Below are 72,089 nucleotides of genomic sequence, written 5' to 3'. Positions count from 1 at the left end.
TGGCCAGGGTAGTTTTGAGACAGGCTGGGACATTGCGGGACAGGATGTCGCGAAAGTCCCGAATCTGTCCTGTCCAGTGGTTATAGGCCGGGACTCTAGACTGTTCTCTGGCTTGTGGGAGAGGGGAGTTCCTCTACAGCAGGGGGATGGAGACCTTTCTACTGTTGGGCTGGCAGACATTGAGACAGTGATGCTTCCTAAAGTGGAAAGGTCAAATGTAGGAGTGACCGGAGGAAGGGGTGCGTCTGCCCACTTGATGGACCTGATGTCTCGTGACATGACTGATGGTGAGCTGGTAGATAGGACGACTGGAGCAGACACACGATTAGAGGGTAACCGGAGGGTTCATTCGGCTGATGGAGGTGACTATGGCTCTAAGATAGAAAGGGAGCACAGAGTGGATGAGCTGGAGAAGGAAGTCTCTGAGCTCAGAGGTCACCTGTCAACATGGCAAAGTATGAGTAAGACCCTCAGAGAAGATGTGGAAGTGCTCAAAGAAGTAGTAAGAGGTCTGCTGTGGGAGAAGAAGTTGGTGGTTGAAGACTTAAAGCGGCCGAGCCCGAGTGATATCAAAACAGAACTGCCGGTGCCCATCTTGGCAAGGGGTCTCGAAGAGGTGAAATCTCATGAAGATTTGGAGCTAAAGCTGGACAAGAGAGTCTCCCTGGTCGGGACAACTGTATTTAGGGATGTGTCCATGGTAAACCCGGAGCCATCTGTCCAGGAAGAGAGCAAGCCCATGACCTTCAAGTGCATAATTGACGTACTCGAAGATGTGCAAGAACTCTGTACCGGTGAAGGGGTGCATGAGGCTTTTAAAAAGGAGGTCAAAGCGTGTAGGGTGCAATGGGCACCTGAGACTAGGCAATTGGTGGTGCTATCAACCAGGGAGGACACAGCAAAGTGGGTAGCTGTCCTGACAGATACAAATCTGCAATGTCTCCACGCTAAACCGATTGTTCAGGCGGAGTAATGTGAAAGCTGAGCGACGTCTATAGCTGGCAAGGGAAGCTAAGAATCAGCTGGGCTTGGAGCAAGATGTAATTCCGGTACCCAAATATCTGGTGGAAAGAAACGTTGGAAGGTTCTGTAAAGTGATGCAAAACCTTGTGGATATCTCCGGTGTGGTGGGGGTGAGGATCCCTCCTGATGATGAAATCCAGGTATCTGATGAAGAGGGCATGATTCCCATCATTGTGGCTGGCTCCATGGAAAACCTTAGGAACTTCCGGATGCTCCTGGAATACCGAGTAACGTACCTGCAGGAGATAGAGCAGTTGAGACTGGACCGACTGCAGATTAATAAAGAGATGCGGAACATCAGATGACGGCAGCCTTCAACCAAAGGTATAAGGACCCAAAGGGATCTTCCAAAAAGTGAAATAGCAGGTGGCCAAAGACTGTCAGGCAAACGTGAACATCAAAAATCTTCAAGTGGCAGTTCTTCTTACACTATGAGACTGAGAGACTTAGACAGTAGCTCCTGTGATGCACTACATGGGTCAGACCAGACAGGAGGTTCGACTCTAAGTAAGACTTATGACTGCACCAACCGACAGAGCCGGTCATGGGGAGAAAAGTCAGGGGACGGAGCAGACAGGGAAAGTGTGGAGACTAAAGAGGGTCTGGTCACGCAGATGGACTTTGACTGGAAGGCCAAATCCCAAGGCCTATATACTGACCGCTGGGGGTGGGGGAGGCCTAACGTAAATATGATACCATATGATGCCCAAAACAGACAGAGACGGTCCTCTTGACTTGTAGGGCAATGTGACATGGGTGCCTGGTCTTGAGACCCCTGGGTGATGTCAAGTGTTCAACCCCACAAGTTTGAACAGAGGGGGAGGTATGTGGTGCTGTGACAGCTAGGGGGTGCTGTATGGGTCATGCACATAGGCATATCCATTGTGGTAATGGGAATAGGATGGTAAATGAACGTTATGTATCCCAGGGTGGGTGGCCCTGGGATGGAAGCTTGAACATGTGTTGATCAGCAGAGGTACAGCTGAGGGTTTGCTGCAGTGTATCAGGGAGAGCTTCCAGGTGGCTGGTGAGATGGGTGGGACCAGGGGTGTGTGACTAAATGCCCATAGTAAGCATGTATATATGTGTGTATGGCTGGGTGTCTGAAATAGGATCTGCGATGAGGTCATAGCCATGTGATCTGGTGGGCGTGGCAGCAGACCATTTAACGTGACCAGGGTAGGTCACATGAGAGAGAGTGCCTGGATCTGATTGGTCCGTGTGGAAGGTCCCGGAAGGCCGACATGCTGGAAGAGGTGTTGCCTTCCTGAAGAGCATGTGTGGAGGCCGCTGACCCGGGGATGCCTCTGTATATTGGCCTGTGAGTATCGGACAGTCCCCAGGAGGAATGGACGTCGGAGTGAAAAGCAGCTAAGAGGTAACCCCGGAGAGGGGGAAATAACTGTGGATCTATAGAGCCTGATTGCTGGACATTGCACAACCTGTGTGACCACAGGTCTGAGAGAGCGGAGCTCTGTCATGAACTTTCTGTTGCTGGATATATGCCTGTTGCAGTATATGGTTTATGCTGATTAATAAACCGCATGGACTGTTTATGTTGAAAAACCCGTGCCGGACCTAGTTAATCGGCGGCCGAGTGAGTGTCCCCAACATGAATAACAAGCGTTACCTTACAATATATATATATATATATATATATATATATATATATATATATATATATATGTGCATTTTTTTTTACAATGCTATTTGAACATGAGCTTTTACTTAGAGAGAACTACTGTGTGTAAAAGCTTATGTTAAAATTGCATTGCATATGGATTGCATACGCATGTCATACAGATGTTCCGTGGAAAAATCGCATGGAGATCGCATTACACTCGTTTTTTCGGTCCAGAAATCGGACCTTTTTTTTCTCGCAAACAGATATGAGCCCTTAAGGGCATAAAAATTGAAAATTTTCAAAATTTTCACCAAATTTCCTTTTTTTCAAAATAAACACAAGTCATATCAAAGAAATTTTACCGTTATCATAAAATACAATATGTCATGAGAAAACAATGTCAGAATCACCGGCATCCATGGATGCATTCCAGAGTTATTACCTCATAAATTAACAGTGGTCAGAAATGTAAAAATTGGCTGGTCAGTAAGTTGAAAGCAGAGTTTTTATTTCAGTGAGCTTTCTGGACAACTTATCCAAAAATCACTGACAGGCAACATTTATTTATTGATGTATAGGAAGATCATAATGGATCATTAAAATTATAAGTGCTGTACATTTTACTATATACTGTATATATATATATATATATATATATACTGTATACACACAAATACAGTTTAGAGAGAATACTGATACCAACACTCAGTGTTAGGCCGGGATCACATATGCGAGAAACAAGGCCGAGTCTCGCATGTTAATACCCGCAGCTGTCGCCGCCACTCGGGAGCGGAGCGTGCGGCTGCATAGCAATACATGGAGCTGAACGCTCCGCTCTTGAGTGACGACGGCAGTGCCGGAAATTAACATGCGAGACTCGGCTGTGTTTCTCACATGTGTGATCTCGGGCTGCCCTTAGTTAAAGAATAATCTGTACAAGTGTAGGTAGGAGTGCCGACCGGGGATGGCCTCTTTCTTCGCCGCGAACAAACTGAGACAGAGACTGAAGTGTGTCCAACAGGTCCTCTTTATTGGCCATCCTCTCGACGACTGCAGCACCACACAGCTGCTGCACAACGAGCTCCGCACACAGGCCCGGGTACCTTTCCTTTTCTTCTGTCTTCCTGAATGACATCCCTTGCAGCTCTTTCACTGTGGCTGCCCTAGGCCTATCACCACAGCGCTTCACCCGTTCGAGTCCATCCGTCTCTGGTACCTCCCGAGCTCGCTCTGACCTGCGGCTCTCCTGTCAGGGCCACCCCCCCTGACCGTCTCTCTCACCAGTCCTTCCTGGAGCTTCTTCTTGTCCTGCCTTTCCCTCCAGTCTTCTTCACTCCTCTGGACTGACTTCTAGAACTCTCTACTCTTCCTTATATATCCCATCCCTGGGAATTCCCCCTAGAGCTCCTGTAACCCCGCCCCCCATGACTTTGCAGTTTCGTAGCCATAAGCTGATGTGAAGCCCTGCTCTCACTGCTCCCTGCTCCCATCTTGTGGCCAAACTGCAGTATTACACCTTCTTTCATTTCTGCTGTCCTTGGTCTCCCCCTAGTGGCAAAAACCCTGTACTTCAACATCCTTCTCCTCTGTCTAGCTGTCTCCCATCTTCATACACAGTAGTCCATATCCAGCATATTGCACATTAACCTTTCCTGCTGCAGACAGGTCCATACGTCAGTCCACTTCCCCTACACAAGCTTCTTCAGTTTAAAAAGTCACACACACACACAATAATTGTTTTTTTTTTACTGACACTGGAAAAGTCCCCAATTTTTTAAATACTGTCCACGAATTTCTGAATTTCATTCTTTACAGCTGTATTATGAAATGACCAAGCTCTAAATATTCCGTAGCTTTCTCTGTAATCCATGGCCAGCCATGGACAACTACCACACAACCTTTAAAATTTATATAATGCCTCACACACCTGCAGAAGATGAGGAAAACTTGAAGAAAGCGTAGCATAGTAATAATGTATGATTAAATTCCAATGGTATACCTGTTCATAATAATGTACATGTCAGCATGTGATGAAGAGCACAGAAAAGATGTAGCATTCACGAACAACGTTTTAGCCATACCATTCTGTTAGCACACTTGGCTGTACACAATATAAGGCCTGTAAAAACTCACATTTTTACTGAGCCATCTGGTGCTGCAGTTTAATCAAAACTCTGCATTTTAATGCCTATTTATACCATCAACAAGTCCTCTCAAACTGTACACACCATAGTAAATTCCAGTATTTTATTACTTCTCGTATTATTAAGTGCCGTCTCAGTCACTTCCAGTTCTCCTTTTATTACTTATTTATATGTATTCTATGTGTCCATTTTGCATGCTACATTAGGAATAATATTATTCTTCATACATTATGTATGGAAATGGCAAATAATAGCCTGTTATTGTTATACTGTTATGCTGAATGTGCTGTGGTTGATAATAGGATGGGCACCATGAGACTGGTAAATAGATAGATGCCAGTAGCTGGCAACGCTAACTAAACTGTGTATCTTACATCTTGCTACTCAGGTACAGCCATGTTCAATGAACTCGTAAATGAAATATTGGCTGGATAACTGGCTTCACATATCAAAATAACTCAAAGATTCATGCATAAATCAGAGTCTGCACATCCAGGGAGATACAACTCAAACGTTTAAAATGAAAAGTTCCCATTGCATATAATACCCCAAGGCCCAAGCTCAAAGTAAGAGCAAGACTAACTAGGAATGGAATAAGACCAATCTACAAGGATCTTCGTATATGTACTGTATATATCAGAGCTTATAAAATCATGAAAAGCTGTATTAATTTAATTAAACATAGTGACTAATAAACAAACAAATTAAAAACATGGATTAACTCACCCCAAATAGTTTAGGAAGCCAAAAAGTACATCAAATACCAAATTTAACAAATAAAAATACACATGCAGAGAAAATATCAATAATATGATATCAGAATCCAGTAGTAACCTTAAAGGTCCCAGAAAGCCAAGGTATGGAAAAGTTACCCTAGGTGTGTCGCCATCTTAGGCTGTGTGCACACGCTGCGGATTCCGCTGCATTTCCGCAGCGGTTTTGGCCGCTGCGGACACGCAGCAGTTTTAGCTGCGGTGTACAGTACCATTCATTTGAATGGGAAAAAAAAAATGCTGTGCCGACGCTGCGGAAAAAACCGCGCGGATTTGCTGCGGTTTTGAATCCGCAGAAAGAATTGCATGTCAATTCTTTCTGCGGAAACCGCTGCGGGTTCCTATCTCCACCATTGTGGAGATAGTGAATCCGCAGGACCAAACCGCAGGCAAAACCGCAGATAATCCGCAGGTCTTTGGACCTGCGGATTATCTGCGGTTTTTGCAAAATCCGTGCGGATTAATCCGCAGCAGATTCCGCAGCGTGTGCACGTACCCTAACTGTGTCTTCCTCAGACGGTATGCACCGACCCCGATTCATCAAGACCAGCAATTTTCTCTCCAGTCTTGAAGAGGTTGCCTGTTTGAGCCAGACGCTCCTGATTCATTAAGAGGCACATGCCTGTTAATGAATCAGGAGAGTCTGATGAGGTAGGAAACTGATAGGAGCTATGAAAAACTGACATGAAAATGCCAAAAGTAGTAACATTTCATCAGGTGATTGGCAGCCTGTCTACACTGCAAGATAATTGTGAAATGTAGTAGATATAGTATATCTTGACTTCAGCATAGCATTTGATAAAGTATCTCATACTATCCTTATTGAGAAAATGACCAAGTATGGGATTGGCTAGGCTAGAGTTAGGTGGATTAATAACTGGCTCAGTGATAGTACTCAGAGAGTGGTAATAAATGGTTGCACATCCAATTGGAAGAGTGTTTCAGGTAGGATACCATAAGGCTCTGTCCTGACCCCAGTGCTGTTAAACACTTTTATAAATGATCTAGATAAGGGAACTGACGTTATAAGAGTCAAATTTGCAGACGATGCAAAGCTAGGAGGGATAACTAACACTAGAAAAGACAGAAAAAGGATTCAGAAGGATCATGATAAGCTCGATAAATGGGTAGTAACTAATAGAATGACATTTAACATGGAGAAATGCAAGATTCTATATCTGGGCAAGAAAAATAAAAATTACATCTACAGAACAGAACTAAGCAACAGCACGTGTGAAAAAGATTGGGTATACTAATAGATCACAGACTTCACATGAGTAAACAGTGTGATGCAGCAGCAAAAAAAAGCAAATACAGTTCAAGGATATATTAAGAGAAGTGTTGTGAGTTCATTTTTCCCTTCACCATTGAGGTCTGATGAACTCCCTCCTCTAGTGAAGGAAGGTAGTGTGACTGATTACCAAACACCTGGGCAGCTAGCTGATGACTGGGTGGCTGGAATTGAGGACTGGATATTAGGCTGCCGACGCCCTTCTTCCTGGCTGGTGATTTTCCTGCTGGATTCTTGGAGACCAGTCTGATTCCTGCAACTCAAAGCTAAGTTTTTCTGCTCTGCTTTGTACTCTTCAGTTTTGTTTTTGTTTTGACTTGTTTTTTTGGGAGCTCTGCCATCCCCGGCCGGGGGTGAGCTGAATTCCATTTTTGTCTCTGATCTGTTGTTCTTTTGCTCTGTCTTCAGAATATACCTGAGTGCTGATATAGTCTTTTGAAGCCTAGCGACTTCAGGGCCTGTTTTTCCTATCAGTCGGTTGGCTCATTTTGATAGGGTTTTTGCGGATGGCAGACAGCAGCTTTCCTGTCCTGTCCTATGTAGTTAGCTTGGGCCCCATCATTTGCTCAACCTATCTTTCTATCTGTGTTAGTGTTTTCATCCTGCTTCACCGTCATTATATGTTGGGGGCTGCCTATTGCTTTGGGGTCTGCTCTGGGGCAGTTTAGTTTTTCCCCTTTCTGTCTTTAGGCTATGTAGTTCTCCGGCTGTGTTCGAGGGGTCTAGGGCACCGTAGGAACCCCCCACGGCTGCTGCTGGTTGTTGTGGATAGGTTCAGGGGTCTGCAATCCGATAGCTGCCAACCTCTCTGTTTTTTCTGGACTTAGCTGGTATTTTGTTTTTTCCTCCTTCGGTGACTCATCATAACAGAATCACCAGCCATACTGCAGATCCTAGGGTACTCAATAGCAGGAGAGAATTGTAAAAAAAAAAAAAGGAAAAAAAAAAAAGTGTCAGAATTTTTTTTTTCTTTCTGTGCATATTTTTTCCTCTATATCTCTGAGGCCGTAGGGGGAATTTTTCTCTCAATGGAGATGAAGCAATTGTCTGATCGTGAGGAGCAGCTCGCTGCTGAAGTGTGGGGAATTTCCGCCTATCTTGCTCATTCACATGCTGCTGAACCAAAGATTCCTACTCCTGATGTGTTTTTTGGGGATTCGTCTAAATTCTTGCATTTCAAGAATAATTGTAAATTATTTTTTGCCTTGAAGCCTAACTCGTCTGGGAACTCCGTGCAGCAGGTTAAAATTGTCATCTCTTTGCTGCGAGGCGATCCCCAGGATTGGGCGTTTTCTTTCAACCTGATGATCCTATTCTGAATAATGTGAACGCATTTTTTCAAGCCTTGGGGTTGTTGTATGATGAACCTAATGCTATTGATCAGGCTGAAAAGACCCTGTTGGCATTAAGCCAGGGTCGGGATTCGGCAGAGTTGTACTGTCAAAAATTCTGAAAGTGGGCGGTTCTTACTACCTGGAATGATGGTGCCTTGGCAGCCCTCTTTCGGAAGGGTTTGTCAGAAACTGTAAAAGATACTATGGTGGGATTTCCTGTTCCCTCTCGTCTTGACGATTCTATGTCATTAGCCATTCAGGTGGATCGGTGTTTATGTGAACGCAAAACTACACGAGAGATGTTGCCACCTGTTGAACAAATGTCTGAACCTATGCAATGTGATGGAGTTTTGTCTAGGGCGCAACGTCAGGAGTTCAGAAGGCTTAATAAGCTGTGTTTTTTTTGTGGAGATGCCTCGCATATTATTTCTGTCTGCCTTAAACGAGAGAAACGTTGTGCACACACGTTTTCTGTGGGTGGTGTTCAACCTAAGTTTCTTCTGGCAATTACTCTGATCTGCTCCCTGTCCATATTTTCCGACAAGGCTTTTGTGGATTCAGGAGCAGCTCTGAACCTGATGGACTTGGATTTTGCTAAACGTTGTGGATTTCCTATGACACTGTCATGTCGGACACTGTTCACACCAGGGTGTCCGGCAGACAGCGGTAATACCCTGTTGGGTATTCTGTTCCAGTCGGGATAGGGTTAACCAGGTTGTCATGCTGGCTGAGGGCTGGGCCCCGCCCTTGGTCTTTAAATAGTTCGTCCTGACTATGGGCGTCGCCGACTATAGCTTTAGCCTAGTGCTAGCAATACCGGTCAGCAGTGGTGGTGTTGGAGCGTCTGATATCTGGTGCAGTATATCCCTCAGTGGTTCTTTCTCCAATCTGTTATATATATATATTTGGTTGCCCTTGCACATTATTGTATTCCCTTGTGTATTAACTGTGTGGTGTTTCTTTTACCCCTGTCCATACGTATTTGTGGGGTCTGGTGTCTGGTCCCCTCACTGGGTGGAGGGAGGTGGGTTCAGCTTAGGGCTGGACAGGAGACAGGGACAGGGTGGAGGCTCAGGCAGGCACACCTTCAGTGTAAACCCTGGGTAGAGGGACAGACAGGGTCCCTCTAGTCTGAGGGACATCGCAGGGGTCCCGGGGTTTTTGCCTAAAGTAACCTAGGCATACCATGACATTATAGTCGGCCCAAATAATAAAGTGAGAAAAAAAAAAAAAAAAAAAAGGTATAGATAGGGAATATAGGGGTTACTTACTATGGATCCTATACTTTCCCTAACCAAGCAGCTGGAGGCTCTATCCATACAGGTCACTGAACTCCGGGGGGCGGTCCAGCAACAAGGCCTGTCAGCTCCTGCAGTACCTGCTGAGGCTGCAGCCAGGGCAGCTGAGCCCAAGTTTCCCCTTCCTGAACGATTTGCTGGTGATCGTGGTAAGTTCATGGTGTTTCGTGAATCATGCAAATTGTATTTCCATATGCGTCCACATTCCTCAGGTAATGAGGCTCAACGCGTGGGCTTGGTGATTTCTTTGCTGAGTGGTGACCCACAGGCCTGGGCCTTTTCACTCCCTTCAGACTCACCGGCATTTGAATCTGTAGATTTTTTTTTCTCTGCTCTGGGTTTGATCTATGACGATCCGGATAGATTAAACTTAGCAGAGTCTAAGATACGCTCACTGCTACAGGGTGATCGACCAGCTGAGGATTACTGCACGGAATTCCGGCGCTGGGCGGTGGACACGCAGTGGAATGACCCTGCGCTTAGAAGTCAATTTTTGCATGGGGTTTCTGGAAGGGTTAAAAAGACTCTCCTAATGTACGAGACTCCCGCCTCTCTGGAGGCTGCGATGGCACTTGTAGTACGCATAGACCGACGTCTCCGTCAGGGGGCGCTGGTTTCGTTGCCTCCGGGAGGTGGGGGAGTGGTCGGTGAGGTTGCCGCGGGTGAATCCGTGGAACCCATGCAGATCGCTGGTATAGCACAGTCACCGAGTAACAAGCCTAAACGTCCTTGGCACAGAAGGCAGGGGCTCTGTTTTTTTTGTGGCAAAGGAGGACATTTTATTAACGCTTGCCCCCTGGTACCTAAGAAGGGCCCACTGGCGGAAAACTGATAGGCTCAGAGGGTTTGGAGGAGTCTAGTCTGAGCCTTTGTGTATCCTCCGTCATGGTTTCCCAGTGTATGCTCCCTGCTAGGGTGGTACTTGGGGGGCAAATGCTCTCTATTACAGTATTTATTGATAGTGGCTCAGCTGCCAATCTCATTGATGAGAGGTTCGCGCATACAGCGGGATTTCCGGTGGAGAAATTGCCGAACCCCATCCGGGTGGTTACCATCAATGCTTCCCCGTTGTCTCAAGGGAAGATCACAGAGTGTGTGTTGGATATACAACTCCACATCGGAGTATTACACTCAGAGCGGGTAACTTGTAAGGTGCTTAGTAACTTACCGGCTCAGATGGTTCTGGGCTTTCCATGGTTGTCAATGCATAATCCTGTTATTGATTGGAAGACCCAGGACATAATTCAGTGGAGCAGGGAGTGTCAGGAGAGGTGCCTGGCTACATGTATTTCCGCTTTGACCCCCAGTATCCCGGAGCCGTTGCTGGATTATGCGGATGTATTTTCTGAGAAGGGTTGTTCGGAACTACCACCGCATCGCCCCTATGACTGTGCTATTAGGTTGAAACCAGGGGCCAAGTTACCTAAAGCTAGAATGTTTAATATCTCAGGTCCCGAGAGGCTAGCTCTCAAGGAATACATTGCGGATAGCCTGAGCAAGGGTCATATTAGACCTTCCTCTTCTCCTCTGGCTGCTGGCTTCTTCTTTGTTAAAAAGAAGGATGGCGGTTTACGCCCGTGTCTGGATTTCAGAGAACTCAACCAGATTACGGTCCGTGATCCTTACCCTATGCCACTTATACCCGATTTATTCAACCAAGTGGTTGGTGCCAGGTGGTTCTCCAAACTGGACCTCAGGGGGGCGTACAATCTTATAAGAGTCCGTCAGGGGGATGAGTGGAAGACAGCGTTCAATACCCCTGAGGGTCACTTTGAGAGTTTGGTAATGCCGTTTGGGTTGACTATGGCACCGGCGGTCTTTCAACACTTCATTAATGATGTCTTCTCTCAGTTGTTGGGGAGGTTTGTTATAATTTATCTTGACGACATCCTCATTTTCTCTCGCGACCATGATACACATATAGAGCATGTTAGACAGGTTCTGCAGTTGCTCAGAGAGAACAGGCTCTATGTCAAGCTTGAAAAATGTGTGTTTTTCGTACAGGAGCTACCGTTCTTGGGTTATATAATCTCCGCCTCAGGTTTTAAGATGGACACCGCAAAGGTGCAGGCGGTACTACATTGGGATCGGCCTGATAATCTTAAGGCGCTTCAGCGATTTCTTGGCTTCTCCAATTACTATAGGAAATTTATTAAGAACTTCTCTATGATTGCCAAACCACTGACTGACATGACTAAGAAGGGTACCGACTTTTCTGACTGGTCTGAGCCTGCGGTACAGGCGTTTGAATTCCTCAAGAATAGTTTTGCCTCAGCGCCCATTCTGGTGCAGCCCGATGTCTCCTTACCGTTTGTCGTGGAGGTGGATGCATCGGAGGTTGGAGTGGGGGCTGTACTGTCTCAGGGCTCTTCTTGGGCCAAGTTGCATCCGTGTGCCTTCTTCTCCAAGAAGCTGTCGCCTGCGGAGCGTAATTATGATATTGGCAACAGGGAACTATTGGCCATCAAATTGGCATTTGAGGAGTGGCGACACTTCTTGGAGGGGGCTGTTCATCAGATTACTGTGATAACCGACCATAAGAATTTGCTTTATTTAGAATCTGCTAAGCGCCTGTCCTCCAGACAGGCTCGCTGGGCATTATTCTTCACCCGGTTCAACTTCATTGTTACCTATCGACCTGGGTCGAAGAATGTTAAGGCAGACGCTTTATCCAGGTGTTTTCCTGGTGGAGAGTTATGTGAAGAGCCGGTGCCTATTCTCCAAAAGGGTGTGGTGGTATCTGCCATCACGACAGAGATTGAGGCAGAGATTGCGGAGGCTCAGGAGGTGGTACCGCCGGGGTTGCCTGCTAATAAATCTTTTGTGCCGCTACATCTACGCTCTAGAGTGTTGGGCGAACATCACGACACGGTACTGGCAGGTCATCCAGGGGTTAAGAGCACTCTGGAACTGGTATCGCGTCGTTTTTGGTGGCCTAAAATCCGGCAGGATGTGGCCTCATATGTGGCTGCCTGTACCACGTGCGCACGGGCCAAGACTCCTCGTTCCCGTCCCGCTGGTAGCTTGCAGCCTCTCGGGGTGCCCAGTAAGCCATGGACTGAGATTTCCATGGATTTTATTACTGACTTGCCTGCCTCGGCAGGGAACTCGGTCATTTTGGTAATTGTTGATAGGTTCTCCAAAATGTCACATTTCGTTGCTTTACCGTCTTTGCCCAATGCTAAGACTCTTGCTCAGATATTTATTCGCGAGGTGGTCAGACTTCATGGTGTCCCATCTGACATTGTGTCTGATCGAGGTACGCAGTTTGTGGCAAAGTTTTGGAGAGCTTTTTGTTCTCGCCTTGGAATCAAATTATCTCATTCATCGGCTTTCCACCCTCAGTCGAATGGACAGACTGAGCGGATGAACCAAAACCTGGAGCAATACTTGCGCTGCTTTATTTCCGACAATCAGGAAGAGTGGTCAGCGTTTCTTCCTCTGGCAGAATTCGCAATAAACAACCATTGCCAGGAATCGTCTGGGGAATCTCCTTTTTTTTGTGTGTATGGTCAACATCCTCAATTTTGCACCTTGCGTCAGGGGTGCTCAGTTGGCGTCCCTGAAGAGGACCAGTTGGGAGCTCAATTGTCGTCTGTTTGGAGGAGAGTCAAGCAGCGCTTGTTGAAGGTGGGTTCCAGGTACAAACGGGTGGCTGACTGCAGACGTGTGCCAGGTCCGGACCTGTGTGTGGGTGATTGGGTGTGGTTATCTACTAGGAACATTAAGCTCAAGATACCGTCACTTAAGTTGGGTCCCAGGTTCATTGGCCCATTTAGAATCTCCGCAGTGATCAACCCAGTGGCATTTCGTTTGGAGTTGCCGGCTGTGTATAAGATTCATAATGCATTTCACAAAGCATTGCTAAAGAAGGTCGTGGGTTTGGTGGATGGTTCCCCCGGGCCACCACCTCCCGTCTTGGTGGATGGCGTGTTGGAATTTGAGGTGTCCAAAGTGGTGGACTCTAGGGTTGTGCGTCGCACTCTACAGTACCTGGTCCACTGGCGTGGCTATGGTCCTGAGGAGAGGACATGGGTGCCGGCCTCTGACATTCATGCTGATCGACTGGTTACTATGTTCCATCGTCGCCATCCGGACAAGCCAGGTCCTCGACATGGTGAGGTTCCGGAGGTCCCTCGTAGAAGGCGGGGTACTGTCATGTCGGACACTGTTCACACCAGGGTGTCCGGCAGACAGCGGTAATACCCTGTTGGGTATTCTGTTCCAGTCGGGATAGGGTTAACCAGGTTGTCATGCTGGCTGAGGGCTGGGCCACGCCCTTGGTCTTTAAATAGTTCGTCCTGACTATGGGCGTCGCCGACTATAGCTTTAGCCTAGTGCTAGCAATACCGGTCAGCAGTGGTGGTGTTGGAGCGTCTGATATCTGGTGCAGTATATCCCTCAGTGGTTCTTTCTCCAATCTGTTATATATATATATTTGGTTGCCCTTGCACATTATTGTATTCCCTTGTGTATTAACTGTGTGGTGTTTCTTTTACCCCTGTCCATACGTATTTGTGGGGTCTGGTGTCTGGTCCCCTCACTGGGTGGAGGGAGGTGGGTTCAGCTTAGGGCTGGACAGGAGACAGGGACAGGGTGGAGGCTCAGGCAGGCACACCTTCAGTGTAAACCCTGGGTAGAGGGACAGACAGGGTCCCTCTAGTCTGAGGGACATCGCAGGGGTCCCGGGGTTTTTGCCTAAAGTAACCTAGGCATACCATGACAGACACCTCTACGGACGCCTATCCCTTTGAGGGGTATTGATGCTACTCCTTTGGTGAAGAATAAACCTCAGTTTTGGACCCAGGTGGTAATGTGGGTCGCCCCAGACCATCAAGAAAATTGCAGATTTTTGGTGTTGCATAATTTGCATGATACCATTGTTCTGGGGTTTCCCTGGTTGCAAATCCATAATCCAGTTCTGGATTGGAAATCTTTGTCTGTGTTGAGTTGGGGTTGTCGGTGTGCCCTTAGTGATGCTCCTGTTTTCTCCACCTCTCCCCAGTCACATGATGTTCCTGACTATTTGGCTGACTTTTATGATGTATTTAGTGAGAATGAGTCTGCGTCTTTGCCTCCTCATTGGAGTTATGACTGTGCAATTGAGCTGAACCCGGGATGTAACTTCCCCAAGGGTCGGCTTTTCAATTTATCTGTACCCGAGCACGAGGCTATGCGATCCTATATTAAGGAGGCATTGGAGAAGGGTCATATTAGACCATCCTCTTCACCCTTAGGTGCTGGGTGTTTTTTGTGGCTAAAAAGGATGGTTCATTAAGGCCTTGTATTGACTATCGTGCCCTCAACAAAATTACTGTTAAATATCAGTATCCGTTCCCCCTGATTTCTGATCTATTCTCCAGAGTTTAAGGTGTTTGCTGGTTTACCAAGCTTGACCTCAGGGGGGCGTATAATCTTATTCGCATTAAGCATGGCGATGAATGGAAGACGGCGTTTAATACTCCGGAGGGACATTTTGAGTACCTGGTGCTGCCTTTTGGGCTCACTAATGCCCCTTCTGTCTTCCAATGCTTCATGAACGATATATTCCGAGACTTTGTGGATAAATTTTTGATTATCTATCTGGATGATATTTTGATCTTCTCCAAGAATTGGGACTCTCATGTGGAACATGTTCGGACTGTGTTCCGGATTTTGAGGGAGAATTCCCTGTATGTCAAGGGATTGAAATGCCTTTTTGGGGTACAGAGGATTTCATTTTTGGGATTTATTATGTCTCCGTCAACTATTGAAATGGACCCGGCCAAGGTACAGGCCATTTATGATTGGGTTCAGCCCACTTCTTTGAAGGCCCTCCAGAAGTTTTTGGGTTTTGCTAATTTTTATCGGAAATTTATAGCTAATTTTTCTGGTATTGCCAAGCCATTGACGGATTTGACTAGGAAGGGTGCTGATGTGCTGAATTGGTCTCCGGAGGCTGTTTCTTCCTTTCAGGAGCTGAAGCGAAGATTCACTTCTGCTCCGGTTTTGCGGCAACCTGATGTCTCACTCCCGTTTCAGGTGGAGGTGGACGCTTCTGAGATTGGTGCAGGAGCGGTGTTGTCCCAAAAAGATCCTGTGACATATAAAATGAATTCTTGTGCTTTCTTTTCCCGAAAGTTCTCCCCATCCGAACGTAACTATGATGTGGGGAATCGGGAACTGTTGGCCATGAAATGGGCATTTGAGGAGTGGAGACATTGGTTGGAGGGAGCCAAACACCAGGTCGTGGTCCTTACTGACCACAAGAATTTGATTTACCTGGAGTCGGCCAAGCGCTTGAATCCTAGACAGGCTAGGTGGGCCTTGTTTTTCACACGTTTTGATTTTGTGGTCTCTTTTCTTCCGGGCACTAAGAATGTCAAGGCAGACACCCTCTCTAGGAGTTTCCTTGCTGATTCTCCTGTTGTGACTAAGCCTGCTACCATCTTAGGCGAGGGGGTAGTTCTTTCTGCCATCTCGCCCGATTTGAGACGTGCTCTGGAAGAGTTTCAGGAGGACAAACCTGAGCGTTGTCCTAGTGGAAAGTTGTATGTTCCTGACCAGTGGAGGAAGAGAGTGATGTCTGAAGTTCATTGCTCTGCATTGGCTGGTCATCCAGGTATTTTTGGTACTAGAGATCTGGTGAGTCGCTCTTTTTGGTGGCCCGCCTTGTCTCGTGATGTCAGGAATTTTGTGCAGTCCTGTGGGACTTGCTCCCGGTCTAAACCTTGTTCTCGCTCTAGTGGCTTGTTGATGCCTTTGCCGGTGCCCAGGAGGCCATGGACCCATATTTCAATGGATTTTATCTCTGATATGCCTGTCTCTCAGAGAATGACTGTCATTTGGGTGATTTGTGATAGATTCTCTAAGATGGTCCATCTGGTACCACTCCCTAAGTTGCCATCTTCCTCTGAGTTGGTGCCCTTGTTTTTGCAACAGGTGGTTCGCTTGCACGGGATTCCTGAGAACATTGTATCTGACAGAGGAGTTCAGTTTGTGTCTAGATTTTGGAGGACTTTCTGTTCCAAGCTGGGAATTCAGTTGTCCTTCTCCTCTGCGTTTTACCCTCAGACCAATAGGCAGACGGAGAGAACAAACCAGACTTTGGAGTCGTATTTGAGATGTTTTATTTCTGCCGATCAGGATGATTGGGTTTCATTTTTGCCCTTGGCCGAATTTGCTTTAAATAATAGAGCTAGTTCTGCCACTTTGATGTCACCTTTTTTTTGTAACTTTGGTTTTCACCCTCGATTTTCCTCAGGGCAGGTGGAGCCTTCTGCCTGACCAGGTGTTGACACTGTGGTGGAGAGAATGCACCAGATCTGGGACCAAGTAATGGATAAGTTGTCTCTCTCCCAGGAAAAGGCCCAGCGGTTTTCCAACCGGCGTAGGACCGTTGGTCCCCAGTTTAAGGTGGGTGATATGGTTTGGTTGTCATCAAAAAATATCGCTATGAAGGTGGCTTCTCCTAAGTTTAAGCCTAGATTTATTGGACCTTACAAGATTTTGGAGATTATTAATCCAGTCTCTTTTCGGTTGGCTCTTCCTGTCACATTTAAAGTTCATAATGTGTTTCATAAGTCCTTGTTGAAGAGGTTTGTTGAACCAGTAGTTCCTGTGGTGGCACCTCCTGACCCTATATTGGTTGAAGGTAGCATGGAATATGAGGTAGAGAAGATACTGGATTCCCGTCTGGCTAGACGGAGACTCCAGTATTTGGTTAAGTGGAAGGGTTATGGTCAGGAGGATAATTCCTGGGTCTCTGCCTCTGATATTCATGCCGAAAGATTGGTGCGTGCCTTTCATCGGGCTCACCCGGATCGCCCTGGTGGCATGGATGAGGGTTTGGTAACCCCTCCTCAAGGGGGAGGTACTGTTGTGAGTTCATTTTTCCCTTCACCATTGAGGTCTGATGAACTCCCTCCTCTTGTGAAGGAAGGTAGTGAGACTGATTACCAAACACCTGGGCAGCTAGATGATGACTGGGTGACTGGAATTGAGGACTGGATATAAGGCTGCCGACGCCCTTCTTCCTGGCTGGTGATTTTCCTGCTGGATTCTTGGAGACCAGTCTGATTCCTGCATCTCAAAGCTAAGTTTTTCTGCTCTGCTTTGTACTCTTCAGTTTTGTTTTTGTTTTGCCTTGTTTTTTTGGGAGTTTTGCCATCCCCGGCCGGGGGTGAGCTGAATTCCATTTTTGTCTCTGATCTGTTGTTCTTTTGCTCTGTCTTCAGAATATACCTGAGTGCTGATATAGTCTTTTGAAGCCTAGTGACTTCAGGGCCTGTTTTTCCTATCAGTCGGTTGGCTCATTTTGATAGGGTTTTTGCGGATGGCAGACAGCAGCTTTCCTGTCCTGTCCTATGTAGTTAGCTTGGGTCCCATCATTTGCTCAACCTATCTTTCTATCTGTGTTAGTGTTTTCATCTTGCTTCACCGTCATTATATGTTGGGGGCTGCCTATTGCTTTGGGGTCTGCTCTGGGGCAGTTTAGTTTTTCCCCTTTCTGTCTTTAGGCTATGTAGTTCTCCGGCTGTGATCAAGGGGTCTAGGGCACCGTAGGAACCCCCCACAGCTGCTGCTAGTTGTTGTGGATAGGTTCAGGGGTCTGCAATCCGATAGTTGCCAACCTCTCTGGTTTTTCTGGACTTAGCTGGTATTTTGTTTTTTCCTCCTTCGGTGACTCATCATAACAGAGAAGCTTAGAGTCTAGATCACATGAAGTAATTATCTTTCTCTACTCCTCTTTGGTCAGGCCTCCTGGAATATTGTGTCCAGTTCTGGGCATAACATTTTAAAAAAGACAGTGAAAAACTGGAGATCAGCTACCAGCATGGTGAGCTGACTGCAGATTATGTCCTACGAGTAAAGGTTGAATTATCTGGGAATGTTTAATTTGCAAAAAAGAAGGCTAAGGGGAGACTTAACAGCTGTCTACAAATATCTAAGGGCTGTCACAAAGTAGGGGGATCATCATTATTTTCATTTGCACATGGAAAAATGAGAAGCAATGGAAGGAAACTGAAAAGGAGAAGATACAGATTAGATATTAGAAAAAACATTTTGACAGTTAGGGTGAACAATGAGTGGAACAGGCTGTCACGAAAGGTGGTGAGTTCTCCTTCAATGGAAGTCTTCAAACAGAGGCTGGAAAGGCATCTGTCTGAGATGGTTTAGTGAATCCTGCATTGAGTAGGGGGTTGGACATGATGACCCTTGAGGTCCCTTCCAACTCAAACAATCTATGATTCTATGAAACAAGCATTTTTATGAATAATTGTTAGGGATGAGCAGACCAGAGGAAGTTCGGGTTCTGGTACCTGACCCGAACTTTATTCCAAAGATCAGTTCAGGAACAAGAACTCTACCTGAACTTGAAACAGAACCCGAATCCTATTGAAAACAAATGGGACCTGAACGTTAGAGCTGAAAAAAATCTCTCTCTTTCTCCTCTCCCGTAACCCCAAACATTGCAATGGAATTCAATGAGAAGTCAATGTTCCTCGTTTACGCCTGACAGTAACTGTCTGGTATGAACCACAAACTTTTAAGTTTGAGTGTGCTCATCTCTAATGATTGTCTTTCTCTGTAAATGCAACTTGAAGATGGAAGTTGATACAAAAAACACACCACGAAATTGGAAAAAATGAACTCTGGGTAATCCTGGCCGGGTGTTACTTTCTCCACTGAGCATCTCTGTCATCTTTATTGCTGAATTTGAAATGGTTGCTTTGACAGACAAATTCAGTAGTAGAGCAGGTATCTTTATTGCTTTGATGTTACAATAAACCTGTGCCTTTGCGATACACAACTCATACATGCATGTTTAGGGTATGTGCACACACTGCGGATTCTGCTGCGGATCCGCAGCAGATTTGTCCCTGCGGATCCGCAGCAGTTCCGCAGATAATGTACAGTACAATGTTAGGCAATGGGATTTCAAATCCGCAGTGCAGATGCGGATTTGCTGCGGTTTTAAATCCGCAGCATGTCAATTCTTTCTGCAGATTCCGCAGCGGTTTGACACCTGTTCCATTGTCCAGGTGTCAATCCGCAGGGGAAAACCCTTGGCAAATCCACAGGAAAACCGCAGGTCACTGTCAAGACGAGTCCTGGATAATTATTTTTATGTACTGATGGAAAACATGTTCATTGGTCCAAAGCTGTAACAAACACTTCCGTCCTGCAAAATAAGGATTATTAGGTTATTTTATATCTCTGCACTATTCTTAGGTAAAGAAATAATATGTAAAAAGAATCTGAACTTCACTTTGTAGTTTTTATCCTTTCCAGCTGCCAGCCTTTTCCTATGTATACATGGAGTGAATGTGACTTCTGCACTGACTGATAGTAAACAGACTGCAACATGAAATATATTGTATATACCACAAGAATAAAGCCGGAAGCGGCAGGGAACAGACAAAAAGTCTTTGGGCGACTCTTGTAAAGGACAGGATCTTTTACAGTATATGTATTCCTGCCATATTGTGCTCTTCAACACACATGTACACGTGCCTAAGGCTAGGAAAATAGATGTAAGCTCCTATGGTGGGAACACTTGTGCACTGCTGTAGTTCGCGAATTAGTAACAAAATAACTTAAATATTTTTTGCAAATTTACAAGAAGTATCTACTGTGTAAAAATATCTGCCCCCTTGACCACTGAGTTATCCAGTACATCTCCACTATGAAGAATGTTAACAACTCTGTATCCTACACATCAACACACCATGGGGTAGATACAGGTGCATCTCACAAAATTAGAATATCATTAAAAAGTTAATTTATATCAGTTTTTCTATACAAAAAGTAATACTCATAGTAGATAGAGTCACTACACACATAGTGATCTATGTCACGTGTTTATTTCTGTTAATGTTGATTGTCTTACAGCCAATGAAAACCCAAAAGTCATTATCTTAGTAAATTAGAATAACTTATAACACCAACTTGAAAAAAAAAATTTAAATGTTCGTCTACTGAAATGTATGTTCAGTATTTGCACTCAATTCTTGGTCGGGGCTCCTTCTGCATCAATTACTGCATCAATGTGGCGTAGCATGGAGGCGATCAGCCTGTGGCACTGCTGAGGTGTTATAGAAGCCCAGGTTGCTTTGAGAGCAGCCTTCAGCTCGTCTGCATTGTTGATTCTGGTGTCTCATCTTCATCTTGACAATACCCCATAGATTCTCTATGGGGTTAAGGTCAGGTGAGTTTGCTGGCTAATCAAGCACAGTGATACTGTTGTTTTTACACCAGGTATTGGTACTTTTGGCAGTGTGGACAGGTGCCAAGTCCTGCTGGAGAATGAAATTTCCATCTCCAAAAACAACAGTATTGAGTGCATTTACTGAATATACATTTCAGTAGGCCAACATTTCGGATTTTAAAATAATTTTTCAAGCTGGTGTTATAAAGTATTCTAATTTACTGAGATAATGACTTTAAGGCTGTGTGCACACGCTGCAGTTTTTGCTGCGGTGTACAGTAGCATGATTCCCTATGGGAATCAAAAACCGCAATGCAGATGGTGCGGAATTTTCCGCGCGGATTATCTGCGGTTTTCAATCCGCAGAAAGAATTGACATATCAATTCTTTCTGCGGATTCTGCTGCGGTTTGCCATCTCCTCCATTGAGGAGGTGAAAAACCGCAAGGCAAAACCGCAGAGCAATCTGCAGGTAAATCCGCAGGTCTTTTGACCTGCGGTTTCACCTGCGGATTTTACAAAATCCGCGCGGATGAATCCGCACCTAATCCGCAGCGTGTGCACACTGCCTTAGGTTTTCAGTGGCTGTAAGCAATAATCATCAACACTAACAGAAATAAACACGTGAAATAGATCACTCTGTTTGTAATGACTCTAAGAGATGAGTTTAATTTTTTGTATTGAAGAACTGAAATAAATTACCTTTTTGATGATATTCTAATTTTGTGAGATGCATCTGTATATCAAACAGTCAAAAATAAAAATTTGCCCAAAGCAGCCAATCAACGTTCAGCATTAATTTTTCAAAAGCAGCTGACAAAATGAAAGCTGGGCATTGATTGGCCACTATTACACATGTTTGACCGAATCAATTAAATGCATATAGAATTTGTGTTGCATTTTTAGAAATATTTTTAGTACTTGCGATTAGAGATGAACGACTTTGCCTTTTTTAGGGTTGAGTCGGGTTTCATGAAACCCGACTTCCTCAAAAGTCGAGTAGAACAAAATCGGCTGACTATCGGGACAAGTCAGAGGCCGACTGAAACACGAAACCCAATGCAAGTCAATGGGGAAGTAAAGTCGGCAGGGAGTGGAGCACAGTAAACACACCTACAGTGCCCATTTCAATGCCAACAACATCAATTCTTATTACTTAAGCTTGTCAATCTTAATTTACTTCATAATAATAGTTACACATTGAAAACTGGGGGCTATTTGGCTAAAGTTGTGGGGGGGTAGGGCTGTGCCCCGGGTGAAAGAGTGTCAGTGGGCCCCTTTAACACATACCACAATTCATGATGCTCCGATACGGCAGAGAAATATTGGTATAGCGAAATGACAAATACTTCACTTCTTACATTACATGACTGATATCTATTTTAAATTCTACAATAGCTCAAAAACCGGACATTACATTCCTTCAGACAGTATTATGGCCACCATATTGTGCTCCATACAGAATAATGAGCCCAATATATTGCTCCATACACAATAATTGGTCCCATATAATGTTCCATACAGTATATGATGAGCTCCACATAATGCTACAGTATATGATATAATATAATGTGCCATACAGTATAGGACGGTCCCCATAGAGTAGAATGAGCCCCACATATTGCTCCCATCAGTATAATGAGTCACATATCAAGCTCCATACAGTATATGATGCGCCCCATATATTGCTTCATACAGAATGGGCTCCATATAATGTTCCATACAGAAGAGGCCCCATATGTGCTCCATATAATGATTCATACCCTATATGATGTCCCATAAGTAATGAACCTCATATGATGCTCCAGTATATGATGGGCCCCATGCATGATGCTCCATTGTATGATGGGTCTATATAATGCTCCTTATATAATGGGCCCCATATGATGCTCTAGTAAATGATGGGCCCCATATGATTCTACAGTATATGATGGGCCCCATGGATGATGCTCCATTGTATGATGGGCCCATATAGTGCTCCATATATAATGGGCCCCATATGATGCTCTAGCATATGAAGGGCCCCATATGATGCTCCAGTATATGATAGGCTCCATGGATGATGCTCCATTGTATGATGGGCCTATATTATGCTCCATATATAATGGGCCCCATATGATGCTGCAGTAAAAGATGGGCCCCATGGATGATGCTTCAGTCTATGATGGGCCTATACACTGTGTGCAGAATTATAAGGCAAAGGAGTATTTTGATCACATCATCCTTTTTATACATGTTGTCCTACTCCAAGCTGTATAGGCTTGAAAGCTAACTGCCAATTATGTAAATCAGGTGATTTGCATCTCTGTAATGAGGAGGGATGTGGTCTAATGACATCAACACCCTATATAAGGTGTGCTTAATTAATAGGTAACTTACTTTCCTTTGGCAAAATGGGTGAGAAAAGAGATTTGACGGACTCTGAAAAGTCAAAAATTGTGAGATGTCTTGCAGTGGGATGCAGCAACCTTGAAATTGCCAAACTTTTGAAGCGTGATCACTGAACAATCAAGCGTTTCATGGCAAATAGCCAACAGCGTCGCGAGAAGCGTGTTGATAAAAAAGGCTCAAAATAACTGCCCATGAACTGAGGAAAATCAAGCGTGAAGCTGCCAAGATGCCATTTGGCACTAGTTTTGCCATATTTCAGAGCTGCAACGTTACTGGAGTATCAAAAATCACAAGGTGTGCCATACTCAGGGACATGGCCAAGGTAAGGAAGGCTGGAAAATGACCACCTTTGAACAAGAAACGTAAGATAAAATGTCAAGTCTGGGCCAAGAAATGTGTTAAGACAGATTTTTGTAAGGTTTTATGGACTGATGAAATGAGAGTGACTCTTGAATGGCCAGATGGATGGGCCCGAGGCTGGATCAGTAAAGGCCAGAGAGCTCCACTCTGATTCAGACGCCAGCAAGGTGGAGGTGGGATACTGGTATGGGCTGGTATCATCAAAGATGAACTTGTGGGACCTTTTCGGGTTGGGAATGGAGTGAAGCTCAACTCCCAGACCTACTGCCAGTTTCCGGAAGACACCTTCTTCAAGCAGTGGTACAGGAAGAAGTCGGTATCGTTCAAGAAAAACATGATTTTCATGCAGGACAATGCTCCATCACATACATCCAAATACTCCACAGTGAGGCTGCCCAGTAAAGGTCTAAAAGAAGAAAAAAGTAATAACATGGCCCCCTTGTTCACCTGATCTGAACCTCATAGAGAACCTGTGGTCCCTCATAAAATGTGAGATCTACAGGGAGTGAAAACATTACACCTCTCGGAACAGTGTCAGGGAGGCTGTGGTGGCTGCTGCACGCAATGTTGATCGTAAACAGATCAAGCAACTGACAGAATCTATGGATAGAAGACTTTTGAGTGTCATCGTAAAGAAAGGTTGCTATGTTGGTCCTTTTTTTTAGTTTTGAATGTCAGAAATGTTTATTTCTAAATTGTGTGTTGTTATATTGGTTTACCTGGTGAAAATAAACAAGTAAGATGGGTATATATTTGGTTTTTATTAAGTTGCCTAATAATTCTGCACAGTAATAGTTACCTGCACACAGATATCCTCCTAAGATATTTATGCACATGTAATCAAAGTACATGTATCAAAGTACTACTGGCAGTTATATCATGGATGAATGTGACACGCATCTCTATTCTCTTCATACAGGTAACCAGCTTTTCCAATCTCTGCTCTGAATCCACTCCTGTGTCTCCATTCAATGTCAGCAAGCAGTTAATCCTGAATGCTATCTATATGTTTTCATCTATGCAAGCTTATATCTGGTAACCAGCTTTTCCAATCTCTGCTCTGAATCCACTCCTGTGTCTCCATTCAATGTCAGCAAGCAGTTAATCCTGAATGCTATCTATGTGTTTTCATCTATGCAAGCTTATATCTGGTAACCAGCTTTTCCAATCTCTGCTCTGAATCCACTCCTGTGTCTCCATTCAATGTCAGCAAGCAGTTAATCCTGAATGCTATCTATGTGTTTTCATCTATGCAAGCTTATATCTGGTATATAGTTTTTTTTTTTCAACTTACACTGCTTGTCCTCTTATGTTGTGAGGTCAAGAAACTTTTCAAAGTGCTTTATGATCCATGTAGTGCTGGACATATGTTTATTTGACCACAACACTTTATTGGGTCCTGGTGTCTCAATTTAGTGTGATTGATTAACGAGAAGAGAGAGGAAAAAAAAAAAAAATCTTAGCCTTAACCTCCTATATATTCAGACCAAGCTAGGGGGAGCATTTATGCAGGGGTGGCATTTATGCACATGTAATTGAAGTACATGTATCAAAGTACTACTGGCAGTTATAACATGGCAGGAGACAGGTAAGACATTTATATACATCTACTCCCTGTACATTTGGAGTACAACAAATATATACCATATGCATTTGTGTCATTTATATCCTGGCCGCTGCATTCACACACATCCACCGCCCTGGCATTAACTCTCTACACTCCATCCATATCGGCCCCTCGCTCCTTTCCTCTCCTATGTATAGCACTCACGCTCTTTTCACATTGATAAATTGCACAGATCCAGTCAGTCCCACTATTCAACATCAGAGACACTCTCACAAATCACTTAACCATCTGCTCACTCTTTCTATCCTCCTTCTCCTAGTCGCAGGAGACATTGCTCCCAACCCTGGTCCCCCATGTTATAGAAAGTCAAACCCCCTGACTGCTACACTCAGAAACCCCTCTAATCTTATTAATATTCCCTGCATGCCATCTGTCTCTCTTAATTGTGCACTTTGGAATTCTCGCTCAGTGTGTAACAAACTCTCCTTCATCCATGACTTCTTCCTTTCTAATTCTCTAAACCTCCTGGGTCTTACTGAAACCTGGATCCAGCAGTCAGACACTACCGCTGCTGCTGCTCTTTCATATGGTGGACTACACTTCTCTCATACCCCAAGATCAGACAATAGAGCAGGTGGAGGCGTTGGTCTGCTCCTATCACCAAAATGTACCTTTCAGGTTATCCCTCAACTACCCTCACTTGTCTTCCCTTCTTTTGAGGTCCATGCCGTCAGACTCTACACCCCCTTCTCCATGCGAGTGGCGGTGGTGTATCGTCCTCCCGGCCCCTCCCATCAGTTCCTGGATCATTTTGCCACTTGGCTTCCACATTTTCTCTCCTGTGACATCCCTACCCTCATAATGGGAGATTTCAACATCCCCATTGCTCTTCCCCTCTCATCATCTGCTACTCACCTTTTATCTCTAACCTCCTCATTTGGCCTTTCACAGCTTACTAATTCTCCAATGCATGAAGACGGTAACTCCCTCGACTTGGTCTTCTCTCGGCTTTATGCAGTGGATGATTTTGCAAACTCCCCTCTCCCGCTCTCTGACTACAATCTTCTTTCATTCTCTATCAAGAACTGCCAGGCTGCTCAGGTCACCCCCACTGTCCAGACTTATAGAAACATACAGGCCATTAACACCCAGAAACTTAGGAAGAACTTGCGGTCTTCATTGGCCCCTATCTCCTCCCTCTCATGTCCTGATTCTGCATTGAAGCATTACAATGAAACACTTCAAAGTGCCCTGGATGAATTTGCACCCCTTATAAATAGAACACCACAACGCAGACGGTGACAACCCTGGCACACGGTGCAAACACGTTTCCTGCAGCGGTGCTCCAGGTGCGCCGAACGTCTGTGGAGAAAATCCAATCTACACGAAGATTTCATCCATTTTAAGTTTATGCTTAGAACATACAACACTGCCCTTCACCTCTCCAAACAAACCTATTTCAACACCCTCATCACTTCACTGTCCAATAACCCGAAACGTCTCTTTGAAACTTTTCATTCTCTACTCAATCCAAGAGTACAGGCCCCAACCACGGAGCTCCGAGCTGACGATCTGGCCAATTACTTCAAAGAAAAAATTGACCAGATTCGACAGGAAATTATCTCCCAATCACCTCATACCATGCACTGTCCTCCTTCCCCCACTGCATCTAGCTCACTCTCTGATTTTGAACCAGTCACAGAAGAAGAAGTAAGCAGGCTCCTTGCATCTTCTCGCCCAAACACTTGCACCAGTGACCCATTTCCGTCACATCTCCTCCAGTCCCTTTCCCCTGCTGTCACCCCTCACCTAACTAAAATATTTAACCTCTCTCTCTCTTCTGGTATTTTTCCCTCCTCATTTAAGCATGCCATCATACATCCACTACTTAAAAAACCATCCCTCGACCAAAACTGTGCCGCTAACCTTAGACCTGTCTCTAATCTTCCCTTCATCTCTAAACTCCTGGAACACCTGGTCCACTCCCATCTTATCCGCTATCTCTCAGAAAACTCTGTTCTCGACCCTCTCCAATCCGGTTTCCGCTCTTTACACTCCACTGAAACTGCCCTCACTAAAGTCTCTAATGATCTGCTAACAGCTAAATCAAATGGTCATTACTCCATGCTAATTCTCTTGGATCTCTCTGCAGCATTCGACACTGTGGATCATCAGCTCCTCCTCACTATGCTCCGTTCCATTGGCCTCAAGGACACCGTTCTCTCCTGGTTCTCCTCCTATCTCTCCGACCGCTCCTTTACTGTATCTTTTGCCGGTTCCTCCTCCTCTCACCTTCCCCTTACTGTTGGGGTCCCCCAAGGATCGGTTCTAGGCCCCCTCCTCTTCTCCTTGTACACTGCCCCTATTGGTCAAACAATCAGTAGATTTGGTTTCCATTACCATCTCTATGCTGATGACACCCAATTATACGCTTCTTCTCCTGACATCACGCCAGCCTTTCTAGAAAACACCGGCGAATGTCTAAACGCTGTGTCTAACATCATGTCCTCACTATATCTGAAACTGAACCTGTCAAAGACTGAACTCCTGGTGTTTCCTCCCTCTACTAATGTACCTATACCCGACATTGCTATTTCTGTGGGTGGTTCCACTATTACTCCCCAGCAACAGGCCCGCTGTCTTGGGGTCATACTTGATTCCGAGCTTTCCTTTGCCCCCCACATTCGATCACTGGCTCCCTCTTGTCATCTTCACCTCAAAAACATTTCTAGAATTCGACCTTTTCTTACTTTTGAGTCTGCAAAAACTCTTACTGTTTCTCTTATTCATTCTCGTCTCGACTATTGTAACTCTCTTCTAATCGGTCTCCCTCTTACCAAACTCTCCCCTCTCCAATCTGTCTTGAATGCTGCAGCCAGGATCATATTCCTCACCAATCGTTACACCGATGCCTCTACCTTGTGCCAGTCATTACACTGGCTACCCATCCACTCCAGAATTCAGTATAAACTTATTACCCTCACCCACAAAGCCCTCCATGGCTCAGCACCACCCTACATCTCCTCCCTTGTTTCAGTATACCATCCTACCCACGCCCTCCGATCTGCTGATGACCTGAGGTTAGCATTCTCAATAGTCAGAACCTCCCACTCCCGTCTCCAAGACTTTACACGTGCTGCGCCAATTCTTTGGAATGCACTTCCCAGGTCAATACGATTAGTCCCCAATCCCCACAATTTTAAACGTGCCCTGAAAATGCATTTATTCAGACTGGCCTATCGCCTCAACACATTAACCTAATCTATCCCTGTGTGGCACAGCCAAAAGTTTTACCATAACCAGATTTCCCGCATCATGTTCCCACATGCTTTATGCATCCATTAGCCCTCTGTGTCTGTACTGTTACACACTTAACATTATGGCTGGTCCATACAATCAGGGCAACTGTTACCACCCACCTTTCGTGTCTACCTCTTTCCTCATAGACTGTAAGCTTGCGAGCAGGGCCCTCTTTCCTCTTGGTATTTGTTATAATCTACTGTATGTGATTATTGTTATGCTGTAATGTCTATTGTCTGTACAAATCCCCTCTGAAATGTAAAGTGCTGCGGAATATGTCGGCGCTATAAAAATAAAATTTATTATTATATTATTATTATTATTATAAGATAGCCAAATCTAAAAAAACCCACTCCAACTTTCAAAAATATTAAGCTTTGATATTTATGAGTCGTTTCGGTTGATTGAGAACTTAGTTGTTGTTCAATAATAAAAAGAATTCTCCTCTGAAATACAACTTGCCTAACAATAATTATGCAAACAGTGTATAATGTTCCATATATATAATGGGCCCCATTATAATGCTCCAGTGTATGATGGGCCCCATTTATAATGCTCTAGTGTATGATAGGCCCCATTTATAATGCGCAGGTGTATGATGGGCCCCATGGATGATGCTCCAGTGTATGATGGGCTCCATTTATAGTGCTCCAGTGTATGATGGGCCACATAATGCTCCATATATAATGGGCCACATATGATGCTCCAGTGTATAATGGGCCCTATCTATGATGCTCAAGTGTATGATGGCCCCCATATATAATTTTCCAGTGTATAATGCTCCCCATATATTGCTCCAAACATTTAAAAATTGAAATACCTCTCCTCGCTGGGCACTGCTCTACTCTAGACTCCTCAGCATCTCCATCTTCCAGCTCTCTGCCCTTTGACTGTTCAGGCAGAGGGTGTACAGACGTGACGTCATCGCGCTCTCTGACCTGAATGTCACTGTTAGGAAACGCGGAAGAGGTCACAGAGCAGGGAGAGGTAAGTATTGCAAGTGCTGGTGCCCTGAGCAAGCAGGGGGGCCACTCGTGGGCGGCGGCACTGGCACAGGGCCCCTCATAGTACGACGGTGTCTCTGACGGCGAGTGGGCCCCCCACCGTCAGAGACACCAGCGTAATGTGAGGGGCACTGTGCCAGTGCCGTCACCAATGAGTGGGCCCCCACCTGCTCAGGACCCCGGCACTTGCCCGGGTGCACCAGGTGCTGATGGCAGTCCTTGGGGGGTCCAGCCCAGTTAGGGAGGTGGAAAAACAGGCATATGTTGAGGTGTAGGCTGGACGTTCAGCAGCTGCAAATGGAGGAATTGCACAAGTGGTAGGAATAGGAGGACAAAGCAAGCCATTTTGCTGGCAACCTATGTGTCATCAGGGGAAGGTGGTACAAAATCCTTTGAAAAACAGGTATGGTTCATTTTAATGAAGGATCACCAACAATTTGGGTCGACAGCCGGGTCCTTCTTTCTGTCAAGATTGATCCAGCAGCACTGAAGACTCTTTCTGATCGCACACTACCAGCAGGGCAAGCGAGCTCCTGTAAGGCATATTGTACCAATTCAGGCCAGGTGTCCAGTTTACAGGCCTAGTAGTCAAAGGGGAATGTACTGTGAGGGAGAACATCGATAGGGGAGGAGAGGTAATTTTGAACCATTGTTGACAACTGCTGTCTCCTGTCTGTTGCAATCGATTCAGTATTAACAGTCGTGTGAGCGGTCCTCGAGAAATCAGTCCACAACATGGTCATGAAATTCCTGTCTCTAATGCCAGTTCAGCTGTGTGCACCACGAACACCTCTTCCATTTGGCCCAGTACGGCTCGTGGAAGAACCTGCACCGCTGCTGTGTGCTGGGAATACCTCTAACAAATGGTTTACCAGAGTTGCTTGTTTGTTCGCCAGAATTAGCTCTAGGTTCTCCTGTGGCATGATGTTCTGTAATTTCCCTTTATAGTGTGGATCGAGGATGCTGGCCAACCAGTAGTCATCATCCTCCTTAATTTTGACAACACAGGGGTCCCTTTTTAGGATACACAAGAGATAATCACACATGTGGGCCAATGTTCCAGGTGTCAATGATGCACTGACAGTGGTGGGTGGAGGAGCACTTTCTGCCAAATCCACATCCCTCCTGTCACGCACAAACCCTGTACCTGACCTTGGCAAGCCAACATTTTCTCTCGCCACCCGAGAAGCATCCTCCTCCCCAAAATAATCATCCCCCTCATCCTCCTCCTCTTCTTCTTCTTCCCCCACCTCATCCAGGACAGTTCCCTGAGCAGACAATGGCTGACTGTCATCAAGGCTTCCCTCCTCCTCCTTCTCTTCCTCCTCCTCTGCAGATGCCTGATCCTTAGTGTGCATCAAAGTTTGCATGAGCAGACGCATAAGTGGGATGCTCATGCTTATGATGGCGTCATCTGCGCTTACCAGCCGTGTGCATTCCTAAAAACACTGAAGCACTTTACAGAGGTCTTTCAGCTTTGACCACTGCACACCCGACAACTTCATATCTGCGCTCAAACTGCCTGCCCGTGTATCCTCCCACAAATGCATTACAGCCTGCTTCTATTCGCACAGTCTCTCAACCATGTGCATGGTAGAGTTCCACCTTGTTGCAACGTCTATGAATAGGCGGTGCTTGGGGAGGTGGAGCGATCGCTGCAGCCTCTGCATAAGACTGGCGTCTACGAGCGAGCGACGGATGTGCGAGCACAGTCTTCGCACCTTATGGAGCAGGGCTGTTAACTCCGGATAATTATTTAGGAAGCACTGCACCGCCAGGTTCAAGGTGTGAGCCAGGCAAGGTATACGTCTGAGTTTTGCAAGGGCTGTGGCCGCCACAAAATTATGGCCGTTATTACTGACTACCTTGCCTGGCTCAAGATGTAGACTGCCCAGCCATGACTCAATTTCTCACAGCAAGTACTTGGCCAGTACCTCCGCAGTTTGTCTGTTGTCGCACAAAGACATCATCTTTAAAACAGCCTGCTGATGCTTACCACTAGCTGTTCGATAGTGGGACACCTCGTGTGCAACACTGGCAGCTGCGGATGGAGTGCCCATGCGACTGCACTCTGTCAACGAGCTTTCGCTTCTGGAGGAGGAGGAGGGTCGAACACCTACAGCCAACTGTTTCCTATACCGTGGGCTAGGCAGCACAGTTCCACCGTCGCGGTCCCCTGTGGAGCCTGCATCCACCACATTAACCTAGTGCGCAGTGATGGACACGTAACGGCCCTGGCCATGCCTACTGGCCCATGCATCTGTTGTGAGGTGCACCTTTCCACTCACTGATTGTTTGAGTGCATGGACAATGCGGTCTTTCACATGCAGGTGAAGGGCAGGGATGGCTTATCTGGAAAAGAAGTGCCGACTGGGTAGGTCATAGTGTGGGACAGCGTAGGCCATGAGCTCTCAGAACGCTTCGCTTTCAACCAAACGGAAGGGCATCATCTCTAATGAGATCAGTTTGGCAATGTAAGCGTTCAAAGCCAGTGTACGCGGATAAGAGGATGAGTACTTTCTTGTCCTACTCAGAGTGTCTGGTAGGGTGAGCTGGACTTGAGAGCTGCATATGGGGGAACTAGCGGTGGACCTGACGGACTGAGAGGGGGTTGGTGATGGTGATGGTGGTGGTAGTGGTGGTGATGGCCAAGATTCAGTCTTTCATTGCAAAAACATTGTGATTCCCTGACTGCTTTGGCATTGCGACCACACCTCAACATTTGTTGCTGGAGGTGTGCTTTCCAGTGGGCTTACAGTGGGGGAAGCGATGGAGAGTTGCTGGCTACCTTCAGTCGGAGCAGGTGCACATGTGCTATCTGAGGTTTTGTAGTCCGTCCACGCTTGCAAGTGCATGGTGATTAAATGTCTAAGCATTCAACTGGTATTCAAATTTGGAAGATTTTTCCCTTGGCAGAAGGTCCTTCCGCACTTCTTACAGATAACCTTTGCCTCATCAATAGGATTTTGATCAAAAAAGTGCAACACTGCACTCTTCCTACTATGGTATAAAGTTTCAGGGCTTGCACGCTGTGCTAATTTGACCGTCTGGCCAAGCTGTCTTGCATCTCTTTTTGTTTTTTACCACATTTTTTACTATCTGTGTTTTTAAGGGTTAACTATATTGCATTTAAATCTTGTGGTGTAACTATATTCACAAGGGGTTAATTAAGGGTGGGAGTTCATAATTAAGGGTTTTTAAGGGGCAGCTGGTTGGGGCTCAACTCCTTTTGGAACTGCGTTGAGCAGCAGGGTGGTGTACTGGTAAAAGGGGAAAAAAAATCTTTTTAATCTTTTGCCTGAGCGAGTGTGACCTGAGCGAACTGTGTGACTTGAGATTCAGTGACTTTGGATTCAGAGAGTTTCTATTGGAGGTATTACTGAATTGCTGTTATATTTTATTAATACTTTTTATTTATTTTTGCTTATCTTATTGTCTGGTGCAATCCCCATTAGGATGTGCTCCACTATTGCCAATGCCATCCAGTGCACGTCTTGCCACATGTATGAAATCCTTGAACAGCCGGTCGAGAGTGCATACTGCTGTGCAAGATCTGAGCACGTTGTGCATTTGGAAGCCCAGATACTGGAACTAAATTCTTCAGCTGGCAACACTGAGATCCATAGACAATATGGAAAGGAGTCTTCTGCTTACTGAACAGACGCTCAATGGGATAGATGAGGGGGGATGCTAGGTTGGAGCTGCTGGACAATGAAGCAGCTAGCTGGGTAACAGTTAGAAGGCGGTGTAGAGGGAAGAGCACCAGGGAGGCTAGTCCTGATCTGGCACACCCCAATAAGTTTTCTAAGATGGCAGATGAGGGGAGTGTTATTGCAGGAGTAGCACTGCTGCAGCAAGGCATGTCCTCTTAAAGCCGGAGAAATGTCTGCTCCAGTAAGGGGGGAAATAGGAGAACAGGGCAGGCCATAGAGGTTCTGGTAGTAGGGGACTCAATTATTAGGGGAACAGATAGGGCAATCTGTCACAAAGACAGGGATCGTCGAACGGTGTGCTGCCTACCTGGCGCTCGAGTCCGACACATCGCTGATCGGGTTGACAGATTACTGGGAGGGGCTGGTGAGGATCCAGCGGTCATGGTGCACATTGGCACAAATGACAAAGTTAGAGGTAGGTGGAAGGTCCTTAAAGACGATTTCAGGGAATTAGGCTGTAAGACCTCCAAGGTGGTATTTTCGGAAATACTCCCTGTACCACGGGCCACGCCAGAGAGGCAACGGGAGATTAGGGAGGTTAATAAGTGGCTCAGGAATTGGTGTAGGAAGGAGGGGTTTGGGTTCCTGCAGAACTGGGCCGACTTCTCAGATGGCTACAGGTTCTACGCTAAGGACGGGCTGCACCTCAATGGGGAGGGTGCAGCTGTGCTGGGGGAGAAAATGGCTAGAAGGTTGGAGGAGTATTTAAACTAGGGACGAGGGGAGGGTATTCCTTTTATAGGAGGGGAAGACAGTGCAGATAGAGACCTGGGCACAAATGATGAAATTGGGGGTGGCGGTGGCATGGGGGGTGGGGTTAGAACAGTTAATAATTTAAGAAAGAATAGAGGTACAGAGAGATACATAAAGTGCATGTATACTAATGCCAGAAGCCTCGCCAACAAAATGGAGGAATTGGAGTTAATGTTGTTGGAACATAATTATGACATGGTGGTGATATCTGAGACATGGCTGGACGAGATGTAAAATCATCCTTAAAACCCATCCTTTGTGATAATATATATGAATCGAATGAAAATGTAGAGTCCCTGTGGGTGGAGATAAGGGTAGGGGGGAAAAATAATAAATTACTGATAGGGGTTTGTTATAAGTCTCCAAAAATAATGGAAGCAACAGAGAATATCCTCATAAAGCAAATAGATGAAGCGGCGACTCAAGGAGAAGTCATTATTATGGAGGACTTCAACTAACCTGAAATACATTGGGGAACCGAAACCTGCAGTTCCAGCAAAGGTAATAGGTTTTTGACAACTATGAGAGACAATTACCTTTCACAACTGGTTCAGGACCCAACAAGAGGGGGGGCACTGCTAGACCTAATATTAACCAACAGGCCAGACCGCATATCAAATATAAGGGTTGGGGGTCACTTGGGTAATAGTGATCACAAATTAATAAGTTTTCATGTATCCTTTAATAAGATGTGTAGTAGAGGGGTTACAAGGACACTGAACTTCAGGAAAGCAAATTTCCAACGGATGAGAGATGATCTTGGTGCAATTAACTGGGACGATATCCTGAGACATAAAAATACACAAAGAAAATGGGAGACGTTTATTAGCATCTTGAATAGGACCTGTGCACAATATATACCGTATGGGAATAAACATGCTAGAAATAGGAGGAGACCACTATGGCTAAATAGAGCTGTAAGGGGCGCAATAAGAGATAAAAATAAAGCATTTAGAGAATTAAAGCAAGTAGGTAGTGATGAGGCATTAACTAAATACAGAAGATTAAATAAATTCTGTAAAAAGCAAATCAAGACAGCAAAGATTGAAACAGAGAGACTCATTGTCAGAGAAAGTAAAAATAATCCCAAAATATTCTTTAACTACATAAATAGTAAGAAACTAAAAAATGATAGTGTTGGTCCCCTTAAAAATAGTCTGGGTGAAATGGTGGATGAGGATGAGGAAAAAGCCAATATGCTAAATCACTTTTTTTCAACAGTATTTACACAAGAAAATCCCATGACGGATAACATGATCAGGGATAAAATTCTCCATTGAATGTCACCTGCTTAACCCAGCAGGAAGTACAGCGGCGTCTAAAAATCACTAAAATTGACAAATCCCCGGGCCCGGATGGAATACACCCCCGAGTACTGCAGGAATTAAGCACAGTCATAGATAGACCACTATTTTTAATCTTTAAAGATTCCATAATAACAGGGTCTGTACCACAGGACTGGCGTATAGCAATTGTGGTGCCAATATTCAAAAAGGGGACAAAAACTGAACTCAGAAATTATAGGCCAGTAAGTTTAACCTCAACTGTGGGTAAAATCCTGGAGGATTTTCTAAGAGATACTATACTGGAGTATCTGGAGAAGAATAACCACATGACCCAATATCAACATGGGTTTACAAGGGACCGTTCCTGTCAGACTAATCTGATAAGCTTTTATGAAGAGGTAAGATCCGGACTGGACCAAGGGAATGCAGTGGACGTGGTGTACATGGACTTTTCAAAAGCTTTTGATACGGTGCCACACAAAAGGTTGATACATAAAATGAGAACAATGGGGATAGGGGAAAATATGTGTAGGTGGGTTAAGAGCTGGCTCAGGGATAGGAAACAAAGGGTGGTTATTAATGGAGCACACTCGGACTGGGTCACGGTTAGCAGTGGGGTACCACAGGGGTCAGTTTTGGGCCCGTTTCTTTTTAACATATTTATTAGTGACCTTGTAGGGGGCATATAGAGTAGAATTTCAATATTTGCAGATGACACTAAACTCTGCAGGGTAATCAATACAGAGGAGGACAATTTTATATTACCGGAGGATTTATGTAAACTAGAAGCTTGGGCTGATAAATGGCAAAAGAGCTTTAATAGGGATAAATGTAAGGTCATGCACTTGGGTAGAGCAAATTAGATGTATAATTATGTGCTTAATTGTAAAACACCGGGCAAAACTGTCACTGAAAAAGACCTGGATGTATGGGTGGACGACAAACTCACATTTAGTGGCCAGTGTCAGGCAGCTGCTGCAAAGGTAAATAAAGTAATGGGATGCATTAAAAGAGGCATAGATGCTCATGAGGAGAACATAACTTTACCTCTATATAAGTCACTAGTTCGACCACACTTAGAATACTGTGTACAGTTCTGGTCTCCGGTGTATAAGAAAGACATAGCTGAACTGGAGCGGGTGCAGAGAAGAGCGACCAAGGTTATTAGGGAACTAGGGGGTCTGCAATACCAAGACAGGTTATTACACTTGGGGTTATTTAGTTTGGAGAATCGAAGGCTTAGGGGTGATCTTATTACAATGTATAAATATATGCGGGGACAGTACAAAGACCTTTCTAATGATCTTTTTGCTCTTAGACCTGTGACGGGGACAAGGGAGCATCCTCTACGTCTGGAGGAAAGAAGGTTTAAGCATACTCACAGACGTGGATTCTTTACTGTAAGAGCAGTGAGACTATGGAACTCTCTGCCATATGATGTTGTAATGAGTGATTCCCTACTAAAATTTAAGAAGGGACTGGATGCCTTTCTTGAAAAGTATAACATTACAGGGTATATAAACTAGTTTCCTTAATATTGCGTTGATCCAGGGAGCTAGTCTGATTGCCTTATGTGGAGTCGGGAAGGAATTTTTTTCCCCAATGTGAAGCTTACTGTTGCCACATGGGTTTTTTTTGCCTTCCTCCTTACATATTTCCTTAGTCACACACAGACGCTCTCCCAGTATGGATTTGACCGTAATACAAACAGCAGATATTCGGTACTATATCAGAAACGTACAGCTGTATATGGTGTAGGGGAAAATTTAAATCTCCGTATTTTTTTCCAAAGTCACACACAGATGTTCCCCCAGTATGGATTTGACCGTAACACAAACAGCAGATATACGGTACTGTATCAGAAGCGTACAGCTGTATACGGTGTAGGGGAAAATTTAAATCTCTGTATTTATTTTCCGGAGTCACATACAGACTCTCTCCCAGTATGGATTTGACTGTAACACAAACAGCAGAAATACGGTACTGTATCAGAAACGTACAGCTGTATACGGTGTAGGGGAAAATTTAAATCTCCGTATTTTTTTCCTGAGTCGCACACAGACGCTCTCCCAGTATGGATTTGACCGTAATATAAACAGCAGATATACGGTACTGTATCAGAAACGTACAGCTGTATACGCTGTAGGGAAAAATTTAAATCTCCGTATTTATTTCCGGAGTCACACACAGATAGTCAGCGTCTATTTGTCCGTGATACCAGCTGGTACATGATAGTGTGTGAGGAGCGTACAGCTCTATACGGTGTGGGAAAAAATGAGCGATCGGTAACTGTGCAGAAAAAAAGAATAAAAGTATTAGTGCTGTGTGAAAAGCAGTCTGCACAGCAGTGTACACACAGCAATGCAGCTATCAGGCAGCCTAATAACCAGCGCTGCTGCACACAAGAAAATCCTCCCCTGTCACTGCACACTAACTGTACAGAACAATTGCTATCAGCACAAGCACAGAATCACTTTTCTTTCCAGCCTAACTCTCTCCCTACTGAGATACAGCGGCAGCAACCTCTCCCTACTCTAAGATCGGCAGAAGTAAAATGGCGGTCAGCGGTCAGGGCTTTTATAACCACTGTGATGCCACGCAATGCAAGCCAATCACTGCAATGCCCTTCTCTAAGATGATGGTGGCCGCTGCCTATGTCATCTCGTTGCCCACAGTGTGCGTCCTTGCTCATTAGCTGAGAAAAGGCGCCTGCAAGCATTATTGGAAACGCGACTTTGGCGCTCTGGTCGACGACTGCATGGCCGACTTCACGCTATGGTCGGGTTTTGCTCAGTGAAATCCGACTTGGCCGAAAGTCGGCGATTTTTGAATCTGACCAACCTTTTTCGCTCAACTCTACTTGCAATGATTCATGGTGGTGAATAAATTCAGCCCAAATCGAATTTTCAGGAAAAATTTGTCAAAGCTTTCAAATTCAAATATCAAAAGGTTCACGCTTTTCTTTTATGCTTTTCTTTGTAATATAGCTTCTACAGCTTTAAATGTCTGCACACATCTCTCTTTACTAAGGCTTACAGGCTCTATTTCCTATCACAAACCCTTATAATTCTAAAGACAATTTTAAAGCAATCCAATAAACCTATTCGTATGTTTTTGAAACATGTTACATAAAAAAAATTAGTCAGTGACCACATACAGTTTCCAGGAATGTATAACTTAAAACTAGGGATGAGCGGACTCGTGAAAGTTTGTGTTCTGTCAAACTTTAGTCCAAAGTTCGGTTCGGACACCAGAACTGTACCTGAACTTGAACCTGAACCTGAACCCCATAGAGATACATTGGGACCTGAATTTTGGAGCTGAAAAATCTCTCTCTCTATCTCTCTCTCAGTGTTTGGAGTTCAACACAGGACACAAGATATCCAGTATGAAACTCGAACTTTACACTTCAGGCTCACTCATCTCTACTTAAAACTTTTGCGCCTTAATGAAAAAATCTGTCATGGGTCCTAACCTGTTACAGTTTTGCCAGTTCTAAAACTATCTTCCTTTGTGACAAGGAGGTATTTCAACTTTCCACTTCTCTCAAGTACCAAGGTGACCTCTGCTCCCTCTACACCCCTGACCTTTTCCATTATATTCCCCTTGATGTCCTTTATTTTCAAAATATGACTAAATAATTTTAAAGCTTTGATACCTTTGTTATTGATACTTTCCAATAATTTCAGAGATCCCATTGATCTATTTTGCTTTATCTGTTTTTCTTGTAAATGTCTAGATGCCTGTGAAATGTTCCCAGAGAGGCAGTAGATCATTTAAAGTGTTAGGCGAAAGTTCAAATGTCATTCCTCAACCTCCCACACTATCCACAGCTGTATATTTAGAAAGGACTTTGTATGACAATATATGGCAGTCAGTGATAATCTTTATCTGCCCCATTGCTAATATCCTGACATACAGCAGGGAGCACATTATTGACTTGTGGAACTAATGGAACACATGGAAAAACAATAGGTGGCTGACGGATTCTTGTACAGTTTACCCTAGACACAGAGACCACCCAAGCTGGAGTCTGAACAGTTTTCCTATAAATAACTCCACCATTGGCTTATTTACCAAGATACTGAGTGAGAAAGAAATTTACCTTCCTTGTGATCACTAAATGTTGCCCAATGGTCATTTACATGCAGTAATTGGATTGGTCACGTCATGACTATGTAAATCGCAGTCCATAAATATATATATATATTTATGTAGATATATGAGAAATAATAAATTCAACAGGTACTTATTTAATTTACAAATGTGTAAAGCTAGGTTATTAAGAGCCCAAATTTGCCACTTCAAATGTATATGTAAAAAACAAGAAAAAAGGAGAATAAATTGGCAAAAGTACAAATATTTTATTAAAAAAATAAATAAATATAACAATGTAGACAACACATGAAAAGACAAACAGCAGTACTCTAGTAACCAGGAAAAGCGTGGTTAGAAATAAAGAAGTTACACTTATAGTCTCTTTATTACAAGTAATAAAAAATTCAAATGTGAACATATACCTATCTAAAGGGCCCGTTACACATAGCGATATGGCTAGCAATATCGCTATAACGTCACTGGTTTTGTGACGCAGCAGCGATATCGCTATGTGTGATACTTACCTCCGACCTGCTCCCCCACTGGTTATCGCTGATTGCGCGAGAACGTCCTGGACCGTTTCTCGTCGTCAGCTTCCTGCTGTGCTTCCTGCTGTGGCAACGAGCGACACGTGGACGCGGGCGGGAGGATGTCTTCAGCGCCTCGTCTGACAGGTAAGTAGAGACCGCCAACCGCTGCTATGTCGCTGGTGAGATCTGCCTGTTTGGCAGCTCACTAGCAACCACTTAGCGATGCACCAGCAATCCTGACCGGGTCATATCGCTGTCGGGATCACTGGTGCATCGCTAAGTGTAACGGTACCCTAATATAGACACAGCAAACATCTGCCAATGACTATCTATCAGTTATCAGTTGCATGCATAGGTACTATATTCAAAGGCAACTATGCAAAGCAAAAAAAGAGGAGCAACATGACATTATACAGTAGATAGAGGCCACAGTGGTCAAAATGTACTACATATACCAGGTGAACCTATATGCATATCATATGACAAACAGATCGCTCTTACCCATACTGAATAGCACCAAAATCAAGTCACCGTAACATAGGTTTCACATATGGTATCGTTGCTTCTTCAGGCTGTTAAGTCTCTCTCTATATTGTAAGGAGGCTAATGGCCATGTAATCAATTGGTGGTATGTGTCAGAGATGGCTGCTCCCTGCAATGCAACCTGGAGTATTTTGGCTTTAGTGCACGTGAGCACTAAGATGTCATTTAGTGCACCTTTGTTCGGGTTGCGGGTAGCTCTGAGAGATGGGTGGGTGCGGCTACCCACATACTTCACCTCTGGGTGAGGGTGCTTACTGTACCCCTTTTCCCTGCAGGACCTACAGGTGTTTGAGAACCTGCAGTGATGTCACAATCACGTGACAAGCCCATGTGCAACATATCTCACCTATAGCTGTGGTTACAGCATATGTAATGGAGGTGTGTTTGGCACATGGCAGTGAGTGTTTGGGAGTCTGTCAGTGTGGACAGACTTCCATGTGTCCAGGCTGGACACTACAGAGTGGTCTGTGTGCAGAGAGGGAGAAGCCTTCCTGTGTGTGTGGCTCCAGACAGAGCCTGAGTGCTGGACATTGCAACGCCTGTGTGCCCACAGGCCTGAGAGAGCAGAACTCTGCCATGGACATTGAGGTTTTGTCTGCCTGATGTAAAGACTGTTTACCTTTTGTAGGTGTTTTTGTGGTTTAAGAAGGAAATAAACCCACATGGACTTTCAAGAGAACGTGCCTCCTGTTTCCTCCTACACACCTGAGTGAGTACAAATCCCTACAATATATATACTGTTTATTTACTGTGTATATACAGTCCTCAGCATAAATGAGTACACTCCCTTTGAAAAAGATTTTATTATTTATCTCGCTAAATACAAAAAAACAATTTTCAAAATTTTGACGACTGAGTTTCGGAGAACAATTTTTTTAACCAATTTCATGAAATTAAGGTTAATAATATAACAGATGCCAAATTTTACTAATTAAAAGGATGCACAAACAAATTATAGTTTGTGACGTGCACAATTAGTAAGGCAGACAAATGTAGACATATTTTTTGATTTTCAAAAATTCTCTTCTGTACTTTTAATGCATTTATCCCCCCTTCCCAAAAATAACCGAACAAGAAATACACCAATACTACATGCCGCAGTATATTAAATTTGACCAATAAAATGGGTGTGCCAAAAATCCCAAATTTATAATACTCATTGTTTGAGATAGAAAGTAACACTGTTAAATATCTTATTTTTTTTCATCTCTTGTGTATTTTTTTGAACAATTCAACCTTTCTCAAAAAAGGACTGACCAAGAGATGGTAGGTAAATGCCTTCAGATTGGCTGTGATATGAAAATTGCAAGGAATTATGGGAAAACCTGCTTGACTGGGCCTAAGGTCCTGAGAGCCATTTCTGACTGATTTAATCGTCTGCAGTCTGTAAAATGGTGGTCATTTTAGATCATTATCCAATTTTTATTTAAAGATTAGTGGCTATTTTCCTGTTAATAATGATAATATATTTGTGTGTGTGCACGAGGCTTCTGACACAATACCCCCTCGTGGCAGAGGTCATAGGAGAGGGTTCAGATGCAGCCTTAACTGTAGACTACCACATTTTAAGAGGGGCCTGTGGACCCATTGCACCAAGACTATCACCGAAAAATTGGTGGAATCTCCTGAGCAATCAATTAACTAAGTACTATACTATAAAGACCCTCTATTTTTCCCTGCACATGATGTCTGATTTAATCAGCCATCATGTGTCTCTAAAATCCTGACAGCAACATTTAACACCTTATGGCATGCTGGTTTCGTGATCGCAAGACACCAATGAGTTGTCATGATAGCCGGGGGTCTGCTGATGACTGACATTACAATCTTCCTGTAAAAACAAGCCCGTGACCGGCATTTATAGAAGGTCATGATTTTCTAAAGCACTGCTATGTATAGTACCAGCTATCAGACAATCGCATGTTCAAGTCCCCTAAATGGACTTTTAAATACAGTAAAAATGGAACAAAAAAATGTTAAGTAAACATTAAAAAAATAAAAAACACAAAAGTTCAAATCAACACCCCCTTTGTCCCTTTAAAAATAAAACAATTACAAAATAAAAATTTGAAACAATCACTGACCTCAGGGAGACCAGTCAAAGAAAACACTGCGGCAGCCGGCAAAGGCGCTCAATCAGTGAAATCCTAGGTGCAATGCTCCCTGGGAAATACGAATATGCAAATAAAGTCTGTGGAGCCTCATTTAAGAGTCTCAAACACGGGACTAGCCAGATCTTCCTCTGGCTAGGCTTGCTCCCACCTAGCCAGAATCCTACTCCACACTGATGAGGGGCAACACCCCGAAACAGCTGTCTGTGGATGGATACCGGGCCTTGGTATTTCCCTTGTCATATCTGTAAACTCATAAAGAGCTGGATATTGCCTTAAAGGGCCACTTAATATGGTGGTAATGGTGGTTTCCGAAAGGAGCCACCCCTTGGCTGTGTCCTTCCCTGAAGGAAGATCTGGCTAGTCCCGTGTTTGAGACTATTAAATGAGGCTCCACGGACTTTATTTGCATATTTGTATTTCCCAGGGAGCATTGTACCTAGGATTTCACTGATTGAGCGCCTTTGCCGGCTGCCGCAGTGTTTTCTTTGACTGGTCTCCCTGAGGTCAGTGATTGTTTCATGATGTTGGTCTACTAGGCATTGCTCCCACCTAGCCAGAATCCTACTCCACATTGATGAGGGGCAACACCCCGAAACAGCTGTCTGTGGATCGATACCTGGCCTTGGTATTTCCCTTTTCATATCTGTAAACTCGTAAAGAGCTGGATCTTGACTTAAAGGGCCACTTAATATGGTGGTAATGGTGGTTTCCGAAAGGAGCTACCCCTTGGCTGGGTCCTTCCCTTGAGGAAGATCTGGCTAGGCCCGTGTTTGAGACTCTTAAATGAGGCTCCACGGACTTTATTTGCATTAAAATAAAAATTTGCACATATTTGGTATCGCTGCATGCATAAAAATCTGATCTATCAAAATATAAAATAAATTAATCTGATTGGTAAATGGTGTTATGAGACAAAAATCAAAACACGAAAATTGTTTTTTTATGGCCACTGCAACATTGTATATGCTCAATATCTCAAAAGCGAGAGCTGATAGGGGAAAAGTGGTGCCATTTTTGGAATCAGTGGGTCAAATATACCCAGAAACAGGTCTAACATTCGAGGCACCAACATATTAGCCGTATTAGCCAGTGGAGTGGGTGGAACATCTTCTCTTACTTGAATTTCGCAAACTCAACTAACAGAACTTTAAAAAAAAATGTACTGTATTGAAATTGTCATCCATACAGTTTAACGTGCTTTGTGTTAAATTATGCTGGTATTAACCTCCAAAAAATGTCCAGAAAAATGTATTCAAAATCAAGTGCAAGAACCATATGCACCATATGCAACTTGTCTTAGATCCCAGACTTAGCCTCTCACCTAGTAAAATCAGTTCTAATACTTTGCACTGACATGGGGCAATATCTACAAATAGAGTTTCTGATTTGGCTTTTATCATGTCATATTTCAAGGCTCGTTAAAAAGTTGATAATGACTTGTAACATTGCTACTTCCAATAGGTGGCATTAGAGTACAAATCCTCTTCCTCTCTGAAGAGACAGTTTGAATATTTAATTTCCCAGATGAGCATGCAAGGCGTTTAAGTCTCATCATAGAGTATGCCAGTACTGGCATGTCACTCTCCACAAGGAGAAATCTTACCCCTTAAAAAACTTAATGAGGAGACTGATGCCGAATTACAGAAGTGGGCTAATGAGATTCAAGCCAATAAATCCAAAAAGTTCTCAAGGGACCTCCAAGATAAACAATCATCCAAGATATATAGATGGTGAAATACCTATGACCGCTCTCGCTCTCAGAACAGGAACTCTTCATATTCCAGGTCCAGATCCACTTCCATGAGATCAAATAGATCCTGTGACGAGGACACACTACCCAACACATCCCAACATGGGGGTCCATCCACCTTTGAGTCCATTACTAAAAGGATTGTGACCAGACAGTCTACAAAGAATAAACCATCGGGGGAAGGCAGCCTCGGTTGGTTCCCGGGGGAGGTATTGAATCTTCCCACCCATGTTCTTACTGATGCACAATTGGGGGTTCTGGGTAAGGGCCTGACCTTCTCTCCCACTAACTCCTTTAACCATTTTACAGCCATGAAGGATTTGCAACTCTTTTCCTGCAAGCTTGTGTTGAGAAAACTACACAGCACAAATCAATCTCAGGAACCTATGAGCGAAACTCAGAGGGAGGCACCTTGTAATTTGGAAGATCTCCTTGGTGAGCAAGCCATCCAACATCAAAGTAAACTCCCATCCTTCCTTTTGCCCAGATCTACGAGGCTCCCCCCTTGTCCTTAAGTCAAGCAATAGAAATTTTTACCAGATTTGTGTCTGAGGACTTCAAACAGCTGTCCTCATGATGCAGGTATGATAACTTAACCTCTAAACAGCGCCAAGCTATCACACAATTACAATAATTTTCTGACGTTGTTTTTAAGCTGGCGGACAAGGAGGGGAATTTTGTCATCTGGCCAAATAAGAAATACGAACACTGTATACCTGTATTGGTCACTCACAAGGTCTGGAAGCGATCCAACACTACTTGGGGGCCTCCAACCTGGATGGCCCTTTGTGTGAGCTCATCCTCGAGCTGATGCACTATGTCCTTACCCACAACTTTTTTGTGTATAAGGACACCTTTTACTTGCAGAAGCACGGCACGGCCATGGGCGTGGCCTGTGCACACTCATACGCCAATCTCTGCCTCGGTTCCTGGGACAAATCCTCTTTGGCGACAGGGGCGAACCGGCCACCTCCCATGAGCTGTGCTGGCTTAGGTATATTGATGATGTTCTTTTTTGTGGGATGAGATGGTGCATTAGCTCCAGGAGTTCATGGCAAAGCTTAACGGCAATTCACATAACATCCGGCTTACCAACACCTTTGATTATAAGAAAATAGATTTTCTGGACAACTACCTACGTCTGTTAATGCCTTGATGCATGCCAAATCAGCCCACAATCCAGCTTTCATTAGGGCCGACCAGGTTGGACAGTTCCTAAGGATGAGGCAGATCTGTTCCTCTGATGAAAGGCCTTGGACCTTAACCCCTTGACCAGAGATATTTTCATTTTTGCATTTTCGTTTTTTGCTCCCCTTTGTCCTAGAGCTATAACTTTTTTATTTTTGGGTCAATATGGCCATGTGAGGGCATGTTTTTTGTGGGAAGAGTTGTACTTTTGAACAACACCATTGGTTTAAGATATCATGTACTGGAAAAAAAATTCCAAGTGCAGTGAAATTGCAAAAAAGTGCAATTCCACAATTGTTTTAATTTGATTTTTTACTATGTTCACTAAATGCTAACACTGACCTGCCATTATCATTCTCCAAGTCATTATGAGTACATAGACACCAAATATGTCTAGGTTCTTTTTTATTTAAGTGGTGAAAAAAAATTCAAAATTTGCTAAAAAAATTAATAAATAAACTGTACAATTTTCCGATACCAATAGAATCTATTTTTTGTGATCTCGGGTTGGGTGTTGGCTTTTTTTTGTGCGCTGATGTGACATTTTAAATGATACCATTTTGGTGAGATATGTTCTTTTGATCATCTGTTATTGCATTTTAATGCAATGTTGCGGTGACCAAAAAGAGTAATTCTGGAATTTTTACTTTTTTCTTGTTACACCATTTAGCGATTGGGTTAATTTTTTTTATATTGATAGATCGGGCAATTCCGAACACAGCTGATGACGAAGCCCAGGTTGTGGGTGAAGATGGGATGGCTCCATTCCTCGTTGTCGGATCCATGGAGAGCCTTGGGAATATCCGGATGCTCATGGAGTATCGCTTGTCGTACCAGAAAGAGGTAGAGCAGCTGAGACTCGAGAGGGGGCAGATCAATAGAGAGCTACATGAAATGGGAAGAAGATGGCCACCATCTTCAACTTGTGGTATAGAGAGGTGAAGAGGTTCGCTTAAGACTGGAAGTCCTCAAGCTGGAGCTAATAGAGGACAGAGGGACAGATGGAAGGACTGCTCTCCAGGCAATAAAGACCCTAAGAGAAATGGCCAGCAGAGAGATTACAGAAGGTGGCCTGATGGAAGAGGTAGAAGCAGTTATGCCTCAATTAACTCAGGGCAGAGTGACCTAAGCGGGAGACCCTGTAGCAGACATCATGACAAAGAGTCAGTCCAGACAAGAGGTATAGGTGCAAGGGAATCGCGACACCATACTGACCGCCAGGGATGCGGGTGGTCTGACAAGGTGAAATCTCCATCAAAGAACGGGATGGAGTCGGATGACGGATGCCTACAAAAGGGTCCAGTAGCAGGGCCCGACTTTGACAGATGGTTTGACTCACAGAGATGACCGAGAAGGTTCTCTGATCGGGTAATAGAAAGTGCCAAGCCCCACGGCTTTAGGCAGATGGGGGAATATGTGGCATGGGGACTGGTCATGTGTTTGATAGGCGGTATGTATCGGAGAGGTAGGTGGTCCTGTGATGGAAGCTGGGCGTATTTTGCTCAGCAAATCTACTGCTAAGGAATTTTGCTATACATTGAGAGGCTTCCAGGTGACTTGGAGAGATGGGTGGGTCCAGTCACCTACATACCCTCCCAAGGGGTGTGTGTCTGAATACCCAAGATGAAGCCTGTATGTGGTTGTGTATGTTTAAGGACCTGCGGTGATGTAATGATAACCTGACCAGTGCATGTGATGTTACCTCACCTGTGGGTGTGGTTAGAGGCTACCTAATGGAGCCTGTGTATTTTGCACATGTGGCAGTGCTGGCTAGTCTGAGCCAGAGGAAGGAGGACTATGAGATACCTCTAGAGTGGACAGTCTGACAACCATGAGTGTTGCTGACCGGGGTCAGTGAGAGACATTGTGGGATACCTCTGAAGATAAGAGGCATCCGGGAACCTGTATGGCTGACACCAACAGGTAATGAACAGGGAACCGTGGTATGCTGACCGGGGTCAGAAAGACTGTGTTTAGGCTATAGAACCTGTGTGCTGGAAATGGCACAGCCTGTGTGCCCACAGACCTGACGGAGCCAGGCCCTGTTTATGGAAATTGTTATTTTGTTTTGCTGGACCTAAAGGCTGTTTTACTTTGTGTTTGTGCTGCTGGGGATATGGAGCAATAAACCCAGGTGAAATTTTAAAGAAAATTAGAGTCCTCCTGAAAGTTATATAGCTGCCAAGTAAGTACACCCCTAGTGATCGCTACATCACACCATCTTTGTAGGATCTTCAATAGTATTGTGCTGGCATGAGGTATGAGCGCAAAAGTGCAATAGTTCCCACAGTCGGTAGCATCTCATTTCTTCAGAATAGGACACTGATCTTGTCCAGTCCTTGGGCCACTCACCAGTTGTCCATATCTTTTGAGACAGGCCTATGATGACATCAGGTGCTGCTTAAGAAGACTTTATTAGCTCTATTGGAATATTGGCAAATCCAGGCACTTTGATGTTATCAATAGTGTTGAGCATTCCGATACCGCAAGTATCGGGTATCGGCCGATACTTGCTGTATCGGAATTCCGATACCGACTTCCGATATTTTTTCAATATCGGAATTCGGCATCGGAATCGGAAGTTCAGTTGATTGACGGCCTGACGTCATCATGATGCGCGGTGTGTGCGCATCATGATGCGCCGTCATTTCGGGCCTTCCGGGGGTCTCTGCCGGCCTGCCGGGGGGCTGTGCCGGCCTGCCGGGGGGCTGTGTGGACTGCCCGGGGTCTGTACCGGCCTGCCGGGGGGCTGTGCCGGCCTGCCGGTGGTCTGTGCACCCTGTGGGGGTCTGTACCGGCCTGCCGGGGGGCTGTGCCGGCCTGCCGGGGGGCTGTGCTGATGTCCGGGGGTCTGTGCAAGCATCGTCCGATGGGACTACAAGTCCCATCGGGCGATGCCTGCTACCATGACAGTGATTGACACATTAGCCAATGATGGGACAGTAGTAGTCCCATCATCCGGCTAATGTGTTAAATGTTAAAAAAAAAAAAAAAATACTACATGCATGCTACATACATACTACATGCATGCTACATATATACTACATACATACTACATACATACTGCATGCTACATACATACTACATACATACTACATACATACTACATATATACTACATACATACTACATACATGCTACATACATACTGCATGCTACATACATACTACATACATACATACTACATACATACTACATACATGCTACATACTGCATGCTACATACATACTACATACATACTACATGCATGCTACATACATACTACATATATACTACATACATACTACATACATGCTACATACATACTGCATGCTACATACATACTACATACATACTACATGCATACTACATATATACTACATACATACTACATACATGCTGCATGCTACATATATACTACATGCTACATACATACTACATGCATGCTACATACATACTACATATATACTACATGCATGCTACATACATACTACATACTACATATATACTACATACATACTACATATATACTACATACATACTGCATGCTACATACATGCTACATACATACTACATACATACTACATACATACTACATGCATGCTACATGCATGCTACATGCATGCTACATACATACTACATGCATGCTACATACATACCACATACATACTACATGCTACATACATACCACATATATACTACATACATACAATACATTCATACAATACATACATAGACATACAGTACATATAACATAGAGTAACATACTTACCAATACTTGTCACATTGTTCCCCGAAGCCATTGTCTATTCCGGGATAAATATTAACATAACAAACCACAAAAATACTCACCCACGATCCGAAGCAGTCCACGAGTGTGTCCCACGACGATCTTGGGTAGAGAACTGCAGCATCAGATGATGCTGCCGTTCTCTACGGGCTGTAGGAATCCAATGACGGAAGGTAGGTATCCTTCCGCACTGTATTCCTCCGCCACTTAAAAAAAAAAAGTCCCTAGTCTCACTTTATGCCATTGCTGTGTGGGAATTTCCCACACAGCAATGGCATAAAGTGAGACTAGGGACTTTTTTTTTTTTTAAGTGGCGGAGGAATACAGTGCGGAAGGATACCTACCTTCCGTCATTGGATTCCTGCAGCCCGTAGAGAACGGCAGCATCATCTGATGCTGCAGTTCTCTACCCAAGATCGTCGTGGGACACACTCGTGGACTGCTTCGGATCGTGGGTGAGTATTTTTGTGGTTTGTTATGTTAATATTTATCCCGGAATAGACAATGGCTTCGGGGAACAATGTGACAAGTATTGGTAAGTATGTTACTCTATGTTATATGTACTGTATGTCTATGTATGTATTGTATGAATGTATTGTATGTATGTAGTATATATGTGGTATGTATGTAGCATGTAGTATGTATGTGGTATGTATGTAGCATGCATGTAGTATGTATGTAGCATGCATGTAGTATGTATGTAGTATATATGTAGTATGTAGTATGAATGTAGTATATATGTAGTATGTATGTAGCATGTAGTATGTAGCATGCATGTAGTATATATGTAGTATGTATGTAGTATGTATGTAGCATGCATGTAGTATATATGTAGTATGTAGCATGTAGTATGTATGTAGCATGCATGTAGTATGTAGCATGTAGTATGTATGTAGCATGCATGTAGTATATATGTAGTATGTATGTAGTATGTATGTAGCATGCATGTAGTATGTATGTAGCATGTAGTATGTAGCATGCATGTAGTATATATGTAGTATGTAGCATGTAGTATGTATGTAGCATGCATGTAGTATATATGTGTTATGTATGTAGCATGTAGCATGCATGTAGTATGTATGTAGTATATATGTGGTATGTATGTAGCATGCAGTATGTATGTAGCATGCATGTAGTATATATGTAGTATGTATGTTGCATGTAGTATTTATGTAGTATGAATGTAGCATGTATGTAGTATGTAGTATGAATGTAGCATGTATGTAGTATGCATGTTGTATGTATGTAGCATGTAATTTTTTTTTTTTTTTTTTTTTTTTACATTTAACACATTAGCCGGATGATGGGACTACTACTGTCCCATCATTGGCTAATGTGTCAATCACTGTCATGGTAGCAGGCATCGCCCGATGGGACTTGTAGTCCCATCGGACGATGCCTGCACAGACCCCCGGAGCCTGCACAGACCACCGGCAGGCCGGCACAGCCCCCCGGCAGGCCGGCACAGCCCCCCGGAGCCTGCACAGCCCCCCGGCAGGCCGGCACAGCCCCCCGGCAGGCCGGCACAGCCCCCCGGAGCCTGCACAGCCCCCCGGCAGGCCGGCACAGCCCCCCGGCAGGCCGGCACAGCCCCCCGGCAGGCCGGCACAGCCCCCCGGAGCCTGCACAGCCCCCCGGCAGGCCGGCACAGCCCCCCGGCAGGCCGGCACAGACCACCGGCAGGCCGGCACAGACCACCGGAGCCTGCACAGACCCCCTGGCAGGCCGGCACAGCCCCCCGAAAGGCCCGTACAGACCCCAGAGAGGCTGTACAAGGGCAGGAAAGGGTTTTTCTTATTCCGATACCGGAAGTCCCATAGACTTGAATGGGACTTCCGGTATCGGAATCGGCGATACCGATACTTTTTTTAAAGATCGGCCGATACCATCCGATACGATACTTTGAAGTATCGGACGGTATCGCTCAACTCTAGTTATCAATCAAGAGTTTCAACCAAGAGTGGGCATGTGGAAAGATGCCAACGGGAACAAACTAACTGAGTCAAAACCAATCATGGAGATTTGTGCTGTACACAATCCATAATGACTTCAACTTTTGAGTGATCCATTTTGAATCCATTTGCATACAAAATATACTTTAGAAAGTCTACTACTTGAGCCAGGAAAACTCTGATTTATAGGGTGATGCTTTGGCACTAAATAGTCTAAGGTGGTGAAGTGAAGTGAGAAAAATATAGGAATAAATTAAATTCATGGGATCAAATAACTAAACATTAACATGTGCATATGTATTCACCCCTTTAACTATAAAGCCCCTAAAAATTTCTGGTGCAAGAAATTACCTTTATAAGTTACATGCTTAGTGAAAGGAAGTCCACATGTGTGCAGACTAAATGTCACATTGTTTGTCAGTATATATACACCTTTTTTGAATTGCTGAAGATGCTGCCACACCATTAAGCATGAGGCACCACTAACCAAACAACATAATGAAGACCAAGGAGATCACCAAACAAGTCACAAACAAAGTTGTTGAAAAGTTCAAGTTAGGGTTTGGTTTCAAAAAATTATCCCAATCTCAGATGATCTCCCAAGAGCACTATGAAATGTATTATTATAAAATGGTAAAAATATGGTATCACAGCAAATCTGCTAAGAGAGGGCTGCCCATCAAAACTCTCAGCTCAGGCAAGAAGGGCATTAAGCAGAGAGGCAGTGGAGAAAACAAAGGTAACCCTGAAGGCATTGCAGAGTTCCCAAGCAGAGACTGGAATATCTGTCCATACGACCACAATAAGACTGGTTTCACACTTGCGTTTTTTTGCGCTGTTTTTTTGCGCAAAAAAACGCAAGCGTTTTTTCCCCTATACTTTACATGGGTGCGCATACACATGCGTTTGTACGCGTTTGTATGCACATGCGTTTTTTTGTAATGTGCGCTCGGGCGCACAAAATGCATCCTGTTGGATTTTTTGTGAGTCCGACATGTCCCAAAATGCGTTTTTTTTTTTCACCCAACCACCCATTATAGTCTATGGGTGCGCTGAAGTGTGCATGGTAATGCGCCCGTTAGCGCAAAAAAAGCATGCATTTTTTTAAAAAAACACACACAAAACCACAAAAAACGCACAAAAACGCATGATGCGTTTTTTATGTGCGTTTGCACTGCGCACGGTGCGCAGCGCAAAAAAATGCAAGTGTGAAAGTAGCCTAAGCCGTACACTCCATACAGAGTGACCAGAAAAAAGCCTTTACTTACACACAAAATTTTTAAGGATCATTTTGACTTTACCAAATGACATGTGGGAGACTCCCCAAATGTAAGGAGAATGGTGCTGTGGTCAGATAAGACCAAAATTGAACTTTTTGGCCTCCAAAGTAAATGCTATGTCTGGCACCAAATCAACACAACTTATCACCTCAAGAGTACCATCCCCACAGTTAAACATGGTGATTGCAGCACCATGCTGTTGGGATATTTTTAGATAGTAGTGGCAGGCAAAATGGTTTAAACTGAGGGGAAGATGGATGGTGTGAAATACAGGAATATTCTTGAGCAAAACCTGTTTCAATCTGTCAGTGATTTGAGACTGGGATGGAGATTCAACTTCCAGCAAGACAATGACCCAAAGCATACTGCTAAAGCAACACTCCAGTGGTTTAAGGGGAAATGTGTAAATGTTTTGGAGTGGCCTAGTCAAAGCCTACACCTTAATTCAATTTTGAATCTGTGGTCAGACTCGAAGATTGCTGCTCACCAGAGGAAACCATCTAACTTTTGGGAGCTGGATCAGAAGCGCCTGCTTCCGGGCATTGTCGACTAGCGACAGTGTCTGTTGCCGCACTGCAGTCTGCAGCTCCTCTTGGCGTCCGCAGTTGCGACGCCGCATGCACGGTAGGTCTAGACGGACGCAGACCCTCTGCCTAGGGCCCAGCTCCTGTGACCATATACCGTGCGCGCACTTCTCTGAGACCTGTGACGCTAACAGGCTCAGCCTTTTTGTGTTTTTCACTTAAGGCATCTCTGTGAGTAAACAGAGATCGCTCAGCGCACCTGGGTGATGTTCAATCCGCGTGCGTAATACCGCCATATTGTACGTCCACCATTAGCTAGCAGCAGTGTTTACACCTTCTGCATGGTGGACCCCGGGCGGCGAACGCACTTTACGTTATTTTATATTTAGTGCATTCCGCCGTCCCTAACAGACTTTGAGGTTTATTTGCTGCCGAAGGAGGCTCTACAAAGTACTGACTTTTCATTTATTTTGTCCAATTTTCATTTTGTTTCGCAAGAAAAAGTAAACTAAATGTTCACAGTTGTAGGCATGTTCTTTACATGAACTGATGCAAACTCTGAAAAAAACAAAAAGTGAAATTGCAGATTTTGATGTAGCAAAACGTGAAAAATGCTAACGGGGTGAATACTTTCACAATCCACTGTTTATCTCCTAATTATTATTTATTATTATTATTTATTTATATAGCACCATTGATTCCATGGTCCTGTACATGAGAAGGGGTAACATACAAATTACAGATATCACTTACAGTAAACAAACTAACAATCACAGACTGATATAGAGGGGAGAGAGGACCCTGCCCTTTCGTGCTTACATTCTACAGGATGGTGGGGAAGGAGACAGTAGGTTGGGGGGTTGCAGCAGTTCCTGTGTTGGTGAGGTGGTAGCTCCGGTAGTGGGGAGGAGGTAGCGGGGTCATTCCAGGCTGTAGGCTTTCTTGAAGAGGTGGATTTTCAGGTTCCGTCTGAAGGATCCGAATGTGGTTCATAAGTCATTATCAAAACTTAGAAAAACAGCTGGAGCATTACTTAGCCAATATCACAAGACACTCATAGTGTCCCTCTTCTTTTCTTATATGAATCAAGTTATATGCCCCTTGAGATCAAGATTAGTAAGCAAAAGCAAAAAGCCTCTCAACTGTTGGTTATAGAGATCAGTAATGAGCAGCAGAGGATCCCGATTACTTAAAGTCATTTTGTTAAGTTCTCATTAGTTTATAAAAGGTCTTAGACCATTATTCTTGTTTTAACAATAAAGAAACCAGGTGATGTGGGAGGTCTGATGAACCCTTTTTGCAAACTGGTACATGATCTTTTATAACTTGACATTCTGGAACCAAAAGATTATATATGTGTCCCTTGGGGAAGCAGGAATTGTAAGCCACATCAATACAACAATCATATTCCCTATGTGGGAGTAGTTTTCCAGATTGAGACACAGAAAAGACATCAACAGAATGTTTAAATATTTCCAGAAGCCATTAAGTAAAGCGTTTGACAAATTCACAGAATAAGTCATACATTTGTTCTGACACTCAAGGTTCTAGAGTACAATATCAACGTGGTCCCATCAGTAACCATGTTATTGATGGCATATCCAAGTCTACTATCACAGACAGGTTTTCAAAGTCATAAAAGAAAACAGGCTTCACCACATCCTGGGTGAGAGCTATATTATCAATAGCAGCAACTTTCATCGGAAAACATAAATTCAACAATGGTCCACCAAGATTTTTTGCTACCTTGGCATTCTCAATATTTTCTGTGGAACTACAATTAATAAAGGCCTTAACCCCTTCCCGACCAATGACGCCATATAGGCGTCATGAAAACCTGTGCCATTATGACCAGTGACGCCTATGTGGCATCATGACTTTAAAGCCCCCCTGCGGGTCGGGTGACCGGGGTCACTGAAAGGTCACCTGACCTGCACACACAGGGGGCTTTGTACTTCACCACAGGGGTTTGGCTTCGCCCCCACGTGGCTACGATTGCTCTGATTGGCTGTTAAAATTGAAACAGAGACAGTAATATTTCATCAATGACAATTGATGAAATGTTACAATCCAGCCATGGCTGATGCTGCAGTAGCATCGGACATGGCTGGCGGCACCGATCTGACCCCCCCATGGATAACGGGGCCGATCTGCCCCCGCCACTGAACGACAGCAGCAATCTGCCACTGCTGTCATCAGCCCCCCCGCCTTCCCTCCGCTCCCCCCGCCTTCCGATCACCTCCGCTCTCCCCCCCTGGAACCTTCCGAGTGCCGCTGTCGCTCCAGGTAACATAGTAACATAGTTATTAAGGTTGAAGGCAGACTTTAAGTCCATCTAGTTCAACCCATATCCTAACTTGCCCTAACATGTTGATCCAGAGGAAGGCAAAAAATAACCCATGTGGCAAACAGTAAGCTTCACATTGGGGAAAAACATTCCTTCCCGACTCCACATACGGCAATCAGACTAGCTCCCTGGTTCAACTCAATATGAAGGAAACTAGTGTATATACCCTGTAATATTATACTTTTCAAGAAAGGCATCCAGTCCCTTCTTAAATTTTAGTAGGGAATCACTCATTACAACATCATATGACAGAGAGTTCAATAGTCTCATTGCTTAAACCTTCTTTCCTCCAGACGTAGAGGATCCCCCCTTGTCCCCATCACAGGTCTAAGAGTAAAAAGATCATTAGAAAGGTCTTGGTATTGTCCCCGCATATATTTATACATTGTAATAAGATCACCCCTAAGCCTTCGATTTTCCAAACTAAATAACCCCAAGTGTAATAACTAGTGTTGAGCGACTTTTGTTTTTTTAGGGTCGAGTTTCGTTTCATGAAACCCGACTTTTACAAAAGTCGGGTCGAGCAAAATCGGCCGAGTATAGGGAAAATTCGGGGTCGTCCCGCAACACGAAACCAAATGTAAGTCAATGGAGAATTAAAGTCGGCAGTGAGAGGAGGACAGGAAACACACCAACAGTGCCCATTTGAATGCCAAAAGCATAAATTCTTGTTACTGAAGCTTGTCAACCTTAATTAACTTCATAATACTAGTTACGCACTGAAAAATGGGGGTTATTTGGCTACAGTTGTGGGGGGGGGGAGGGCTGGCTCCAGGTTTTCGTGGGCCCAGGGCCAAAGAGCGCCCCTTTAACACATACCACAACTCATGATGCTCCGATACGGCAGAGAAATAGCAGTACAATGAAAAATACTTCACTTCTTACATCTCATGACTGATATCCATTTTAAATTCTCCAATACCTCCAAAAACGGACAGTATATAACTCCATACAGTATTATGGCCCATATATTTCTCCATACGGAATCATTATTCCCATATAATGTTTCAAACCGTATATGATGAGCTCCACATAATGCTACAGTATATGTTGGTCCCAATGGATGAAGCTCCACTGTCTTATGGGCCCAAATAATGTTCCATATATAATGGGCCCCATTTCTGCTGCTCTAGTGTATAATGGGCCCTGTAAATGCTGCTCCAGTGTCTGATGTCCACCTTTGGAATGCTCCAGTGTATGGTGGGCCCCATATATCATTCACCAGAGTATAGTGCTCCCCAAAAATTGCTGTCCCAACATTGAAAACAATTACATAAGTCTCCTTGCTAGGGAATCCCTGCACTACTCTGAACTCCTTGTCGTCCCCATCTTCCATCTCACTGCACTTGGCTGTTTAGGCCCTCCCACCGGCAGAGACACTTTTGCGTACTATGCGGTGCCCTGTGCCAGTGCCATCGCCCATGAGTATGCCCCCCCACCTGCTCAAGGAAACTGCACTTTCATCTGCACCTTCCTCTTTGTCACCGTGTAAGGTGGTATAGTATGCGGGAAGGGGAACCTGAGTTTCCTCTTGGTCAGATTCTGGCTGTGTAGATTGCGAGAGGAATGTAGTGGTCTGAGTCAATGTACCAGCAGCATCATCCAGCAGTGGCTGGGCCTCAGTGCACTTGTGGCGTACCCAAGAGTACGGTCGCCACTGTGGCATTGCCTTCCTCCTAGGGAGTGTGTTGTCAAGCTTGGGAGCAACGAAGGATCTCTCTAGCAGTGAAACCAACACATTTCCCACTCCAGGCCAGCAGGGAGACCTCTGAACCTGACTGCTGAGGAGCTGCTCTCTGTGGTCCGGAGGAGGTAAGTTAGAGCACTCTGTGCAGGGAAGGGGAAGTGTGTGGACGTGAGAAGGGGAGCTGGAGGATGAGCAGAGTTAAGGCTCACTCCTTGCTGGAGCGCATGGTCCGGATTCCGGTCTCCGAGTTTGTAGGGACACTGACTTTCCTCCAGCAGACACCGGGGGAAGTAGCAGCTATAAATGCTCTGTACCCAACTAAGGCTTGGAGGCCCCAGCATCGACGTGTGCGAGGCAGAAGGAAAAGGCTACAGCTGTCTGCCATGCAAGTAAAGTCTGAGGAACATCTGTTAGACAGGAGGCGTTTCAGTGAACCACGGTCCTGTGAGTGCTTCCCCCACAAGCGCTAGAAAGGAGACGTTCAGGAAGGTACATGTTGGCGGAGTGTTGGAAGGGAGCTTTCCATTCTGGTCCCGGAGGTTGGCAGAGGTCCTGACCCGGAGGACACAGCACGGAGGCAGGCATCTGTGTAACCTGCAGACTGTGAGTAAAGCTTTGGAACTGCACGCTCTGGTGTCCTACAGTTATTCCAGCACCGCTACATCTGGGTACCAGCACCTACACCGCCTGTGCCTTTCCCCCATCACTACATCTACACTTCCCTGGGACTCCAGCTCCACCTGTGGGGAGCTTCACCATCTTTGCTGCACAACTCCATCAGTCCCAGAGGATCTGCATGCAGCGTCGGCCTAACATCTATGTTGCCGAACACCACAGGTGGCGTCAAACTATCTATATAAACTCTTTACCATTATACCACGCCATTTACATGGGCGCCCAGGGCCACCGTCCAGGTCACCGCTGCTGTGACACATCCCACTGACACCGGCCCGGTACCGAGTACCCCACAGCCCTGGGAGGCCGACTGCTGATCGGGCGGCGTTATTCCCACGAACCTCCAAACAGCGTCCCTGAAGGCAAAGTTTTTGGTTTCCAGGGGCAGTATGATTGCAAAGCTGAACCTTAAAGGAATGTCCAAAAGGGCACCACCAGGAGTGGAGCCTGTGGCTTAATTGGACTGCACCCGGGAAGCCACTACCATGCAAGCTACAGAAAAGATGGACAGATTGCAAGCTTTGTCGATTCTGTGTGTGGTGTGGTATGTCCGTTTGTAGTTGTGCTAGCGATTTCTCAGCTTTATTCCGTTAATGACCGAGACTCCGGCATGGCACCGCGGTACGCGTCAAGCTTACTAGAGGGATACGCGAGGCTGTGGCACGTGAGATCGAGCAATAACAGGTCTAGCATTCCCGTAAATGTCCAGGGCTGCATGCACGCTACACTGAAAGGACCAGCTTTTGTCGCTTACAGGTGCAGATAACCTGCTGAACTCCGTTAGTGATGGGGATCTGGGATTCAGATTATTCCCCGCAAACGATGATTTCCCAGTAAGTTCAGGTCAACCGCAATTCCGGAGTTAGGCCTAACCGTCATTCCTGAAAAAATTACGTGTCCAAACCACAAGTGCTGTAGCTTGCTTAACAGCTCGGCAGCCGTTCTCAGGCCCAGTATGGATTCAACAACATTGTAGAAAGTTGATAAAGGGTACAGTTTCACCGGATAACACGTATATATGTAGCCTAGTTTACACATTAAAAATATATGTCTATAGATCAGGAGGCAGACTCAGATGTTCTCAGGCACAGTATGGATTTGACCAGATTGTACAAAGTTGAGAAAGGGTACTTTATCACTGGATAGCAGGTATATATAGCATAGTTTAAACATGTAAAATCTCCGTGTTCTCAGTATGGATTACACAGCAATCTAAAAAGTGGAAAAAAGGAAATGCATTTGAGGCGTACACAATTATATACTTTTGGTGTTATTTTTAAATCTTCATATATATTTCTGTCTCAGTAATACAGTCCAGCCTCTCCGCAATAGGAAATGAGATGCATACAATTAGTGACATAAAGGCTATTGATTGCAGAAATCTAGGAATTATTATTCATGGGAAAAACTTCCGTCACAATTCTCATAGGCGATGCTGACCCTCAATTAATTTGTGTGTTGAGACAGTGAAAACATTTTTTTGTGAATAAAGTCTTGCTGTATCGCACTTCTGTTGATTCCATCACTGTTACTCATCTCAATCCAATTTTTATCACAGGGAGCGATGTAAACATGGTGCTCACTGGCTATCATGATCTGTCACGTAACTTTGGAGTGCAAAAGACAGAAGCCACAGGCCGTAGGCGATTCTATTTGATTGGCATGAGAGGGCACATTTTGAAATGTGCGCCGGAATGTCACACGTTTGAGAGTAGGAAAACTGTGAAAGCTGATGATAAACCACCACTGCATGTAATTGTGAGTCGACGTCCATAAGAAATCGAAGCCACTGATCATCTGGAGCTAGAGCCCGGCCAGCAGGACAGGGCATAGCTACATCTTAACCATCATCTTTCAGTTCAATCAATTTGTAGTGGCAGTCCCAGTGAAGGATTTGACAGCCCAGACTACACAGCGGAGGAGCAGGGAGAGGTAAACATTGCAAATGTTGGGGCCCTGCCCAAGCAAGGGGGGCACACTCGTGGGCATCGGTACTGGCACTGGGCCCCTCATAGTACGGCGGTGTGTCTGACGGCGGGTGAGCACCACCACTGTCAGAGACACTTGATTGCACTATGAGGGACCCTATGCCAGTGCCCACGCCCAAGAGTCAGCCTACCCACCTGTCCAGGGCAACGGCACTCACACTGTTTCGTGCGCTAGGTGGTGACCCCGGCCATGGGGGGGCCGGCCACTTAGGGAGGTTTACAAAGTGGCATATGTTGATGTGGGTCATTCAGCTGCTGCAAAAGACGAAATAGGTCAAGTTCGCGGAATAGGAAGAGGACCAAAGCAAGCCATTTTTCTGGCAACCTATGTGTCATCAAGGGAAGGTGGGACAAAATCCTAGGAAACCCATGCATGGTTCATTTTAATGAAGGTTAGATCATCCACATTTTGGGTTGACAGACGGGTCCTTTTTTCTGTCAGGATTGATCCAGCTGCACTGAAGACTCTTTCCGATAGCACACTTGCAGCTGGGCAAGCGAGCTCCTGTAAGGCATATTGTGCCAATTCAGGCCAGGTGTCCAGTTTAGCGGCCCAATAGTCAAAGGGGAATGACCTGTGCGGGAGAACATCGATATGGGAGGAAAAGTAGTTGTTAACCATAGTTGACAACTGCTGTCTCCTGTCACTATCCATCGATGCTGTATTAACAGTTGTGTGAGCGATCCGTGAAAAATCAGTCCACAACATTGTCATGAAACCCCTGTCTCCAACGCCACTTCTGCTGTGTGCACCACGAACACCTCTGCCAAGCTGCCCCCGGCCCGTACAGCTCGTGTGAGAACCATCACCACTACTGTGTGCTGGGAATGCCTCAACCAACCGGTTAACCAGAGTTGCTTGTTTAGTAGCCAATATTAGGTCAAGGTTCTCCTGTGGCATGATGTTTTGTAATTTGCCTTTATAGCGTGGATCCAGGATGCTGGCCAACCAGTAGTCGTCATTGTTCATCATTTTGGCAATGCGTGGGTCCCTTTTTAGGATCTGCAAGGCATAATCTGACATGTGGGCCAATGTTCCCGGTGTCAATGATGCACTGCAAGTGCTGGGTGGAGGAGCACTTTCTGGCAAATCCACATCACGCACAAACCCTGTAGCAGACCTTGCCACACCAACATTTTCACTTGCCCAACGAGTTGCATCCTCCTCCCCTAAGTAATCATCCCCATCATCATCCTCCTCCTCTTCTTCTTCATCCACCTCGTCCAGGAGAGGTCCCTGAGCAGACAATGGCTGAATGTCATCAAGGATTCCCTCCACCTCTTCCTCCTCGTCAACATTGGCTGCAGACGCCTGCTCCTTAAGGTGCGTCAAAGTTTGCATGAGCAGACGCATAAGTGGGATGCTCATGTTTAGGATGGCGTCATCTGTGCTTACCAGACGTGTGCATTCCTCAAAACACTGAAGGACTTTACAGAGGTCTTTCAGCTTCAACCACTGCACACCTGTCAACTCCATGTCTGCTCTCAAAGTGCCTGGCCGTGTATCCTCCCACAAATGCATTATGGCCTGCCTCTGCTCGCACAGCCGCTCAACCATGTGCAGGGTGGAGTTCCACCTTGTTGCAATGTCGATAATGAGGCGGTGGTTGGGAAGGTGGAGCAATCGCTGCAGCTTCTGCATACGAACGGAGTGTACAGGCGACTGGCGGATGTGCGCGCACAGTCTTCGCACCTTCTGGAGCAGGGCTGTTAACTCCGGATAATTATTGAGGAAGCACTGCACCACCAGGTTCAAGGTGTGAGCCAAGCAAGGTATGTCGCTGAGTTTTGAAAGGGCTATGGCTGCCACAAAATTACGGCCGTTATCACTAACTACCTTGCCTGCCTCAAGATGTACACTGCCCAGCCTTAACTCAGTTTGTCGCTGAAAGTACTCGGCCAGCACCTCGGCGGTGTGTCTGTCGCCCAAACACATCATCTGCAACACAGCCTGCTGATGCTTTCCACTAGCTGCTCGATAGGGGGACACCTCGTGTGCAACAGTGGCAGCTGCAGATGGAGTGCTCGTACGACTGCCCTCTGTGGACGAGCTTTCGCTTCTGGAGGAGGAGGAGGAGAAGGAGGAGGGTAGAACGCCTACAGCCAACTGTTTCCTATACCATGGGCTAGGCAGCACTGTCCCACCACCGCTGTCCCCTGTGGACCCTGCATCCACCACATTAACCCAGTGCACAGTGATGGACACGTAACGGCCCTGGCCATGCCGACTGGACCATGCATCAGTTGTGAGGTGCACCTTTCCACACACTGACTGCTTGAGTGCATGGACAATGCAGTCTTTCACATGATGGTGGAGGGCTGGGATGGCTTTGCAAGAGAAGAAGTGGCACTGGGTAGGTCATAGTGTGGTACTGCATAGGCCATGAGTTCACGGAAAGCTGCACTTTCCACCAACCGATAGGACATCATCTCTAACGAGATTAGTTTGGCAATGTGGGCGTTCAAACCCAGTGTACGCGGATGAGAGACTGAGTACTCTCTTGACCTACTCATAGTGTCTGGGAGGGTGAGCTGGACTTGAGAGCTGCATATGGTTTAAGTAGCGGTGGACAGGGCGGACTGAGAGAGGGTTGATGATGGTGATGGAGTTGGTGTTCTTTCTGATGGCCTAGATTCAGTCTTTCGTTGATATAACAGTGGGATTCCCTGACTGCTGTGGCCTTGCAACGACACCTCAACATTTGCTACTGTGCTAACCGGTGGGCTTACAGTGGGGGAAACAATGTAGCGTTGCTGACTACCTTCTTTGTGATCAGTTGCACATGTGGTACTTGAGGTTTGGTGTTGTGTCCACGCTTGCAAGTGCATGCTGGTTAAATGTCTAAGCATGCAACTGGTATTCAAATTTTTCAGATTTTTCCCTCGGCTAAAGGTCTTTGCGCACTTCTTACTGATAACCTTGGCCTGATCATGAGGATTTTGTTCAAAAAAGTGTCACACTGCACTCTTCCTACTTTGGCAGACATTTTGCGGCCTAGCACGCTGTGATATTTTGACCCTCTGGACAAGCTGTCCAGCAACTCTTTTGATTTTTGGAACCTGTCTTTGGAGTGCTCCGGGCCTGCCAGATAACAGCTGTTGCGATGTCGATGTCTGCTGTGGATGTTCCTCCTCCTCATCTGAGCTATTGGAAGCAGCACCCTCTTCCCCCAATGGATGCCAATCTGGGTCAACAACTGGGTCATCCATCACCTCCTCTTCAATGTCATGTGCACCTTCCTCTGTGTCACCGTGTATGGTGGTATAGTGTGCAGGAAGGGGCACCTGAGTCTCATCAGGGTAAGAATCTGGCTCTGTACACTGCAAGGACAATGTAGTGCTCTGAGTGAATGTACCAGCAGAATCATCTATCAGTGGCTGTGCATCAGTGCACTCCATGTCAGATTCATCTTGGCCTGGGTAATTCACCATTTCACTTGATAATCCAGGCATGGTATGTGAAAACAGCTCCATGGAGTGATCAGTAGTATGGCCTGCGTCATCCTTCTATCTTGGTTGGGGTGAAGGACACAAGGAAAGGTGTGGTTCATGAACATGAGCCTCCAATGACGACTCAGTGCTTTTTTTTTTTACAACTTCAGAAGAAGAGGCGATAGAGCTGGAGGCTGAGTCAGCAATGTAAGACAAAACTTTTTCCTGAAGCTCTGGCTTTAAAAGCGGTTTGCCAACTCCTAGAAAACTAAGCCTTCGAGGCCTTGTGGAGCCAGACAATGACGCAGGCTCAACACCTCCTGCATTCTGTCCTATTTTGCTTTTGCCACTACCATCAGATCCACCACCAACACCATCATTACTAGCTGCCAACCCGCACCCAATTCCACGGTCTCTTCCACCAGCCTTCCTCATTTTTGGTAGAAATGTAGACAAGATCCAACAACTATATAGTAATGTAAAACAAGGTACAAGGTGTCTATAGGACAGGGGAGATTTTGAATTTCTGCACACACTTGTGGACACTGGACACTTTTGGATTGTGTGAGGCCCACTGAATATCACAGCGCTATGTGACAGGCTCGATGTCGTAGGTGTGAAAAATGTCACTAGAGGATAAAGGAGATTTTGAATTTCTGCACACACTTGTGGACACTGGACACTTTTGGATTGTGTGAGGCCCACTGAATATCACAGCGCTATGTGACAGGCTCGATGTCGCAGGTGTGAAAAATGTCACTAGAGGATAACGGAGATTTTGAAATTCTGCACACACTTGTGGACACTGGACACTTTTGGATTGTGTGAGGCCCACTGAATATCACAGCGCTATGTGACAGGCTCGATGTCGCAGGTGTGGAAAATGTCACTAGAGGATAATGGAGATTTTGAATTTCTGCACACACTTGTGGACACTGGACACTTTTGCATTGTGTGAGGCCCACTGAATATCACAGCGCTATGTGACAGGCTCGATGTCGCAGGTGTGAAAAATGTCACTAGAGGATAACAGAGATTTTGAATTTCTACACACACTTGTGGACACTGGACACTTTTGGATTGTGTGAGGCCCACTGAATATCACAGCGCTATGTGACAGGCTCGATGTCGCAGGTGTGAAAAATGTCACTAGACGATACCGGAGATTTTGAATTTCTGCACACACTTGTGGACACTGGACACTTTTGGATTGTGTGAGGCCCACTGAATATCACAGCGCTATGTGACAGGCTCGATGTCGCAGGTGTGAAAAATGTCACTAGAGGATAACGGAGATTTTGAATTGCTGCACACACTTGTGGACACTGGACACTTTTGGATTGTGTGAGGCCCACTGAATATCACAGCGCTATGTGACAGGCTCGATGTCGCAGGTGTGAAAAATGTCACTAGAGGATAACGGAGATTTTGAATTTCTGCACACACTTGTGGACACTGGACACTTTTGGATTGTGTGAGGCCCACCGAATATCACTGCGCTATGTCACAGGCTCGATGTCGCAGGTGTGAAAAATGTCACTAGAGGATAACGGAGATTTTGAATTTTTGCACACACTTGTGGACACTGGACACTTTTGGATTGTGTGAGGCCCACTGAATATCACAGCGCTATGTGACAGGATCGATGTCGCAGGTGTGAAAAATGTCACTATAGGATAACGGAGATTTTGAATTTCTGCACACACTTGTGGACACTGGACACTTTTGGATTGTGTGAGGCCCACTGAATATCACAGCGCTATGTGACAGGCTCGATGTCGCAGGTGTGAAAAATGTCACTAGAGGATACCGGAGATTTTGAATTTCTGCACAAACTTGTGGACACTGGACACTTTTGCATTGTGTGAGGCCCACTGAATATCACAGCGCTATGTCACTGGCTCGATGTCGCAGGTGTGAAAAATGTCACTAGAGGATAACGGAGATTTTGAATTTCTGCACACACTTGTGGACACTGGACACTTTTGGATTGTGTGAGGCCCACTGAATATCACAGCGCTATGTGATAGGCTCGATGTCGCAGGTGTGAAAAATGTCACTAGAGGATAACGGAGATTTTGAATTTCTGCACACACTTGTGGACACTGGACACTTTTGGATTGTGTGAGGTCCACCGAATATCACTGCGCTATGTGACATGCTCGATGTCGCAGGTGTGAAAAATGTCACTAGAGGATAACGGAGATTTTGAATTTTTGCACACACTTGTGGACACTGGACACTTTTGGATTGTGTGAGGCCCACTGAATATCACAGCGCTATGTGACAGGCTCGATGTCGCAGGTGTGAAAAATGTCACTATAGGATAACGGAGATTTTGAATTTCTGCACACACTTGTGGACACTGGACACTTTTGCATTGTGTGAGGCCCACTGAATATCACAGCGCTATGTGACAGGCTCGATGTCGCAGGTGTGAAAAATGTCACTAGAGGATAACGGAGATTTTTAATTTCTGCACACACTTGTGGACACTGGACACTTTTGGATAGTGTGAGGCCCACTGAATATCACTGCGCTATGTCACAGGCTCGATGTCGCAGGTGTGAAAAATGTCACTAGAGGATAATGGAGATTTTGAATTTTTGCACACACTTGTGGACACTGGACACTTTTGGATTGTGTGAGGCCCACTGAATATCACAGCGCTATGTGACAGGCTCGATGTCGCAGGTGTGAAAAATGTCACTATAGGATAACGGAGATTTTGAATTTCTGCACACACTTGTGGACACTGGAAACTTTTGGATTGTGTGAGGCCCACTGAATATCACAGCGCTATGTGACAGGCTCGATGTCGCAGGTGTCAAAAATGTCACTAGAGGATACCGGAGATTTTGAATTTCTGCACACACTTGTGGACACTGGACACTTTTGGATTGTGTGAGGCCCACTGAATATCAAAGCGCTATGTGACAGGCTCGACGTCGCAGGTGTGAAAAATGTCACTAGAGGATAACGGAGATTTTGAATTTCTGCACACACTTGTGGACACTGGACACTTTTGGATTGTGTGAGGCCCACTGAATATCACAGCGCTATGTGACAGGCTCGATGTCGCAGGTGTGAAAAATGTCACTAGAGTATAACGGAGATTTTGAATTTCTGCACACACTTGTGGACACTGGACACTTTTGGATTGTGTGAGGCCCACTGAATATCACTGCGCTATGTGAGAGGCTCGATGTCGCAGGTGTGAAAAATGTCACTAGAGGATAACGGAGATTTTGAATTTTTGCACACACTTGTGGACACTGGACACTTTTTGATTGTGTGAGGCCCACTGAATATCACAGCGCTATGTGACAGGCTTGATGTCGCAGGTGTGAAAAATGTCACTATAGGATAACGGAGATTTTGAATTTCTGCACACACTTGTGGACACTGAACACTTTTGGATTGTGTGAGGCCCACTGAATATCACAGCGCTATGTGACAGGCTCGATGTCGCAGGTGTCAAAAATGTCACTAGAGGATACCGGAGATTTTGAATTTCTGCATACACTTGTGGACACTGGACACTTTTGGATTGTGTGAGGCCAACTGAATATCACAGCGCTATGTGACAGGCTCGATGTCGCAGGTGTGAAAAATGTCACTAGAGGATAACGGAGATTTTAAATATCTGCACACACTTGTGGACACTGGACACTTTTGGATTGTGTGAGGCCCACTGAATATCACAGCGCTATGTCACAGGTTCGATGTCGCAGGTGTGAAAAATGTCACTAGAGGATAACGGAGATTTTGAATTTTTGCACACACTTGTGGACACTGGACACTTTTGGATTGTGTGAGGCCCACTGAATATCACAGCGCTATGTGACAGGCTCGATGTCGCAGGTGTGAAAAATGTCACTAGAGGATAACGGAGATTTTGAATTTCTGCACACACTTGTGGACACTGGACACTTTTGGATTGTGTGAGGCCCACTGAATATCACAGCGCTATGTGACAGGCTCGATGTCGCAGGTGTGAAAAATGTCACTAGAGGATAACGGAGATTTTTAATTTCTGCACACACTTGTGGACACTGGACACTTTTGGATTGTTTGAGGCCCACTGAATATCACAACGCTATGTGACAGGCTCGATGTCGCAGGTGTGAAAAATGTCACTAGAGGATAACGGAGATTTTGAATTTCTGCACACACTTGTGGACACTGGACACTTTTGGATTGTTTGAGGCCCACTGAATATCACAGCGCTATGTGATAGGCTCGATGTCGCAGGTGTGAAAAATGTCACTAGAGGATAACGGAGATTTTGAATTTCTGCACACACTTGTGGACACTGGACACTTTTGGATTGTGTGAGGCCCACTGAATATCACTGCACTATGTGACAGGCTCGATGTCGCAGGTGTGAAAAATGTCACTAGAGGATAACGGAGATTTTGAATTTTTGCACACACTTGTGGACACTGGACACTTTTGGATTGTGTGAGGCCCACTGAATATCACAGCGCTATGTGACAGGATCGATGTCGCAGGTGTGAAAAATGTCACTATAGGATAACGGAGATTTTGAATTTCTGCACACACTTGTGGACACTGGACACTTTTGGATTGTGTGAGGCCCACTGAATATCACAGCGCTATGTGACAGGATCGATGTCGCAGGTGTGAAAAATGTCACTAGAGGATACCGGAGATTTTGAATTTCTGCACAAACTTGTGGACACTGGACACTTTTGCATTGTGTGAGGCCCACTGAATATCACAGCGCTATGTCACTGGCTCGATGTCGCAGGTGTGAAAAATGTCACTAGAGGATAACGGAGATTTTGAATTTCTGCACACACTTGTGGACACTGGACACTTTTGGATTGTGTGAGGCCCACTGAATATCACAGCGCTATGTGATAGGCTCGATGTCGCAGTTGTGAAAAATGTCACTAGAGGATAACGGAGATTTTGAATTTCTGCACACACTTGTGGACACTGGACACTTTTGGATTGTGTGAGGTCCACCGAATATCACTGCGATATGTGACATGCTCGATGTCGCAGGTGTGAAAAATGTCACTAGAGGATAACGGAGATTTTGAATTTTTGCACACACTTGTGGACAATGGACACTTTTGGATTGTGTGAGGCCCACTGAATATCACAGCACTATGTGACAGGCTCGATGTCGCAGGTGTGAAAAATGTCACTATAGGGTAACGGAGATTTTGAATTTCTGCACACACTTGTGGACACTGGACACTTTTGGATTGTGTGAGGCCCACTGAATATCACAGCGCTATGTGACAGGCTCGATGTCGCAGGTGTGAAAAATGTCACTAGAGGATAACGGAGATTTTGAATTTCTGCACACACTTGTGGACACTGGACACTTTTGCATTGTGTGAGGCCCACTGAATATCACAGCGCTATGTGACAGGCTCGATGTCGCAGGTGTGAAAAATGTCACTAGAGGATAACGGAGATTTTTAATTTCTGCACACACTTGTGGACACTGGACACTTTTGGATAGTGTGAGACCCACTGAATATCACTGCGCTATGTCACAGGCTCGATGTCGCAGGTGTGAAAAATGTCACTAGAGGATAACGGAGATTTTGAATTTTTGCACACACTTGTGGACACTGGACACTTTTGGATTGTGTGAGGCCCACTGAATATCACAGCGCTATGTGACAGGCTCGATGTCGCAGGTGTGAAAAATGTCACTATAGGATAACGGAGATTTTGAATTTCTGCACACACTTGTGGACACTGGAAACTTTTGGATTGTGTGAGGCCCACTGAATATCACAGCGCTATGTGACAGGCTCGATGTCGCAGGTGTCAAAAATGTCACTAGAGGATACCGGAGATTTTGTATTTCTGCACACACTTGTGGACACTGGACACTTTTGGATTGTGTGAGGCCCACTGAATATCAAAGCGCTATGTGACAGGCTCGACGTCGCAGGTGTGAAAAATGTCACTAGAGGATAACGGAGATTTTGAATTTCTGCACACACTTGTGGACACTGGACACTTTTGAATTGTGTGAGGCCCACTGAATATCACAGCGCTATGTGACAGGCTCGATGTCGCAGGTGTGAAAAATGTCACTAGAGGATAACGGAGATTTTGAATTTCTGCACACACTTGTGGACACTGGACACTTTTGGATTGTGTGAGGTCCACCGAATATCACTGCGCTATGTGACATGCTCGATGTCGCAGGTGTGAAAAATGTCACTAGAGGATAACGGAGATTTTGAATTTTTGCACACACTTGTGGACACTGGACACTTTTGGATTGTGTGAGGCCCACTGAATATCACAGCGCTATGTGACAGGCTCGATGTCGCAGGTGTGAAAAATGTCACTATAGGGTAACGGAGATTTTGAATTTCTGCACACACTTGTGGACACTGGACACTTTTGGATTGTGTGAGGCCCACTGAATATCACAGTGCTATGTGACAGGCTCGATGTCGCAGGTGTGAAAAATGTCACTAGAGGATAACGGAGATTTTGAATTTCTGCACACACTTGTGGACACTGGACACTTTTGCATTGTGTGAGGCCCACTGAATATCACAGCGCTATGTGACAGGCTCGATGTCGCAGGTGTGAAAAATGTCACTAGAGGATAACGGAGATTTTTAATTTCTGCACACACTTGTGGACACTGGACACTTTTGGATAGTGTGAGGCCCACTGAATATCACTGCGCTATGTCACAGGCTCGATGTCGCAGGTGTGAAAAATGTCACTAGAGGATAACGGAGATTTTGAATTTTTGCACACACTTGTGGACACTGGACACTTTTGGATTGTGTGAGGCCCACTGAATATCACAGCGCTATGTGACAGGCTCGATGTCGCAGGTGTGAAAAATGTCACTATAGGATAACGGAGATTTTGAATTTCTGCACACACTTGTGGACACTGGAAACTTTTGGATTGTGTGAGGCCCATTGAATATCACAGCGCTATGTGACAGGCTCGATGTCGCAGGTGTCAAAAATGTCACTAGAGGATACCGGAGATTTTGAATTTCTGCACACACTTGTGGACACTGGACACTTTTGGATTGTGTGAGGCCCACTGAATATCAAAGCGCTATGTGACAGGCTCGACGTCGCAGGTGTGAAAAATGTCACTAGAGGATAACGGAGATTTTGAATTTCTGCACACACTTGTGGACACTGGACACTTTTGGATTGTGTGAGGCCCACTGAATATCACAGCGCTATGTGACAGGCTCGATGTCGCAGGTGTGAAAAATGTCACTAGAGTATAACGGAGATTTTGAATTTCTGCACACACTTGTGGACACTGGACACTTTTGGATTGTGTGAGGCCCACTGAATATCACTGCGCTATGTGAGAGGCTCGATGTCGCAGGTGTGAAAAATGTCACTAGAGGATAACGGAGATTTTGAATTTTTGCACACACTTGTGGACACTGGACACTTTTTGATTGTGTGAGGCCCACTGAATATCACAGCGCTATGTGACAGGCTTGATGTCGCAGGTGTGAAAAATGTCACTATAGGATAACGGAGATTTTGAATTTCTGCACACACTTGTGGACACTGAACACTTTTGGATTGTGTGAGGCCCACTGAATATCACAGCGCTATGTGACAGGCTCGATGTCGCAGGTGTCAAAAATGTCACTAGAGGATACCGGAGATTTTGAATTTCTGCATACACTTGTGGACACTGGACACTTTTGGATTGTGTGAGGCCAACTGAATATCACAGCGCTATGTGACAGGCTCGATGTCGCAGGTGTGAAAAATGTCACTAGAGGATAACGGAGATTTTAAATATCTGCACACACTTGTGGACACTGGACACTTTTGGATTGTGTGAGGCCCACTGAATATCACAGCGCTATGTCACAGGTTCGATGTCGCAGGTGTGAAAAATGTCACTAGAGGATAACGGAGATTTTGAATTTTTGCACACACTTGTGGACACTGGACACTTTTGGATTGTGTGAGGCCCACTGAATATCACAGCGCTATGTGACAGGCTCGATGTCGCAGGTGTGAAAAATGTCACTATAGGATAACGGAGATTTTGAATTTCTGCACACACTTGTGGACACTGGACACTTTTGGATTGTGTGAGGCCCACTGAATATCACAGCGCTATGTGACAGGCTCGATGTCGCAGGTGTGAAAAATGTCACTAGAGGATAACGGAGATTTTGAATTTCTGCACACACTTGTGGACACTGGACACTTTTGGATTGTGTGAGGCCCACTGAATATCACAGCGCTATGTGACAGGCTCGATGTCGCAGGTGTGAAAAATGTCACTAGAGGATAACGGAGATTTTTAATTTCTGCACACACTTGTGGACACTGGACACTTTTGGATTGTTTGAGGCCCACTGAATATCACAACGCTATGTGACAGGCTCGATGTCGCAGGTGTGAAAAATGTCACTAGAGGATACCGGAGACTTTGAATTTCTGCACACACTTGTGGACACTGGACACTTTTGCATTGTGTGAGGCCCACTGAATATCACAGCGCTATGTCACTGGCTCGATGTCGCAGGTGTGAAAAATGTCACTAGAGGATAACGGAGATTTTGAATTTCTGCACACACTTGTGGACACTGGACACTTTTGGATTGTGTGAGGCCCACTGAATATCACAGCGCTATGTGATAGGCTCGATGTCGCAGGTGTGAAAAATGTCACTAGAGGATAACGGAGATTTTGAATTTCTGCACACACTTGTGGACACTGGACACTTTTGGATTGTGTGAGGCCCACTGAATATCACTGCACTATGTGACAGGCTCGATGTCGCAGGTGTGAAAAATGTCACTAGAGGATAACGGAGATTTTGAATTTTTGCACACACTTGTGGACACTGGACACTTTTGGATTGTGTGAGGCCCACTGAATATCACAGCGCTATGTGACAGGATCGATGTCGCAGGTGTGAAAAATGTCACTATAGGATAACGGAGATTTTGAATTTCTGCACACACATGTGGACACTGGACACTTTTGGATTGTGTGAGGCCCACTGAATATCACAGCGCTATGTGACAGGCTCGATGTCGCAGGTGTGAAAAATGTCACTAGAGGATACCGGAGATTTTGAATTTCTGCACAAACTTGTGGACACTGGACACTTTTGCATTGTGTGAGGCCCACTGAATAT

This window comes from Dendrobates tinctorius, unplaced genomic scaffold, assembly GCF_039654945.1.
Source record: "Dendrobates tinctorius isolate UK_male_01 unplaced genomic scaffold, ASM3965494v1 ptg000034l, whole genome shotgun sequence".
Taxonomy (NCBI): domain Eukaryota; kingdom Metazoa; phylum Chordata; class Amphibia; order Anura; family Dendrobatidae; genus Dendrobates; species Dendrobates tinctorius.
The sequence above is the reverse complement of the archived record's forward strand: the minus strand, read 5'-3'. Positions refer to the sequence as shown.